The 60,948-nt window shown below is 40.3% G+C and overlaps 2 protein-coding genes and 4 pseudogenes across 2 annotated transcripts; 2 read left to right on the forward strand and 4 right to left on the reverse strand.

Moving 5' to 3' along the window:
• The first annotated feature begins 14,905 nt into the window (after positions 1–14,905).
• On the forward strand, positions 14,906–20,571 carry NANOGNB (NANOG neighbor homeobox). Its single transcript, XM_054718530.1, has 4 exons — positions 14,906–15,245; positions 18,900–19,240; positions 19,396–19,475; positions 20,244–20,571. Exons 1-4 carry the CDS (start codon positions 15,197–15,199, stop codon positions 20,257–20,259), a joined length of 486 nt encoding a protein of 161 aa, XP_054574505.1. The 5' UTR covers positions 14,906–15,196; the 3' UTR covers positions 20,260–20,571.
• A 5,696-nt stretch (positions 20,572–26,267) lies between these two features.
• Positions 26,268–28,276, reverse strand: LOC114231278 (bolA-like protein 2; annotated as a pseudogene).
• A 6,464-nt stretch (positions 28,277–34,740) lies between these two features.
• Positions 34,741–35,238, reverse strand: LOC129149731 (ferritin, heavy subunit-like; annotated as a pseudogene).
• A 10,643-nt stretch (positions 35,239–45,881) lies between these two features.
• NANOG (Nanog homeobox) lies at positions 45,882–50,582 on the forward strand. Its single transcript, XM_008140821.3, has 4 exons — positions 45,882–46,032; positions 48,876–49,144; positions 49,971–50,057; positions 50,196–50,582. The coding sequence occupies exons 1-4, from the start codon at positions 45,882–45,884 to the stop codon at positions 50,580–50,582; spliced, it is 894 nt and encodes a 297-aa protein (XP_008139043.1).
• On the reverse strand, positions 47,365–48,006 carry LOC129149688 (40S ribosomal protein S8-like; annotated as a pseudogene).
• Positions 50,583–56,180: 5,598 nt separating the features above from the next.
• On the reverse strand, positions 56,181–60,237 carry LOC129149732 (60S ribosomal protein L6-like; annotated as a pseudogene).
• Positions 60,238–60,948: the final 711 nt, after the last annotated feature.

Here is a 60,948-nt window from a genome sequence, read left to right on the forward strand (position 1 = left end):
CACATGATCTCACTCATATGTGGAATCTAATGAACAAAATAAAATGATGAACAAAATAGATCCAGGGACATAGAAGTATAGAACAGACTGCGGAATCTCAGAGGGAAGGCAGGGTTGGATGGGTGAGTGGGAAGGGACCAACCAAGAACTTGTATGCATATATAGTAATATGCATAACACATGGGCACAGACAATAGTGTGATTAAGGTCTGGGGTGAGGGGCAGGGGCAGGCTAGATGAGGTCAATGGGGGGAAAAAAAGGACATATGTCATACTTTCAACAATAAAGTTTTTTTTAAAAAATCAACTTTACAAGCTACTATAGGAGATTAGATACTTATTCTCCTCTGTTATCTTCCTAGCCACCATCTATCCCAAAATTTGTTTGTTTGTTTTTATCATCTGGTCATCTATATTCCTGAATATATCTTCCTTGTTGTATACTTAGGTCTTATGACAGTATATAACCACTAGGGTTTTTTTTTTTTGTGTGTGTGTGTTTTCTTTTAAATATATTTTTATTGATTTCAGAATGGAAAACAGAAGGAGAGATAGAAACATCAATAATGAGAGAGAATCATTGATTGATCGGCTGCCTCTTGCACACCCCACACAGGGGATTGCGCCCATAACCCGGGCATGTGCCCTTGACCAGAATCGAACCTGGACCCTTCAGGCCACAAGCCAATGCTCTATCCACTGAGCCAAACTACTAGGGCAACCATTCGTTTTGTTTGGTTCTTCAGCTTCTCATTTTTGAAACTGAGTCACATTGGCTCTCCTATTTCTTAAGAAATATGTTGGTGCTCCAGACCACACCCGTCTGCAGGAGTAAAGATATTTGTCTTGCTGCCTGGCTCCCAAGTGTGCTTTGTATTCTGTCAGGACCCCTGATTTTGGGGGCTCGCATTATTTCTAACGATACTGTTTAGGACAATTAATATTTTTCAGACTTTGGAGAGAGGTTTATATTCTAGTGCTGGGTTGTTGGACAAAAAGCACATCGCAAAGCATCTTTTTAAAAAAAGTATATCTTTATTGATTTCAGAGAGGAAGGGAGAAGGAGTGAGATAGAAATATCAATGATGAGAGGGAATCATTGAGTGGCTGCCTTCTGCACACCCCACACTGGGGATCAGGCTGCAACCCAGGCATGTGCCCTGACTGGAGATCCAACCGTGACCTCCTGGTTCATAGGTCAATGCTCAATCACTGAGCCATGCGGGCAGGGCTCAAAGCATCTTTTATGACAGTTTAAGAGAAATCACACTGGAAACAAAACTGAAGTCTTCTGTTTATATAGGAGCAAAAGTGCACTTATGTGTTTGTCTTTGCTTTCCCTTCCCAATAAAAAATACAGCACTCAAAAAATATATATATGTCTATGTGTCAGCCCGCTGACTAAAGGGTCCTGTGTTCGATTCAGGTCAAGGGTACATACCTCGGTTGCAGCCTGGATGTTGGCCCTGGTCCTGGCATGTGTGGGAGACAACCAATTGATGTGTCTCTCACATATCCATGTTTTGCTCTACCTCTCCCAGTCCCTTGCACTCTTTCTAAAAAAATCAATGGAGCCGAAACCGGTTTGGCTCAGTGGATAGAGCATCAGCCTTCGGACTGAAAGGTCCCAGGTTCGATTCCGGTCAAGGGCATGTACCTTGGTTGCGGGCACATCCTCAGTAGGGGGTGTGCAGGAGGCAGCTGGTCGATGTTTCTCTCTCATCGATGTTTCTAACTCTCTATCCCTCTCCCTTCCTCTCTGTAAAAAAATCAATAAAAATATATATTTTTTTAAATCAATGGAAAAATATCTTTGGGTGAGGATTAACAACAACAAATGGAAGCAGTGTTTCCAAATCTGCTTTGAATAATTAAAAAAAAAAAGAAATATGTATGTCTCTAGAAGTCAGGTCTAGACCTGGTCTAGCCAGTGCTAATGCCATGTAAGATACCAAGAAGGTTTGTTTTCTTCTGGAAGTCTTCTTTCTTTAAAGAGATCATACCAATAGTCAACCACATGGGAAAGAGGAAGGTCTGTCCACTACATTGGTTCTCAAATTTAGCTACACATTGGTGTCACTGAAAGGAACTTTAAAAAATACTGAATCCTGGGCTCCACCCCCAGAGATGCTTACTAGAATTTTGTTGATCTGGATGTGCCCTGGATATCAGGATGTTTTTTATAAAACTCCTCGAGTGAATCTAGTTATTGAGAGCCACTTGACTAGTCCAGTGGTTTTCAAACTTGTATAATGTGCTCAGGGATCTTGTTAAAATGCAAATGCTGATTCAGTAAGTGTTAGGTGGGACCCGATTTTGAGATTGAGTCTCATATGAATACAATTACTTCAAGAATTTCAATTCTCTCATTTTCTAGAGCCAACTGGGAGATATTTTAAGAATAGATGAAGGCATTTTAATAGCCTACTATCAGATATCCTCAGATGGCTCTAGAATTCTGCAGTAATAGCAGGTTTGTATGCTGACGGGGAAGATCAAGTACTGAAGGGAATATTGATAGTGCAATAGAGGGAGCAGCAGGAATTCCAGAAATATGCCCTTGAGCAGTTCAAAAGGATAAGATTAAGTGCAAACCAGGAGGTATTGACCTTAGAAAGGAGTCTGGACCTTTCATGCAAGGACAGTTCACAATGCAGAACTACATCAACCTCTTTTTGTAGTTTCAAGGGAGGAAATGTCTCCTAGTAGTTCCAAGATTCTCTTTACTAACATAACAGCTTTTGTTAGGAAGGCCTGATTCTCAAAGCTGTTCCGAACAGCTCAAAACTAGCAACATGAAACTATTCAAATAAAAAAAAGAGGTGTTTTTTTTAACAATTGAAATTGAGCAAGAAAATGTTAGTCTTCCAACTGAGAAGTGGGCAAATAGTGGTTCTGCATTTTGCACTAATGAGGAGACTGATAGATAATTGCTTGAAAAAGAAGCTAAGATCCCACAGCTCTGTGAACAAAACTCCCCAGGACACTGTGGGTGTCTCTTTGCCGGAGATCAAACCCGGCTGCTTGGAGCTGATAAGCACCCACAGATCCACAGATCAATCTGCTTACAGATACATTACTTATTATTTCTACTAATAGTATTTCTGGGAAGACAGCTCTAAAGGCACATGTCCTAAATTTAATTCAGGTTGATTAACAAAAACATGACATTTTTATGACTATGACAAATAAAACAGCAGTAGTCAATAATGATTTCTGCTCAGTGGAGAAGCTGTATGTATTAACTCCTTACTGAAAGTATATAAACCTCCTCATTTCTCCAGTCTCTGTGAGTAAGCGCACTCTCTCCTTGCTAGGTTCCTCATGATGGAGTAAATAAACTTTGACAGATGCTCAAGTGCAATATGTCTGAGAAAATTTGCATTGAAAAGATTATGAGGCATGAAATGATCTGCTGGTGTGTTTAACCTGGTCAGAAAAAGTAAGCCAAAGCAGATGTTTTTGTGTATAAGCAGCATATATATACATGTTTTGTTAATTTCTGCACAATTTTTGATCAAATGAATGTGTGCATGTATACACAAAGCCATAACTATAAGTTTTAATATTTTTATACTAAATAAAATTATATATTCTGAATAGGAAATGTATCTAAAGTAATAAATAAAAATGGCATTGAAATAATGCAGTTAATGTGTTTAATAGGTAGCTCTTTTACATAATGTTTTTTATGTAAGATTGGCCTTCATAGATAGAAATTAAGGGAATATGGTCTTATTTCAGACTTTGTCGAGATTTCAAATTATGGTGGATTAGAGGAATTGGGGGAGGTTTGAAGGGGGATAAGGTCAGTGTAGGATCTGAGCTGTGACCACCAATTCTGTGACTTCAAAGCTGGGAAAGGCAGGACATATAGTTCCCAGGTCTCTTTTTATAGTAAAAGATAGAGGAGAGTGCTAACCAAAAGGAACTCTATCAAAATCAACTAATCACCAGGAGCTTAGTCATTGGGAGGAGCAGATGATGGGATTGGCCCTGCCTGGGAGCTAACGAAGACCAGTGCACAAGCCCACTCAGTCCTTGTCCCTGTGATGCACAGCTCAGAGCCAGTCACGTCTGAAAGGACCACTAGAGAGATGGGGAGACAGTCAGAGATGTGTGAAACAAGCTGTGCCCCAGAATGGGAGCAGATGCAGGCAAGCACAGAAGAGGAGCCCCACAGGGTGGCGCTAAACTCTGTCCCTAGGCCCCCTAAGAGCAAGGCCAAAGTGTCCTGGCCTACTGGCCTGGGGGGAAGGGGGTGAGCAGCCCTTCCCCATTTTGACAGTCAAAGAAATCTAAAGGTGTATCTATACAACATCCTCAGGTAGTGGTGTTTTTTCTTCAAAAAATGGCCTAATTAGACTTGTAAAATAAGAACATCTAGAATTACCTTCCTCTTACAAATTACTAAGCATCAATTAAATTTCTGGGAATCCCGTTAGGTTGTTTCTATACTGGCAAACCCCCAGGCAGGGAAAAAATAACTTCTGATCCTAATCAGGTCCTCAAAGGAAAAGAAATGTTCAGACCTACCAAATTTTAGCAAGAGCATATCTTACACTTCTCATTTTATAATACTCTATTCTTCAGAAAACACCAAAAAAATGTTTCTTTTTCATATTGATAGAGCAGATACTATCTATATATATATAAAAGCCTAAACGACCATTATGACTAGCTGGTAGCTATGATGTGCACTGACCACCAGGGGGCAGATGCTCAATGCAGGAGCTGCCTCCTGGTGGCCAGTGCACTCCCACAGCCAACCTCCCACAGCTGGCCAACCTCCTGCAGTCCCTCCCCCAAGCCAGCCCCTATCAGCCCCAATCGCTGGCCAGGCCAAGGGACTCCACCCATGCACAAATTCGTGCACCAGGCCTCTAGTAGAATATAATTTAGAAGATTGAAGCCTTTTATAGCTGTAATATGTTTTATAACATAAAAGATCTTCAACTAATTATGTATGAAGTAAAACCTCTGGGATGGGCCAAAAGTAACTGAAGATTATTGTTAAAGGTGTTGGGTGATGCCAAAATATAATGTAAACATCAAAAGGCAAATGAACCTGGCCAGTGTGACTCAATGGTTGAACGTCAGCCTATGAATAAGGTGACCAGATGCCCCGCTTTTGGTGGGACAGTCCCAATTTTTAACAATTTGTCCCACGTCCCGTGGCGTTTTAAAAAGTCCCGATTTTTGGAAAGAATGCACGACAAGCTAGGGAACGGCGGGAGAACGGGAAGGGAATATATGGTTTTCAGCGGCCATGTGACTATTTAGCCAGAATATGAGTTTTATATTATTTTTGTTACTTTTATAATGTTCAACTTTAATAATAACAAATAATTGTTGAGAACTGATTATCGAGAACTGCTTATCAAAGTTCGCATTGTTGATCAGTTGTTAGAATTTGACCACCATTGTTTGGACTTAATAAACAATGGCATTTTTGGGGATTGGCAACGACGAAAACATTTTGTAACTGTCTCTCAGACGATACACATCGTACTGTGTGCTGCTAGTAAGCTAGTTAAACAAGTGATGTCATTACAAATCAGCTATTCAGATAATTTAGGTAAGTTATTTATTTATTTCATAAATACATAAATTTTCTTGAATTTAGCAGACAGTACTCGTATTATTTATATTTTATAGTGGTGGCAAAAAGTCTAGCACCAGCCTTGAAAGTGACACTTACGACTTACATTATGGCAAATTCAGAGGAAAAATAATACAAGTTAGTATTGTTATTATTTAGAAAGAAATATAGGATTAAAATTAAAATAATTTTTAAAATATAGTTACTTTGTAACAGTCAAATTAATTTAATTTATAAACTAACAATAAAATATGTTCATGTAATTATGTACCTACTTACTGTGTTTTTAAGCATATGTATATAATAATTTATAATATAATTTTAAATTATTTTTTTTAGATTTTTAACATAATGAGTAAGAAAAGAGAATGCAAATTCAACGATGATCTAAGAAGTGAATTTCCTTTTATTAAAAAAACCAAAAGCGATTACAATATAGATCAAATTTTTAATCAAGAAACACCCCCTCCCCCCTCGGTCAATGGTGTCCCGCTTTACCAATGTTAAAATCTGGTCACCTTACCTATGAACCAAGAGGTCACAGTTTATTCCTGATCAGGGCACATGCCCAAGTTGTGGGTTCAATCTCCAGTGGGGTGTGTGCAGGAGGCAGCCGATTAATGATTTTGTTTCATCATTGATGTCTCTCTCTCTCTCTTTCTTTCTCCTTTCCTCTTGGAAATCAATAAAAAGATATTTTTTTAAAAAGGCAAATGACATTTCTTTTATGAATTGATTCTCAAGGCCCTTAGAACATGTTATAAAATGCAAATCTACAAAATTTGTTTCATTTTAAATCTGGTGCAAAGTTTTAAAGTTTGGGTTTTTTTTAATCTTCACTTGAGGATATTTGTTCCATGGCTTTGAAAAAACAAAGTCAAATGCTCATTAGAAAGGAATCTAGAAAGGAATGTAAGCAATGGTGGGGCTTGTGCCATAAATTAGTAAAGGTTTACAAGGCTTGTTTACACATGATTTGACTTTGGATTCTTTTAGTTCTTGTGATAAGCTTGCCTCTCAGCCCCTAGGAGCAGGAAGCACCTATCAGATGGAGACTTATCTCCTGCTTTTATGGAGGCAGGTCGGTCAGCATTTTCTTCTTGCATGGGCAGTTTCTTACTAGTAAGTTACTTCAATTCAAAGTAATCAATATGTCTTTGTGGGATATCTTTGGGCAGCCTCCCTGGGTCCTGAGAGACAGTCACACCAAATCTGAAAACTAGGTTAAGATGTATTACCAAAGGCCCATGAAATTGTTTGCTCCCGAACCACAACTTCCATCAAATTACAGTGCAAGGAACCAGTGATAATATCATCTCATACTGTAGAGCTCTTACATGCCATTTTTACTCTTTTTCAGGGACAAGTCCCACACAATGTGCCCCCATTTCTAAACTACCAGGACTGGTCAAGACCTTTCTATAAATGAACTGCAGGATCCTCACTGCTTGGGCAAGAGTTCACTACTTGAACTGCCAGGAATGACAATCTGGACAAGAAAAACACTACTGAAAAGTTCTGGTACCAAAGATAATATTCTTGATGTAATATATGCTAACGGATTTAAGGATACAGTAGATTTAAAATGAGATATTATTAAGCAGAACTAACTTTGCCCCACACCTCTTCTCCACTGCACATACTAGATCAAGCATGGTCCTTTCCTCCAAGTATAGGGAGGGCACCTCTCACAGGATGGGTTATAACCTGTTTCAAGAAAGAAGGAAGAGGGAGAGGGAGAGGGAGAGGGACCTTTCAGTTTCTGTTTTTTTTTTTTTCTCAAACTCCTTCAGTTTAAAATATTTAATATGCCAAGGTACCATATTTGGGGATAGCATGTCCTGAACCCCATCAAGAACAAAATGTGATGCCATACTAGCAGTCAGCAGATGTGCGTCACTGCAGATTGCCCAGGACAAAACCAGAGAGGGTCGGACCTGCATTACCACCATTTGTCCACCATCCAGAACTGAAATATCGCTGTTATGTGCACATAAACAACTGTTGGACATAGAAATCAGGACTCAAAAGAACTGTTGGCCCAGAAAGAAACTCACTATAGACTGATTCATTTGCCTCTCAGCATAACCATTATTGCTTGTCTCATTTTCGGTTCCTATAAGTGTATTCCTAGTATCACATGAGCTCACTCATCTAGGGGAAAAGATGAACAACATAGACTGAAGAACAAGAACAGCATTGATCAGACTGTCAGACCTCAGAGGGAAGGTAGGGGAGGGTGGGGACAAGGGAGATAGATCAACCAAAGGACTTGTGTGCTTGCAGATGAGCCTAACCAGTGATCACGGACAACAGGGGGGGGGGGGGGCCCATGCATGTGGGGAGGTTTGGGATGGGAATGGGGGGGGGGTTGATGACAAATATGTGATAACTTAATCAATAAAGTAATTTTAAAAAAAAAGCTACAAACAGAAAAAAAAGAGCATAATGTGAATGGAGACTTTGCATCTTGACACTACATCAAAGTCCCAGATTAGGGAATATGGAATAAATACCCTCTCTTAAGAGATATGAGAATATAGAGAATACCACTTTCTAAGTAAGTTCTTAGATATGTCAAACCATTAAGTAGAACAGGGTCTATTTAGTGTCTCTACCTGAGGGCTAAAATAGTTGCTGGAAGATCACAATAGATATTGCAAATTAAATTCATAAAAGATAGTATTCATACTCTGGACTGCTTGATGCTCCCTCTCAACACAAGGTCAGGGGAAAGTAAACATTTGTTTGTTGGACACCTCAGTTCTATGATGTAACTATGCTATTGAAATACCTAGGAGTTCCAAGGGTCTCTAGCCAACTTTCACACTTCAATCACAACAGTTCAGTTTTTGTCAGGTTTTCATGGGGAGGGGGGTTGGTGGGACAATGTTTTGACTTGAAAATATAATTTTAAGGAAATAACAGTCTAAGGGGAAGTTATTATTATTTTTTATTGATTTTTTTTTTTTTTTACAGAGAGGAAGAGAGAGGGATAGAGAGTTAGAAACATCGATGAGAGAGAAACATGGATCAACTGCCTCTTGCACACCCCCTAACTGGGGATGTGTCCGCAACCAAGGTACATGCCTTTGACCGGAATCGAACCTGGGACCCTTGAGTCCGCAGGCCGACGCTCTATCCACTGAGCCAAACCGGTTTCAGCGGAAGTTTTTTTTTTTTTTTTTTTTTAAAGAGAAAAAAAGGAATACATAGGTCAAGGTGGAAATGGTGATGATTCAACACCTTTTCCATCCTGAAGGAACTCCAAAACTAAAGAATTTCTATTGGCTTTACATGTTTGTCAAAAGACAAATCTCAGCTTAATAAAGGTAAAATATGTGAAGTTAGTTGATTCCTTAATCTTACTATGCAGTAGAGATGGCTGACACTAAGATTGCAGAGATATGAGCAGATCTGAAGAAGGGAATGGTGCCTGAATTTGTTGTCCACTTGTATTTCCAAGGATGTTGGACCTCAAAGTTCAGACTTTTAAGGAATTTTCCACTTAATTTAGTAGCTTATTAAAATTGTCAAGAGAATTCTTTGTCTAAGGTTTAACATGTTCTTCAAATAATAGACTGGCCAGCCATGGAGAGAAATTCCTTTTATAATCAAAAGAATTTTCAAAAATATCACAGGAAATGCGTTACAAAATTATGAGAGCGCTGGTGCCACCCTCCTCCCTCTCTGTTTAAGAAACGGGAGTGGGCATTAATCGACCGAGGAGACATTGACCTGGTTCCTCCCGTGGGCTTTGCATACCCACTGTGTGTGGCTCTTGACATCTTTTGGGGAGGAGAGGCAGAGCCATTATTTTTATCGATGTCAACCTCTATGCAAACCAGGTATACTCTCAGGGAAATCCAGAGGAGGTTGGAAAAATATCCCAACCTTCCCTTGCAATGCTTTGCTCTGCACCCGGTTCGATACCCATACCTCTGGCTCTGGCTAGAGCGTAGGTAAGCATCCCTCTGGTTAAGATGCTGTCCCCGTAGGGAAGGAGCGAGTCTGGGTCCGGAGGTGCTCGTGCTCTTGGTAAACCGAGCCCCACTTATCAGCCATTTCCAGGCGTTGATAATGAATCTGAATGGGTTTTGCTAAAGCTGAATCTATTTGCTGATTTACGAGGTCGGTTATTTTTCTAAATGCCCAAGGGCCAAATGTAAGAATAAGGAGAAAACCAACAAGGGGACCAAGGATGGGGAGGAGGTAGGGGAGGAGTCCATTAAGTCCACTTCAGAGCGGGTTCTTGTAGCTTCTTGATCTTGTCTTGGACGATGCCAGACTTGTTGGCGTAGAAGCAGCATGGTTCCTGTAGAGCCAAACATATCCCTCCCTGTTCTGTCGTGAGCAAATCTAACCCTCAAATGCTTTCCTTGGGGGCCTTCCACACAGTGGAAGGGATTAAATCCTTTCATGTACTTATAAATTGCTGCCAAACATTCAAAGAATTAATTTGTAAGTTTGGGATAACTGTACAATATGCTGTTGTAAAATATCAAAAATTATAATGAAATTATAAAATATCATGTAAGAATATTCTTTGTTCTAGGCCATGGAAATTCAATCCCAAACTGGCTATCAATTTCTTTTTGTATAGAAAAGGTTTTAACCAGTTAAAGTCTCCTAATAATTTCTAAAAGTCATTTAATCTTTTCTTATCTACACCTTCTGAGGCCTAATGCATTGGTTATCAATTACAATCTGTAAGGTATTTGAAGGAAGCCTCTCTATTTCCTTCCAAAATAACTTTCAGGTTACAGAGTTTCATTTAAGATTCTTTGTCTTTCTTTTTATAACAAGCAAGCAGTATGGATACATCTTGAAACCTCAAGCGACTAGCTAGCTACATTACAAGTACTCTTACAGTAAGGCTGACTACTAATTTACTTTCAGATTTAATATTTTAACAATAATCTTAGTTTACACTGTAAATACTAGTGAAAGAGATTTTAAAATTTCTCCTTTTTATTAAATTCATAATTATATTTTTAAAGTATCCTCTTATGCTTATTTGCATATACAGAGGGATCATGGGAAGGCTTCAGTAACTTTCTTAGATTTATTTAAATTGCTTACAAAGACATTGGCTTATTCAAAAGAAAGGGGTTGGCCTTTTTATTTCAAGATGGCGGGCAGTAACCACGTGGCCAGAGGGGTAGGCAAGATGGCGGCTGTCTCACAAGCTGCAAATGTTGCCCCTCCTCTAGCTTAATTAAGAATGCAGGCGGCTATGAGTCAGGATTCAACTACTTATAAAACATTGGCTTCTCATGTAACTTAATTTATATGAGACCTTGATTATATTTTAAAATCCAATTTATAAGGTAACTTAAGTAGGTATCTTTATTTAAAAAGCAAAGAAACCTATTCAGTAAAACTTATAGGTTTGATACTTTATTGGTCTGATCTAAAAGCATAAGCAATGTCCCACCTCCAGCCCATACAAAAATGCAGGCTGCTTGAGGCTTTTGTCTTTCTTGAAATTCTACTGCTGTTGAAAATTTTGGCTATATTTAAGAAATATATTGTTTCCACCTTTCTTACAGGTGAAAACTTTCATAACACTTAATATATATGTATGTAAGTAAAATATATCAATTAATTTTTATTTGATAAAGCTTTCCATGCGATTTTAAGTATCAATTGGTTTAATTTAAAAAATATATATATATTTCTTTTAAGAGAGAATAGACTTTTGTAATACATTTCATGGCCCGTAAAATGTCTTAAAAGCTATTCTCAAAACCATGAAATACCTTGGAAAGATCAAACATATAATATATATATATGTATATATATGATTTAAAGATTATATACTTAAATTATCTTAAGAATATCAATTAAATTTAAACTATATCACAGAATTCCCTTTTTAAAATCAGACCAAGAAGTAACATATTTTGAATTTCTAATTATTTAAGAGAAAACATTTTATTTTCTCAAAAATACGTTTTTATATTTTATTACCACATTTATATAATTTCTCTCAATTTAATTTGCACTCTAAATTTTCAGAGCTTGCAAGTAAATATTAGCAGTTCTTTGATTAACAACTCCTTTATATTTTTAATAAATTTCTAAAACACAAGACATAAATAGATTCAATTCTGTCTCCTAAATCTTTCATGAAGCAAATTTAGATTAATATCTTAGCACTTTTCCATTTCAAAATATCTAGATATTTAATAAACTTTTATTATTTATATAATTAAGCAAACTTTTAAGATTTTAAGCGCCAAAGCCAAACCTATTTAAAGATGGCGAAAACAGGTTTGGTCTATTCAAATGTAAATGACATTCTTAAAAATGGCTATTGGCTGGAACTTGCCTACCTGAATGCTGGGGGAAGGGCGACTACACCTTCCTGCATTAACAAGGGCATAGCCAGTCTTTATCTGGGCTACTTTATTTTTATATTTTTCAACAATTTTGAGTTTCAAATCCAATTACAATTGTTTTAAGGCATTTACTTTGAATAAATTTTGTCTTGAAGACCTTAAGGTTAAATTTTTAATACTTTCTATTAGCATTTTAAAAATTACTTTATGGCCTTTTGGTCAAATCCGCCATTTTTCTTAGGAAAAAAGGTTCTGGGTTTTTCATTTTTGTAGCCTTTTCATGGTTAGAAAAAAGACTTAAACTTTCAGAGCTTCAATTTTTCAGGTAGCAAATCAAATACTTAGCATTTCTCAAATCAGTAATACTTTTTTACATTTTTAAGGATACATTTCAAATAAAATATAAGGCATATTCAATTAATTAACTTATATCATCTAGACTTCATACTAGGCATACTCAGATCAACATTTCATTATTTTAAATTTCAATACATTTAGATCATTTGAACTTAAAAGTTTTAAATTTCCAGCCAATAGGCTTGGCACAGCCACTAAATTTTTTAAAGAATTTTTCCTGCTGAGGAAGTCAAGAAACAAACCCATAGCTATTCACATGTAAACTTGCTTTCTACTTCCTGGTGGTTACCTGCCTCTGGGCGGGAAATTTCAAGAGAGCCTTGGGAAGCCCACGTTGGGCGCCATTATTTCCCCGACCTGCGAGGTCTTCTAACGGGGGTACCGAGGCGGCGCACCTAAGAGAATGAGAAACAGACAAGGGACGCAAAGAATGGAGGCAAGACAAAAGGGATTCTGATCAAGCCTCAAAACTTTATTTTTACAGCGTTCCTTATATGTGATTTCTAGAAGGGTGGATGCCTAGGAGGGGTGGGGGCTGACCTAGATAATCGACTAAAGTCGTAACTATAGATAAAGGGTGTGGCAGTTGAAGAGCGGCTACAGAAGGAATGCTTTGTCCTCAGGCAAGAGGAAGTGGGCCTAGTTTCAGTAACTTACTGAAGGTCAGAGTTAATCCTTTGACCGACTCTTGGTTCCTGACACCACCCCCTTCTGACAGGGTCTGGCTCAGGGAGACGATAGGCAGATTAAAGAAAAAGAACAAAGTCCTACATTGCTGCCCCTATCAAACGGTTATACATCTGCTTTACCTACCCTGATCAGATTGCTACTGAAGCCACTACCAGTAAGACCTACCAGTAAGCCACACAAACTACCATGGACAGCTCCCCATTGTCTCCCAAGGTTATCCACTGTCAAGAGTGAGTTAGGTGCCAGTCCCTGTGTATTCTCACACACAAAAGTCAAACTCTGTACGTGATTCTAGACACTCTCTGCACTTGGCTGAGATTGACAAAGTGGCAACATTTTCTCCCACCAAAGTGAAGCTGGTGTGTGCAACAGAGAAAGAAGGCAGAGCCCACCACCAACCTCTCGTTAAAGAAATTCTATTACCTTTCTTGGTTACTCTCCTTGCCACTTATAGACACTTTAGGTGGGTGGTAAGCTAATAATAACAAAACCTGTTTCATAACTTTTCCTCTCTCTTTCTTGTGAATCGTCACCAGAGGATATTTTTCCCATTGATTTTTAGAGAGAGTGGAAGGGAAAGAGAGAGAAAGAGAGAGAGAAACATCGATGTGAGAGAGACACATTGATTCCTGGGGATCCAACCTGCAACCTAGGTACATACCATTGCCTGGGAATTGAAACCGATACCCTTCGGTACTCGGGTCAACACTCTTATCACTGAGAAACACTGGCTAGGGCTCATAATCTCTTAACAAGTCTTACTAGAGCATCTGTACCCTCCTGTTCAGAGTTTTGGAGGCCTCTGATAAAACACCAAAACAAATATGAAAGGTAAATTTGCATTTGATTACATATTTAGAATTACATCTTTAAACTTGCCACCTAAACATGTTCTCATAAAATCTACCACATATTCCACAAGTTTGAAGTCTCTCTAATTACACTGTGCAAATGAGTATATAGAATTAACATTAAACACCAAAAATGCATACATAGTACAAATCTGCACCAGTTCCAATGTATAGTTTTCCCCCCTCATCAAGCAATTGTCTGACACCAGCTGGGTGTCCAACAACTCAGTTATGACACTATCAATCTAAAAATAGCATCAGAGCCTTAGCTGGTTTTGCTCAGTGCATAGAGCATCGGCCCGCAGACTGAAGGGTCCTGGGTTCGATTCTGGTCAAGGACACATGCCCAGGTTGCAGGCTCAATCCCCAATAGGGGGCATGCAGGAGGCAGCTGATCAATTATTCTCTCTCATCATTGATGTTTCTATCTCCCTCTCTGAAATCAATAAAAATATACTTGAAAAAATAAAAATAGCTCAGATTCCACAAGTTAAGGCTTCATTTCTACAAGACTGATCACTAATTCAGACGCCAATCACAAATCACAAATCCTGTGCTTCTGATGAAGCATCTACAAATCAGAGGTTTCCATGAACCCCTTCTTGAGTTTAATTTGTTAGAGAGCCTCACAGGACTCAGGAAATCCATTTACTTAACTAGTTTATTACAAGGCTATTAAAGAATACAAGTCAACAGCAGATGAAGTCAACAGAGAAAGAGGTCCAGAACAAAGAAGCTTCTGTGGTTTAGGGCCCTGCACAGAGGCACATGGATACTTCCGGTTCCCTAACCTGGAAACTCTCTAAAAATCACCCTTTTGGGTTTTTATGGAGGCATGACTCACAGGCATAATTGATTAGATCATTGGCTATTGGTGATTGAACTCAATCTTCAGTCCCTCTCCCCTACTGGAGGCAAGTCAGAGGTTGAGACTGAAAGTTCCAACCCTCTAATCAGAAGGTTGGTTTCCCTAGCAACCAGTCCACATTCAGATTACCTAAAAACATTCCAGTCGCCTCATTAACATAACAAAAGATGCCTTAACATTCTTATTAGAAAATTCCATGGATTTTAGGAGCTCTGGGCCAGAAATGGAATACAAACCAAGTATCTATTTCTTATTATAAACCACAATATTACACATTGTTTTCTGTGGTACCAGAGCGAAAGGAGCGAAGGTGTCTGGCTCCCTGGGACAGAAGCAAGTGAAAGCCCCCTTTACGTGGTCTGCTAGGGTAAGAGGCAGAGCCGTGCCAGAGGGCCTTCTCAGAAGACTGGCTACTGACATACTATTTAATTTGACTCTTCAGCATTTTTAGGAGTGATAGAAAGAAACACATTTTGGAAATCGAATGGCCTTTCCCACCTCTCTGCTCTTTAAGCAATTTTGCCATCTACATGGTAAGTGGTCAATAAACATTTATTGAATTCATTAATTTATTTGTAAAAGTTGCATCATACTGCAAATCGTATTTTATATCAGTATAGATACATCTAATTTAAGATTTAGGCTTCTTTTCATCTTGATTAAAATGGATATTAATCAGTTTTCAAATGCCTTTTGGAAATACATTATTTCTGTGAACTTATTCTTTATACTGTTTGCCCACTCTACCACTGGGTGCTATTTCTTTGGCTTATTGACATCCAAGATATAGATGACATTTACCTTAATTCTTGTCACCATGATCTCTATAACTTCCACTACCAGGGGATAATCGGTCTGTCTCTAAATATCTTCAATCCAATTTATTCTCTACAGTTTATCTCATCACTTAAACCTTTCAAGTACCAGTACTTAAAGTTGGCCATTTAATAGTCTTAAGTGTCTATATATTAAAAAACGTCAAAGCTACCATTAGGACTGGTCACTATGACACACACTGACCACCAGGGGGCAGACGCTCAACACAGGAGCTGCCCCCTGGTGGTCAGTGTGCTCCCACAGCGGGAATGCCGCTCAGCTGACTGACCCTTCCCAGTGGCCCACCAGCCAGGGAGGCAGCCACTCACTCCCTCAGTAATTCTGCAAGTCTAATCTCCAGAGAACGGGACCAGTGCAGCATGATCCCGACAGCGTCACCCGCCTCCTGGAAGTTGGGCTCAGGCACCGCGGCTGCTTCCCCTCCCTAGACACGCCACAAGGAAGAAAGGATATAAAAGGGGCTCCATACAATAGACGCAAACATCAGCGGGATGGATCCAGATCCCAGGCCAGCAAGGGCATCCCACCTGGAGGGTCAATCACATCCTGCCCCACCCCACCCCACCCCTCTCAGGACCCCACCTGTGCACGAATTTGTGCACTGGGCCTCTAGTCCTACCTAATAATAGACAAATATGCAAATTGACCACACCTTCGCTACAGCCAAACCACACCCACCAACCAAATCAGGATGAATATGCAAATCACCCCAACAAAGATGGCGGCTAATTTGCATATCAAGACAGCATAGAAAGAAGCCAAGAGCTGCAGAAGGGAGCAAAGCTTCGGAGAAGCAAGCAAGCCAGGGGGAGGAAAAGGGAGGAGCAGAGGCGGGGCCGGGGGAGAAGGGAGGAGAGCAGGCGGGGCGGGGTAGAGTGCAGCAGGAAACCCTATTGGAGGATTTTTCCTGCAATGGGAATGCTAGTTTAGTATAAAACCCTTAACCTGAGTTGGAAAAGATTTCAGTCTTCTGACAGGTCTCCAGCTTGGAACAGCTCTAATAAATTCTCCAGTTTACTTTTCTTTCTTTTTTTTAAATCTTCACCCGAGGATATTTTTCCATTGAAGGTAAGAGAGTAAGTTGTGTTTTAATCTGGAGAAATAACTTTCTAGGCAGAGCAAATAGGAAGTGCAAAGGCATCAACTGGGACCATGCTTGACTTGTTCACTAAAATGCAAGACGACCAGAGGGGATGGAGTAAAGTGAGTCAAGGGAAGTGTTAGTAGAAATCAGAAAGATAACAAGGGACCCAATCCTATAGGATTTTGTAAGCCATTATATAGTTTTAGGCTTTTACTATGAAAGAAATGGAAAGCCACTGTCACATTGTGAGCCATGGAATAATATTATCTAATTTACATTTTTAAAAGATTACCCTGTCTGCTATGCTGGAAATAGATTATGGGGTAGGAAGAACAAAAGCAAAGCAGAGAATTATAAAAGCTATCTAGTTTAGAGATGAAGGTGGTAAGAAGTTGTAATATTCTCAGTATATATACATATTTTAAAATATATTTCTTTATTGATTTCAGAGAGGAAGGAAGTGGGAGAGAGAGATGGAAACGTCAATGATGAGAGAAAATCATTGATCGGCTGCCTCCTGCATGCCCCCTACTGGGGATTGAGCCTGCAGCCCAGGTATGTGCCCTTGACCGGAATCAAACATGGGATCCTTCAGTCCGCAGGCCTACGCTCTATCCACTGAGCCAAACTGACTAGGGCCTCAGTATATTTTGAAGAAAAAAAAACAAAAACCTACAAGATATCTGACAATTGAGTTTGGACTAGGAGACAGGCGAGGAGTCCAAGATGCTGCCAAGGTTTTTTGACTCAATCAACTGGATAAAGTAGTTGGCTTTTAGAAGAGAACCAAGAGTGGGTCAGGTTTCAGTGAAGGGGATCGTGATTGAGTTTGGGAATTTAAATTGCCTGATAGACATTCAAGCAGAAATAATGAATTGGGAATTAGTATACAAGGCTAGAGAGAAAAATCTGGAACCAATCACCATTTGAGTAGTATTAAAAACATGGAGATTGGATTACTGAGGCTAGGACTATATATATATAAAGAAATCTAGGGATGTAGTCCTTTGGTTGCTGCTATTGTTAATTCTCACGAGAGGATACTTTTGCCATTGATTTTTATTTTTATTTTTTAAAATATATTTTTATTGATTTTTTACAGAAAAAAGGGAGAGGGATAAAGAGTTAGAAACATCGATGAGAGAAAAACATTGATCAGCTGCCTCCTGCACACCCCCCATTGGGAATGTGCCTGCAACCAAGGCACATGCCCTTGACCAGAATCGAACCTGGGACCCTTCAGTCCCCAGGCCGATGCTTTATCCAGTGAGCCAAACCAGCTAGGGCTTTCCATTGATTTTTAGAGAGAGTGGAAGAGAGAGGGAGAGACAGAGAGAAACATCGATGTACGAGAGACACTTCGATTGATATCCTCCCACACTCTCTTCCAACCTACCAACCGACCTACCAGGGTGGGAATCACGCTTGCAACCAAGGCACATGCCCTTGACCAGGTATCAAATCCATGACCCTTCAGTCCACGTGCTAACACTCTATCCACTGGAGCCAGCAGATTATTGATTACACTAGAGGCCTGATACAATAATTTTGTGCAAGAGTAGGCCTTTCTTCCCCTGGCTGCCAGCATCGGCTTCCCTCTGGCCCCAGCATGGTCAAGAGGGACATCTGGAATGATGCCTGGTCTAATTAGCATATTACCCTTTTATTATTATAGGTGGGAATTTAGGACCACCAATTTAAAAAATTTTTTTAATTTGGATATTTGAATTTTAATGTTGAATCTCGTGATTTTTTAAAAATATTTTTTATTCATTTTTTTATTCATTTTAGAGAGGCAGGGAGAGGGAGAGAGAATAGAAATATCAATGATGAGAGAAAATCATTGATTGGATGCCTCTTGCACACCTCACACTGGGAATCCAGCCCACAACCCTGTCATGTGCCTTGACCGGGAATCGAACAGTGACCTCCTGGTTCATAGGTTGATGCTCAATCACTGAGCCACATGAAGTGGGCTTAATCTCATGATTTTTAAATGTTGGTCATACATTCAAAAAAAATTTTTGCCCTGGGTGTGTGGCTCAGTTGGTTGAGCATAGTCCTGTGCACCAAATGGTCATTGACTCAATTTCCAGTCAGGGCACAAGCCCAAGTTGCAAGTTCAGTCCCCCCTAGGAGGCAATCAAATGATGTTTCTCTCACATTGTAGTCTCTCTCTCTTAAAGAAAATCAATATTCTCACACTGAAGAATGTTGACTATGATCTGAAAGTCAAATTTAACTGTAGTTTGATTTCTCCCCACAGATCTTGCTATACAGAAACAACCAGTTATGCCTTGTGATAAAAATCCAGAGCAATCCAATTGGAATCATAGTAAAGATGAAAGAAAGAAAAATAAAACATGGAGAGAAGGAGAAGGAGAAAAGGAAGAAGAAATGGAAAAGGATGGAAAAGAGAAACTGGCAGAGGAACAGGAGGAAGAGAAAAAAGGAGAAAAAATGGAATGTGAGGAAGAATATCCGGAGAAAAGATTAGTCAGTAAGCCCCTCATGGACACTCTCTGGGCAACGTTTAAGTTAAACAAGTGCCCCACAAAAGGACTTAGTCTATCGCTTGCATTTGAATTTAACATGACAGTGAAACAGGTGGGACAACATATTTCTTTATTCACAGAGTCACTCATATAGTACTATTACTTATATAAGCCAATACCCTTATTTTTTGTTTAATCACCTCCTACATATCTCTCTCTCTCTCTCTCTCTCTCTCTCTCTCTCTCTCTCTCTCTCTCTCTTTGCAGGTAAATCAATGGTTTTTAAAAAAGAGAAAGAAATTCAAACAAGAAATGTATAAGCGAAAATATAAGAGAAAGCTCAAGAGGTAAGAACATTAAGTTGTAAGAAAGTAAAAAAGGAATACAGGGTTTGGCTAAAGTAGGTTTACAGTTGTTCGTATGAAAGATAATACAATAGTTACTAAATAATAATACAAGAATAAATTGTGTTTTTTGTACTCACAACTGTGAACCTGCGTTTACCATACTGTGCATATTGACTTTGGGGGATAGATTGTATTCACATAGTTACTGGCTATGCCATAAACATTTTCATGTTTCTAGCCAGTGGCAAAGAGCCATTTACTGCCCTGTTTTTCACTTTACTCAACACATAAAAATGCAGAGGCACACATGATCATTCCACTATTTACCACGTAGACATATTAGCAAATATACAACTGTAGCCATTATATATTTTTAAAGCATTTTATCTTTTAAATGTATTATTATTATCATTATTTTAATCCTCACCTGAGGATATTTTTTCATTGAGTTTTAGAAGGAGTGAAAGAGAAAGGGAAAGACAGAGAAAATTATCGATGTGAGAGAAACACATCAATTGGTTGCCTCCTGCACGCTCCCTGACCAGGGCCCGGGCCGGGGAGGAGCTTGCAACCAAGGTACGTGCCCTTGACCGGAATCGAACCCGGAGCCCTCCAGTCCACAGACCAACGCTCTATGCACTGAGCCAAACTGTCTAGGGCCATTATTTTTTGTTGTTGTTGATTGCAGTATATAACTAATAATTTTATCTTTTTCATTCTGTAAATACCAAATATATTTTGATGTTTCTCTTTTTTTTCTATTGGCAGAAAGAAACGTGATTGAAAGAAATAAGAAGAGAACATCTGTATTTTTAATAGCTCTGGGCGGTATAAAGAATTTTTATATATTATTATTTATGTATATTTATATACATATATTCATTTATGGACTCACTTGATTATCACTCTAAACCACAAATGAGGAAACTGAATTGCTGGGAAATAATGTGATTTCATCAAGTACCAGTACCTAAATCTCTAAGCTTGAATTTGTACTTTGTTCTCTCAGGCATTTTCATTCCAGGCTATGTCAATTTGTGTTTCATATGTAATGTTTATGTACTCCTACTTTTCTCTATTAAAATTCTAATGTGGCCCTGGACGATGTGGCTCAGTTGATTGGGCATCATCCCATACACCAAGAGTTTGCAGGTTTGATTCCTGGTTAGAACATCTGCTTGGGTTTTGAGCTCCATCCCCAGTAGGGGGCATGCAGGAGGCAGCTGATGGATGTTTCTCTCCCTCTCCCTTCCTTACTCTAAAGTCAATAAAAACATTCTTTAAAAAAAATTCTACCCCTGCCCTAACTGGTTTGGCTCAGTGGATAGAGCATTGGCCTGCGGACTGAAAGGTCCCAAGTTCAATTTCAGTCAAGGGCATGTACCTTGGTTGCGGGCACATCTCCAGGGGGGGTGTGCAGGAGGCAACCGATCGATGTTTCTCTCCCATCGATGTTTCTGACTCTATCCCTCTCCCTTCCTCTCGGTAAAAAAATCAATAAAATATATTTTTTTAAAATTCTACCCCTAACCGATTTGGCTCAGTGGATAGAATGTCGGCCTGCAGACTGAAGGGTCCCAGGTTCGATTCTGGTTAAGGGCATGTACCGTACTTTCCGGCATATAAGACAACTGGGCATATAAGATTTTCCTGGGTTAAAAAGTCGTTTTATACGCAGGAAAATACGGTATATTGGACTATATTGATGGGATTAGATATAATGGATTAGATATATTGGACTACCATATTTTCCAGCGTATAAGATGACTTTTTAACCCAGGAAAATCTTATATGCCCAGTCGTCTTATACGCCGAAAAATACGGTACCTTGGTTGTGGACACATCCCCAGGAGGGGGTGTGCAGGAGGCAGCTGATTAATGTTTCTAATTCTCTATCCTTCTCCCTTCTTCTCTTTAAAAAAATTAATAAAATATATTTTTAAAAAATTCTAATGTGGAAATATCTCAAATTTCTTGTACTTTCTCCACCTCTATAGTTTCTTTACCTCTTTGACATTTTTTAAAGTGTTTTAGAAAGATCCTCCTCCAAACCAGAGAGGGTCAGACCTGCAATACCACCATTTGTCCACCATCCAGAACTGAAATATCATTGCTGTTATGAACACATTAACAACTGTTGGACATAGAAACCGGGACTCAAAAGAACTGTTGGCCCAGAAAGAAACTCACTACAGACTGATTCATTTGCCTCTCAGCATAACTATTATTGCTTGTCTCATTTTCAGTTCCTATAAGTGTATTCCTAGTATCACATGAGCTCACTTATCTAGGGGAAAAGATGAACAACATAGACTGAAGAACAAGAACAGCATTCATCAGACTGTCAGACCTCAGAGGGAAGGTAGGGGCGGGTGGGGACAAGGGAGATAGATCAACCAAAGGACTTGTGTGCTTGCATATGAGCCTAACCAGTGATCACGGACAACAGGGGGAGGGAGGCTTGTGTGTGGGGGGGATTGGGAAGGGAACGGGGGGAGGGGGTTGAGGACAAATATGTGATACCTTAATCAATAAAGTAATTAAAAAAAAAAAAAAAAAGAAAGAAATATCCTCCTGTTCTTCAGTGGGGAGAGTTTTCCAAATTTAACATTTTGATATATGTTAAGTACATGGACTGTGCTGTTGAACATTTTGTATGACATGATCCTCATATATAAATGGAGTTCTGGAGGATAAACAAGAACATATTAGCAATTGTTTAATTCTGCAGAGAACTGAATGAAGGGAGTGCAAAGAAGTTTGTAAACTGTCAGGAGCCAAGAGTCGGTCAAAGGATTAACTCTGACCTTCAGTAAGTTACTGAAACTAGGCCCACTTCCTCTTGCCTGAGGACAAAGCATTCCTTCTGTAGCCGCCCTTCAACCGCCACACCCTTTATCTATAGTCCGCACCCTTTACGACTTTAGCCGATTATCTAGGTCAGCCCCCACCCCTCCTAGGCATCCACCCTTCTAGAAATCACATATAAGGAACGATGTAAAAAATAAAATTTCGAGGCTTGATCAGAAACCCCTTTGTCTTGCCTCCATTCTTTGCGTCCCTTGTCTGTCTCTCATTCTCTTAGGTGCGCCGCCTCGGTACCCCCGTTAGAAGACCCCGCAGGTCGGGGAAAGTAAACATTCTGTTTTTACAGTACTGTGAATTTTAAACTTTATAAATAAGTGCATTGATTTTATTTAAGAAAAAAATCAAGAAGTTACTAACTTCTATGGAAATGTTCAGAGAGTGAAAGGGAAGTCTACAATAGATTCAAATGGGTTAGTACATCCTGCAATCTGTCCATATATCTCTAACTGGCCCTTTCTGCCTTTTGTCTACAAAACTGACTGTGCTCCTGAAGGGTGATTTTGTCTGTGTCTGTAACTTAATGAGAAGACCCCCACCTTCTTCCCTCTTTCAATGGTACATGTTTCATCCCAGGTATAGGGCGTTTCAACAGGTCCAGTTTACAGCAGGACAATGGACAATGAGTTTCCAGTGGAGATTGAATAGTTCCTTCTCCCCCAAAGGTGCAAACTAACCCATCCATTTTTATGGGATGTAGCATTGAAAATCCCAGTAGATAATGCCTTTCCCAGGATTGATGGGGCTGTGTTCTCAGCAGCACAGCATGTTGATCCATGGCGGCATTTGCATCAATGGCTGCTTCCCTCAACTTGCATGCTTTTATGGAAGGTGCCTTGGTAGGGGTCCCCAATCTGGCACATGGACAGCAGGCCATACTTGTTGGTCATTCAAATGTGTAAAGCCGGGGACAGTGCTTTATCCTCCTGGCCAAAGTGGTTTTACCTGTTAGTAATTTGATCTGCTGCCTAATATTCCATTTTCCCCCTTCTCTACCACCCCTGCTGCTTGTGGGTTATAGATAAGGTGATCAGACGTCCCGCTTTTGGCGGGACAGTCCCGATTTTTAACAATTTGTCCCGCATTCCGCAGCGTTTTTAAAAAGTCCCGATTTTTGGAAAGAATGCACGACAAGCTAGGGAACGGCGGGAGAATGGGAAGGGAATATATGGTTTTCGGCGGCCATGTGACTATTTAGCCAGGATATGAGTTTTATATTATTTTTGTTAATTTTATAGTGTTAAACTTTAATAATAACAAATAATTGTTGAGAACTGATTATCGAGAACTGCTTATCAAAGTTCGCATTGTTGATCAGTTGTTAGAATTCGACCACCATTGTTTGGACTTAATGAACAATGGCATTTTTGGGGATTGGCAACGACGAAAACATTTTGTAACTGTCTCTCAGACGATACACATCGTACTGCGTGCTAGTAAGCTAGTTAAACAAGTGATATCATTACAAGTCAGCTATTCAGATAATTTAGGTAAGTAATTTATTTATTTATTTCATAAATACATAAATTTTCTTGAATTTAGCAGACAGTACTCGTATTATTTATATTTTATAGTGGTGGCAAAAAGTCTAGCGCCGGCCTTGAAAGTGACACTTACGACTTACGTTAGGGCAAATTCATGACCTTTTAAACAACGACAGCAATCTACTAAAAAAAATTCACTCAAATGAGAAATATGCCAAAGAATAAAATAATACTATACATAATTTTTTATTTATTATATTTGTAAATTGTACTTATGTTGAAATTTAAAAAATATATTACAATACTATTTTTGCGTTCTATGAAAATTTTTGTTGCTCCATATAGATCAAATTTTTAATCAAGAACACCCCTCCGCCCCCCGGTCAATGGTGTCCCGCTTTACCAATGTTAAAATCTGGTCACCTTAGTTATAGGGGAGATAGAACCTCCGTTCAGTGTCATGTTCTTTTGCTCAGTTTTGCATTTCGTGACTTTTGAAATGTGACCACTGATCACTGCTTCTTCAACAAGGGAATATGCACCTGGAACTGAGGTTATCTAATCCCCTGATGATGGCAGCCTGGTTTGCATGGTGACGGGGAAAGCTTGGGTTAGGCCAGATGAAGTGTTAAGACAAACCAGGGCATATTTAGAGCCCTTGCTCAGAGATTGGGGGCCAATAAAATCAATTTGTCAATCCCTCACCAGTTTGCAACCTCATGGATGAGCCCAGACTCTTCTGACAGCTGCCTTGGGCATTGTTTAGAAAACTCAGGACATGCTGATACTGCATTAGCCAAGTCACTGTATTTCACTGTATATCTGGCATCCTTGGCAATATGCCCTCCCACCCAGGCAGTGCAGCAGCCTCTTCCTCTGCACCCAACCTGAAGGGTCAGTCATTAGGACATCAGCTTCCTGAACTAGGGCATCAGCTTCCTGATTGGCAGAGGGTGCCAGTGCCTTATGAGCCAGGATGTGAAAAACAGTGAGGAATAATACCTCAGGCTCTTGCAGGTGAACCCAAATGTCCCTCCACACATCCTGACCACACAAGGGCTTGCTCATGATCATCCACCCCTGGGCTTTTCACTGTCTAAGCGTTAGAGTGAATCCCTTTAGAACAGCCCAAACTGTGAGTGCAAACTTGAATGCCCAGGGCCCATGAGTGATCGCCAACCAAACAGCCCTGGGTTTAGCCCACTGGCTGCTGTGGTTGATTACTGCTTCCATCCGGATGGTGTCAGTATTTGGCTGAAGAGTGACTACAGTCCTGGTGGATGGATTGCCCCAACTACACCCATCTACACACCAGGCATCAGTGGGGTTTTTCCTCCTCCTCTCTCTCCAGGCTGCAGGGGCTGCCACAGGAACAGAGGTGAGGACACCTGGAGAGTCTACATGTCTATGGGGCCTAAGAGCACTCACATTGCGGGCTGGCAGACAGGATGCTTCTCTGCTGCAAACAGGCATGCCATTTAGTCAAAGTTCCAGCCGTGGCAGAGATGGGCCCGATAAAACATATTCCAAACCCACAGCGTGATAAGAAGGGAAGTCCTTATCATGATATGCTGCTCCTTCGTGAGAGGCTCTCCCTGGAGGAGCCCTGTGTACACTGCTAGGAGCTGTGGCTCTGTCAGATAGAATGGGTTTCTGTCCCCTTCCCAGAGCTGGGACCCAAACACTAGGGACCCTCTCTCCTTCTGTTGTCTCTCTGACATCAATGTTTCTCTCTCCCTCCCTCCCTTACATTCTCTCTAAAAATCAACGGAAAAAATATCCTCGGGTGAAGATTAGCAAACAAAGAGAAAAAAAACAAATATGGGAAAATATAATCATCTCAGGATAGAGAAAGGTTTGTCAAACGAGACACAAAAAAAACATTATTAAAATGATTGGTAAATTAAACTACATTATTATCTTCCGTTCAGGAAAAGATTAAAGAAACTAATACACAACAACAAAATGTCAAACCATGTAACAGGAAAAATGGGCAAAAGACCTAAGCAGACATTTCACAAAAGAAATGCAAATACCCAAATTTATTGGCCATCAAAGAAATACCAATTAGAAACACAATGAAATATCATCATATACACACTCATTAGAATAACTCAAATTAAAAAGATTGATAGTGCCAAGTATAGACAAGGATACAGTAACTACCTCATATCAATTGTTAACAAGACTATAAATGGGCAAAATCATTCAAAAAAGGAAAAAAGCTAAAAATACACATACCCTCTAAACCTGCCATTCCACTACTCAGTATTTGTCTTTAGAAATACGTATTTACACCAGGAAAAATGTACAAGAATGTCACAGCATTGTTAGTAATAGCCCTAAGCTAAAAACAATCCAAAATCCATCAACAGTAGAATGCATAAGTAGACCATAGCACATTCATAAGATAAAATAGTATGCAGCAATACAAGCAAACAAGCTAGAGCTTCCACACAACAAAGATAAATCTGAGGTACAATGGTGAAAAGAGAAGTCAGACACATCAAAATGCGTATCATGCAATACATTAATATGTTTTTTAAAAGTAAAATTGAACTATAGGCATGCTTAATTCAGTGGTGAAGTTGAAAAGCAAGGAGTTAAAAAAACCATAATAGAATAACCTATTGTTTTTTTTTTTGTTGTTTTTTGGTTGTTTTTTTTTTGGTTTTTTTTTTATCCCGCCCTGTGCCCCTCGCCCCCGCGCCCCCTCCTTCCCCAGAGAGCTCGTCCCTTCCCAGGGGCCTGGGGACACCTTCTGGGGCAGCAAGTGTGCAGGCCTTTGGGCCATTTCGCCCTGTTGGGGACTCTTGAGAGGGGTGACTGGGGCAAAGCTGTTGTGATAGAGAATCTGGATAAAATTAAGTAAGAACAGATTCTTCTGGGGTGGGTGAGGCGAACCAATGGCAAAGCAACAAGAATGGAGGGGCAAGGGCTGCGAAAGCCAAACGGGTAGAGGCAGTGCGGGGACGGGAGGGCAACGTCGGGAATTTTCCCATTCACCGTCACTGTCTGGCCACCTGCTGGCTGGGCGCGGAGGCGCTGGGGGCCGGGCCGGGTGGACCTGGGACCAGTTCTCCCGCTCAGGCGCGTCGCGCTCCGGCTCCGGGCGGTGCGCGTCGCCGGCCTCCCCGTCGGGCGTCGGCGGACAGTGACCTAACCTATTGTTTATTATTATGTGGAATGGAGGGGATTGAAATGTAAAAACCACATAAGGATCGCCAAAACCAGTTTGGCTCAGTGGCTAGAGCATTGGCCTGCGGACTGAAAGGTCCCAGGTTTGAATCCGGTCAAGGGCATGTACCTTGGTTGCAGGCACATCCCCAGTAGGGAGTGTGCAAGAGGCAGCTGATTGATGTTTCTAACTCTCTATCCCTCTCTCTTCCTCTCTGTAAAAAATCAATAAAATATATTAAAAAAACACACACACATAAGGATTTCTGGTATTTATTTGATAACTGGGATTTTGTTCTTCATATTACCTTGCACCTTTTTCACCCATCCTCCCACCCCTCTAGCAGCCATGTTTGTTCTTTATTTTTATTTTTATTTTTTTGGCCCTGATTTTTAATTTTATGGCTATGCAGGTTCTGGTCTCTTATTTCTGCCGCTCTACGGGCCCATTGCTCTGGGTGTCAGGGTTTTCTGCTCAAAGGCATGAATAGGGGGGAGCTCTTCTGCCAGGCACAGATTCACCAGCCGGTGTCGCTGAAGCAGCGGTTTCTCCTCGAACTAGCGACACCACCGCCATGGATTGGGAGTCCTCCACTTCCGCGTGCTCTGCCTCCGGGTCCTGCTACAGCAAACATGTCCAACTCATGGCCCGCGGGCCGCATGCGGCCCACAATGAATATTTTTGCCCAGCCATTATAACAGTATGTAAGAAACGTTTTAATAAAAATTTCTAACTTAACTTTTACAATATCCTGTTATACATAATTATTAATAACAAACTACAATGTTCGCTAATGACTGAGGACTATAACTGTGTTGCATTCATTTCCCTTATGTGCCTTACACGCAGGCGCACCATTTCTCTCCACTAACACTAGCAGCGAATATTGTAGCAGCCGATTGCCACGTCATTAGTCTTGGACTGACTTGTTTGGTGTGCGCAACAGGAAATATTTCGCTTTCGGAGAACAAGAGAAATAGGTTTATTTGCATTACGCTTATTAATTTGTGCAGTTATTCAGTGTCTGGTAAGTTAATGTTCAAGAAAAAATATTAATTTTTATGAAAATGTTCTATTACTTTATGTTAACGATGACTCATTTATTTCAGCCCTTTGTATTCAGCATGTCTCTATCGAAATAAACCTACGCGTCTAAGAAAATTGAAGCTTTTGTTTTTCTGCGGCCCACATAAACTTCAACCTTGTTTATTGGGCCCGTCTTAGCCTTTGAGTTTGACATGCTTCTCCCTGAGGTACTGGGAGCTGAGGTCCATGGCTGCAGCCCAGCGGGGCAGAATGCCAGATCCACGCAGGCCCAGTTTGTCCTTTATGAGTGCTTCTGTTTTATTTTGCTTGTGTGTGTTGTTTACTTTTTTGCTTCCACCGATAAGTGATATTATGCAATATTTGTCTTTCTTTGTCTTACTTACCTCACTTAACATACTGCCTTAGAGGTCCATCCATGTTGTCACAAATGTTAAGATTTAGGCCTTTTTTTTGTTCAATGGCTGAGTGTGGGAGCGTGTGCGTGTGCACGCGCGCGTCACATTTTCTTTATTCATTCATTCACCACTGGACATTTAGATTGTTTCCTTATCTTCGTTATTGTAAATAATGCAGTTAACATAGAGGTGCATATATCTTTTTTGAGTTTGTGTTTTCAATTTCTTCAGTTAAATCCCTAGAAGTGGAATTGCTGAATGTTATGGTAGTTCTAGTTTTAATTTTTTGAGAAACCTCCATACTGTTTTCCATAGTGGCTGCACTAATTTATATTTCTGCCAATAGTGTACAAAAGCTCCTTTTCCCCTACATCTTCGCCCTTGTTATCTCTTATCTTTTTCATAATAACCACTTTAACACTTTAACACCTGTGTGAGGTGATTGTGATTTTGATTTGCATTTCCCTGGTAATGAATGATGTTGATCATCTTTTCATGTACCTGTTGGCCATCTGTGTGTCTTTCAGATTGTTTTTGGGCTATTGAGTTGTATGAATTTTTTATTTATTTTGTATATTAAGCCCTTATTAGATATATGATTTGCAAATATGTTCTTCCATTCAGTAGGTTGCTTTTTCATTTTGTTAGTGGTTTCCTTTGCTGTGCAGAAGTTTTTAGTGTGCTGTATTTCCACTTGTTTATTTTTTGTTTTTGTTGCCTTTCCCTGTGGTGTAAAAATAGTTATCACCAACACCAATATCAAGGAGCTTACTGTCCATGTTTTCTTCCAAGAGATTTATCATTTCAGATCTTATATTCAAGTGTTTAATCCATTTTGAGTTAATTTTCATATATGGTATAAGATAGTGGTTCAGTTTCATTCTTTCACATGTGACTGTCCAATTTTTTGCAACACCATTCATTGAAGCATCAAATATATATTCTTGGCTCCTTTGTCACAAATGAATTGGCTTACATGTATGGGCTTATTTCTGGGTTATCTATTCTGTTCCATTGATCTGTGTCCATTGTTATGCAAATACCATGCTGTTTTGACTACTATACTCTTGAGTTTACATCAACTTAATAGTTTCTTTTTCTGGCATTATTATATGTTTTCTATGTATATGATATTATACGTATCCTTGTAGATTCCTCAAATCCAATGTGAAAAATCCTATATAATAAAAGCCTAATATGCTAAGTGTCCGGATGTCAGGGACAGCCTGACAGGTTGAACTGGGCTGAGGTAGGGAGGTGGGATTTGAGAAAAGAAAGAAAGACAGGACAGCGGGATCGGGAGGTCTACGAGTCAATTGAGAGACTGTAGCGTCATTTATTAACTGTGTAATGCCTTTTATATACAAAACACTGAATAGGAGGTCTGTGAAGAGGAATGTACTCTTTGTTCCTCTTAATCTCTAAGGGAGAGATAGAGTAGAAGGACAAATTCTCGGTACAGTAAATCTCAGTAAGTAATTACAGACTTCTTGGCAAGCCATAAAAGGTTGCTCTCATTCTACTGATAGTCACCATCCAAACAAGTCTGGGAAAACTGTGTGGGTAAGGGGCCAACCTTGCTAGCCCCTTCAGGTGCAAGGACCGTGTCAGCTTACACCTTGTCTCCAACAGATCCCCCTTTTTTGTTTTTTAGGCTACTAATAATAAAAATAAAATTTAAATATTAATAAAGCTCTAATATTAAAACAATTGTAAACAATACCAATGCAAAATTAAATTACATACATGTTATCATTTTCAAATCTTGAATGTTAAGAGCAAAACTATGGCTATTAAATTATAATAAAACAATAAGAGAGAAATCAAAACTATGGACATATTAACATTTTTAGCTACTAAATGAAAGAAAGTCTCTTGTGCTGCTGGTGTATATTTACTTAGAGTCCTTGGACTTGGCTGTGCAAGACTTTGCAGAAGACTGATAGATAACAGATGCTAGCATGAGCAGGAACATGGTTGAAGAAATAGCTTCAACTTCTTGCTTTTCTATAATCTGCTGCATTTGAGTCATTAACTTCTTTAGATGACTCTATGTTGGCACCTCAGTCCCTTGCGTAGCTTTTAGTTTTCTTCTTCCTCCGCTTTGCTGTTATCAGGGCAGTACTTAGTCCTTTTTGAGTGAAGGGACACAGGAGCCTGTCTGAGTCCATTGTGGTGATCCACATAATGCTCTGGCACCTGAATTGGCTGTATTGCTCCTTCTGGAAAGATATAAAACACAACCTCTTCCCCACATTATTACTGAATCTGATAAAACTCTTTTCTGGTTTATGCTTCCTTCCACCTAGCTGACTCAGTGGAGGCTATTGTACAGGAGGCCTGATGCCTTTCACCTGCTGTATGATCCTCTGTATCACAATTAAAAAATTTTTAAAGTCTAAAAAGCATGACTGAGCTTCTCTTGAGATGACACATAACAACTGTCTCCCCCTTTTTGTTTTTAGTAAATGATTTTAAGAGTATGATTGGTTCTTTCTACAATTGAGTGATATTTATTTTGCCAGATTTGATTAGGTTTAAGTCCTTGGGGATTTACCCCTAAAGTTGGTACAGGAAGGTGGATAATATACTGAGAATATTGCTTCTAATAAAATATGGAAATTGTTATTGTTAAATAACATTTTAAAGGCTGAAAATTAAATGAAAAGTTCTTCTAAATTAGTGTGCTCTATAGTAGCTGTTTTAATAATTCTTGTTATACTTACCACATAAGTACTATTACTATAGGTTGATGGGCTCTGTAGTAACATCTGTTAAGGTATAAATAAGAGCTTGTATTTCTACTGAAATATAAGGGGTTTGAAGGACCTTTTTCTCCCCTGCTGTAGTATATCTAGCCTTTCTAGAACTGGATTTATCTGTAAAAATGGTTAATGCTTGAGGTATAATATTTCTTTTAATGTGGTAGTTAATACTATTTCCTGTGTTAGAAATAAAGTAAGTCCTTAAGCCAGGGGTCCCGGTAGAACACAAAACATTAAATATTTTGACTTTTATGTAGAAGGGTGTATATACATGATCTGGAAGTACACACACCGACCTTTCTTGCTCTGGTCCTGGGCAACCTGTAGTAATATACAGGTGCTGACTGCTTGCATGGTAAGGCATCTTACTATATTTATTTCTGGACTATTTTACCTTTGTTCTTGTGGGCCACTGCCCACTCTGTGGCTAGAACAGTTCTATCAGGTCCTCTCTGGGATCCGTTGTTGTAGGAATCTACATGGGCTTTTCTGGAAATATATAAACATATTCTCGACCAAAGGTTAATAAAGAAATCTTTTCTGTAAATTAGAGTTGGGATCCTTTTGATTTTTGTCTAAATGATTTTCTTTTGGCTTATTTTCCTTTGGGTTATTTTAAGATTTTATGGGTGTCTTGTTATCAATATTATAAATGAAAAATTAATTTTTGAGTAAAAATTTTAAAGTAATTAAGGCTTGATGTAATTTACTTATAGGATATTTCTTTTAAAATATTAATCTATTAATCTCTTTTTTGTATTATTATGAGGTTTTTGTAAAATTTTTTAATGTACTCTTGATAATCTTTTATTTTTAATTTTTGTATAGAAATATGATTGCTTTGGATTCATTGTATGTTAAGTAATTTTACTATGAGATGAACTATTAACAAAGTTTTGTTAATACTTTAGGAATAGTTTTTTGCCTAGTATAATTAAGTTTTTATGAATACTTACTTATTTTAATTAGCTAATTTAAATTAACCTGACATAAAGCTTAATTTATTTATTAACTTTACTTGTCCTAGATTATGAACAATAAATGACATTAAGTTTTTGCTATTAATCTTTAATTTTATATAAAACTTATTAGAGAGAAAAAAACATAAATTATTTACCTTAGTTTAAAAGGCTAAACATATAGACTTTTAATTATAATTCCTACTAGAGGCCCAGTGCATGATTGAATCATGCACGTGTAGGGTCCCCTACACGCTTTCGCTTTCGATCACGGGGGAACTGGGTGCTTGTCCGCTGGTGCACCAGGCCTTTCAGAAGCCTCCAGCTCGGCAGAGGCTTCCGAAAGGCCTGGTGCCAGAGCAGACAGGCACCCAGCTCCCCCGCTTTTGATGGTCCACGGCGGGACATGAGCTCGCTGCCCCAGAGGCCTCTTCTGTGCCGCAGCACAGCCATGGTGCAGACACTGAGCTCGAGCCGCCGCGACGCAAGCTCAGCGTCCTGCTGGCCAAATCAGCCACCCCGAGTTCCCCCCCCCCCGCACCTCCTGGCCAATCGTGGGCATAGTGAAGGTATGGTCAATTTGCATATCTGTCTATTATTAGGTAGGATAACATTTGAAGGAAACCTCTTTATTTCCTTCTAGAAATAATTTTCAGGCTATAGAGAGTTTTATTTAAGAATCTTTGTCTTTCTTTTTACAATAGGTAACCTGTAGGGCTGTAGTTTGAAGGTTGAGCCTATAGGCGACTAGCTAGCTATATTATAAGTACTTTTATAGTAAGACTGACTACTAATTTACTTTTAAATTTAGTATTTTATCAACAATCTTAGTTTACCCTGTAAATATTAATGGAAAGGATTATTTGTATCCCTGAGAAAGCCCTGAGCATTCCTGGTGTTAAGCTGGATTTGGATATAGGGCAGCTGCTGTTAGCCACGTCTCTGTTTCTGGATCCCGATCTGAGCTGGGCCAAGTCTCTGTCTGTTACCTCGGTCCCGATCTGAGCCGGGCATGGGAAGCGCGAAGCAGCCATGGGGCAGGAGACCTCCCTCAGAAGGGGCGAGGGTTTAAGCCCCTGTAATGTTGGGGGGGGTGAGGATCTGTGCCCCACCTCTGTTGACTCCCAAGTTCTCTCCTGATGGCCCCTTTGCGACTGTGCCTGTCTTAGGTTGTTCCTTCCCTGAGAAATCTTACCCATCTCTGGCTAACCAGCCATCCTCTGGGGCCAAGCAGGGTGATGTAAGGTTCAGTTCTGTCTCCTTGGTAGCTTATGCCACTGTGGCCTCCATGCCCAGTACCTGCCTTGGGATCCCCTTGCCTGCTGGCGGGGCCCCAGCATTGATCACATATCTTGGGGAACCCAGGTTTCTTCTCCAGGGAGGGCCCAGGTCACACCAATGGGCGAGAGACAGATCTATGGTACCAGCCACCATGAGGCTTCAATCTCAGTATGAATAGAAAGTTCAGGCAACAGTGGGAGGGTCCCTCTTGGCAAAAAGGGTAAGAGAAGCCAATATAGAATGCTCAAGTGCTCTCCCAGGGGGCCTTCCACACAGTGGAAGGGATTAAATCCTTTTATGTCCTTTTAAATTGTTGCTAAATATTCAAAGAATTAGTTTGTAAGTTTGTTTGGGATAAATGTACAATATGCTGTTGTAAAATATTAAAAATGATAATGACATTGTAGAATAATGTTATGTAAGGATATTCTTTGCTCTAGGCTATGGTAATTCAATTTCAAACTGGCTGTTCTGATCTTTGTTAGAATTGTTTATAAAAATATTGGCTTTTTATTGAGCTGAAAACCTTGATTATAATTTAATAAACTTATTTATTTAAGTAATTAAAGTATGTATCTTTATTTAAAATAAAGTAAATTTACGTCTGCTTTTACAAACTGTAAATGTTGCCCCGCCTCTAGCTTAATGAAGGTGGCTATATGAAGTTAGGTAGTAAATGATGGTTTCTAATCTGTTCCTAGATTTTATTTGGATTTAATTATTTAAACATTAGTTTCTTATGTAACTTAATTTATATGAGATCTTGGTTATATTTTAAAGGGCTAATTTATAAATTAACTTAAGTAGGTATCTTTAATTAAAAAGTAAAGAAACTTATTTAGTAAAACTTATAGGTCTGATACTTTATTGGTCTGATTTAAAAGTATGGCTTTTGTCTTTTTAGAAATTTTACTGCTGTTGAACAATTTGGCTATATTTAAGAAATATATTGTTTTTGCCCTTCTTATAGGTGAAAACCTTTATAACATTTAATATATATGTATAAGTAAAATATATTAATTTTTATTTGATAAAGCTTTCCATGTGATTTCAAGTATCAATCGGTTTAATTAAAAAAATATTTCTTATAAGAGAGAATAGACTTTTGAACATTTCGGGGCCCACTGAGAAACACCAGTTAGGGCTCCAGCATATTCTTAGTGTGTGTGTCAAACTGTATGTACAAAGTTATCAATTTCTCTACTGTGGAAAAAGAAAAGATTCTTAAGTGGCTGATTTTTGGGACTTACCACAATGGCAAGACTTGCTTTGTGGCCTTCAGATGTTAGGTCTATTTACCTAACACTTCAGCAGGCTTTTTTAATGGGTCTTCCTCCTCCTGGGCCTGATTTTCTAATTCCTTGTATACAAGCTGGCATTGCAGTTATTTGTGTTGTTCCTCTGTTTATCCAGGTACGTTTCCATGAAACATAAGACAATAGATGCATTGTTGACAGAAGCTGTGGTCTTCAGGTCTAGCAGGAGCTTGGTTAACTGGTTCTCCAATTCCAGAGCAGACTCTAGAGCTTGAATGCCGGTTCCCCAGTTATCTATCTCAGGCCTCTCAATCACCGGAAGGCATGTCTTCTTAGATGTCTTAGAAATCGCTTTCCGTGTTCCCTCTTCACCTCAGCTTGGTTTTCAAAGAATGTGGCAAAAGGAGGTTCTCCTGGACCTTCAATGTAGTAACAGCCCACAGATAAATAAGCATCAGTGATGTGCAGTTCATAGATGTCACATGATCAATAGCAACCCTACACGCTTCAGAGAGGGGGTGCTTGGCTGCCATCTCAGCGTTACAGAACATCAGGTATAACAGTGCTACCACTTTTTTTTTCTTTTTTTATCCATTCATCTTCTGATGGGCACTAGGGCTGTTTCCAGGTTTTAGCTACCTATACTAATAAAAGGGTAATATGCTAATTAGACTGGGAGACCTTCCAGGAAACCTTCCAGACATTCTTCTGGACAAAGCCATGGTGGCAGGGCTGAGGTAGAGGCGGTTAGAGGCCAAGAGGGGAGGGCAGTTGTGGGTGATCAGGCTTGTAGGGGGCAGGGCCATTGGGGGTAAGCAGACCAGCAGGGGGTCCAATTGGGGGTGAGCAGGCCATCAGTGGGGGTCAGTTGGAGGTGATCAGGACAGCGAGGGGGTGCAGTTTGGAGTGAGCAGGCCAGCAGGGGGGCAGTTGGGGGCAAGCAGGCCAGTGGGGAGGAAAAGTGGGGGCGAGCAGGCCAGCAGGGGAGGCAGTTGGGGGCGAGCACACTGGCACGGGGGAAGTTGGGGGTGATCAGGCTGGCAGGGGGGGATTTGGGGTCAAGCAAGCCAGTGGCGGGGGGCAGTTGGGATCGAGCAGGCTTGCAGGCAGAGTGGTTAGGGGCAATCAGGCAGGCAGGCAGGCAGGTGAGAAGTTAGGAGCCAGCAGTCCCAGATTGCGAGAGGGATGTCCGACTGCTGATTTAGGCCCAATCCCTGTAAACCAGCAGTAGGATATCCTTCAAGGGGTCCCAGATTGGAGAGGGTGCAGGCCAGGCTGAGGAACCTCCCCGCCACCCTCCATGCACAAATTTCATGCACTGGGCCACTAGTTATAAATAACACTGCTATGAACATAGGGTGCATATATTCTTTCAGATTGGTGTTTCAGATTTTCTTAGGACATATTCATAGAAGTGGGATCATTGTGTCAAATGGCAGTTCCAAGTTTAATTTTTTTGAGAAAACTCTACACTGTAGTGGTTGCACCAGTCTGTATTCCCACCAGCAATGTGCGAGGGTTCCTTTTTCTCCACATCTTCACCAGCACTTATTTATTGATTTATTGGTGGTAGCCATACTGGTAGGTGTAAGGTGGTACCTCACTGTTGTTTTAATTTGCATCTCTTTGATAATTAGTGATGTTGAGCTTTTTAAAAAATATATACTTTTATTGATTTTTAGAGAGGAGGGGAGAGAGAGATAGAAACATCAGTAATGAGAGAATCATTGATCAGCTCCACACTGGGGATCGAGCCCATAACCTGGGCATGTGCCCATAACCTGGGCATGTGCCCTTAACCGGAATTGAAACTGGGACCCTTCAGTCTGCAAGCCGATGCTCTATCCACTGAGTCAAACCAGCTAGGGCTTTAATGTATTTTTAAAGATAAACTAATAAAGCCAAATAAAAATACCTTTGTTAACCCTAAGAGACCGCTGTACCGATTTTTTGGTAATTTCCGAATCTACCGCTATAACGCTGTACCTAATTTTCGGTACTTTGCCTAGTACTTATTTTCTACAATGTCTCCAAGTTCCATCTTATTCTAACCACTTGTTTGCATGTAACTACCATTTTTCTATATCATGTTGATTTTTTCTCTTTAATGCTCAGGAGCCCAGGTATAGGGGACAGTTAGGTTCAGGGCCTCAAGTCTGGTAGGGTTAATAACAAATGCCAAATTGGACAAACCAAATAAACCAGATGCCACTGTCAATGCCTAGGTGTTAACTCTTTCTTCCTTTCTTTTATTTATTGGTAATACTAGAGGCCCAGTGCACAAAATTCCTGCATGGGTGTGGTCGGGAAAGGAGGCAATGGTAGCTGGGCTGAGTGCAGAAGGAACGGATGCAGGACGCTGCCGCTGCTGGCACCCCGCCACTGTGCAGTGCCCCGCCTTCCCCCCTCTTCCTTCCCTCACTGCCACACCGCCACTGGGGCCTGCCAGCTGGGGGGAGGAATAGAGGGGAGGGACCATGGGAGGCTTGCCGGCTGGGGGGAGGGGCCTGGGAGGTTGGCCAGCTGGGGGAGGTTGACTGTGGGAGCGCACTGACCAACAGGGGCAGCTCCTGCATGGAGTGTCTGCCCCCTGGTGGTCAGTGCGCGTCATAATGACCAGTCATTCGGTCGGAATGGTCTCTTAGTCTTTTATATATACAGATACCTAATAGCTGAATCAGTTGAGGTTCTACCATAGAAACAGAACCAGTAGGAGATAAATAGATATAGATATATTTATTTAGATATAGATATTTATTTCAAGGAATTGGCTTAGGTGATTGTGGGAACTATCAAGTCCAAAATCCATAGGGCAGGCTAGCTGGCTAGAAATTGTCAGGCTCAGGTCAAAGCTGCAGTCCACAGGTGGGATTTCTTCTTCCTCAGGAAAAAATCAGTTTTGTTCAAGGCCCACCCAGATTATTAAGTATAATGTCCTTTACTTAAGTCAGCTGATGGTAAATGCTAACTACATTTACAAAATACTTTTTATAGTAACAACTAGAATAGTGTATAATAAAATAATGGTAATCTAGACTAGCCAAATAGATACATGAAAGTAACCATCATGGCTCATCTCTTGTCAACTTGGCACCTACAGACATCTCCTTAAATCATATTTAATCTTCGCCCTAGCCAGTTTGGCTCGGTGGATAGAGTGTTGGCCTGCGGACTGAAGGATCCGGGTTCGATTCCTGGCCAGGGGCATGTATCTTGATTGTGGGCACATCGCCAGTGGGGGGTGTGCAGGAAGCAGCTGATTGATATTTCTCTCTCATTGATGTTTCTGACTATCTCTCTCCCTCTCTGTAAAAAATCAATAAAATATATTTTAAAAAATCATATCTAATCTTCAAATAAAGAAAACAGCAGTCAGCCCAGCCAGCATGGCTCAGTTTGAGCATCGACCTATGAACCAGGAGACTGCAGTTCTATTCCCAGTCAGGGCATTTGTCTGGGTTGTGGGCTCAATCTCTAGTGTAGTTGTGCCAGGAGGCAGCTGATCAATGATTCTCTTTACCATTGATGTTTCTCTCTCTTCCTCTCCCTCTCTGAAATCAATAAAAAAATATATATTTTTAAAAAAGAAAATATGCCCTGACCGGTTTGGCTCAGTGGATAGAGCATCGGCCTGCAGACTCAAGGGTCCCAGGTTTGATTCCGGTCAAGGGCATGTACCTTGGTTGTGGGCACATCCCCAGTGGGGGGCGTGCAAGAGGCAGCCGATTAATGTTTCTCTCTCATCGATGTTTCTGACTCTCTCTCCCTCTCCCTTCCTCTCTGTAAAAAATCAATAAAATATATTTTTTAAAAAGAAAACAGCAAAGTCATACTTCTGTCTACCCTGTGTAGAATTAAAAAATGTGCTCTTTTCCAATAAGATGATACAAAGTCTTTGTTTTCCTGCATTCCTGGACTTGTAAATCCTGCCTATGGGAGAAACAACATCATGTATTGAATGTTGATTTGGAGCATGCACAGCCTCCTGTAGGACAATCCCCCGGCCCTGAAAGGCGTTGCCACCTAGCTGGCACTGTAAATGGGTCTTCCAAAGGCCATTCCGCCATCCTAGCCAACTACTTCAGGGTCATTGGAAACACCGTGAGACTGCTGAAATCCATAAGTGTGAGCGCATTTGTGACACTTCATTTTCAATAAAGTGAACTCATCAATCAGAATGCTGTGTGAAACACCGTGGAGGTAGATTACGCATTCTGTAAGTGCACAGATAGTAATTTTGGCAGAAGCATTCGTGCAGGAAAGGCAAATCTGTATCCAGAATAAATGTCTATTCTAATAAGAACAAAGTACTGCTTCTTCCAACATGCAAGTGGTCCTAAGAATTAACCTGCCACTGCGTAGATGGCTAAATCACCCACCTGGGGAATGGTGCTATGTTGTTGGAGACAGTATTGATCTTCGTTGCTAGCAGATGGGGCACAGACAAGAATCAACCAATAAATGAATGCAGAAATAAGTAGAACCGCAGATCAATGTTTCTCTCTTTCTCAAATAGATAAATAAAAAATTTTAAGACATGTACATACTCCTGGGAGACAGGAACTTCTAGCTCCTTCTTTCTCTAATCCCTTTATAATATTAGACTACTCTGGCATCCTGAAATACTTTAAGTACAATATTTAGATGCATTATTACTAGTATTAACAGCTTTATTTCATTCCACTACCGGCAAATTAGAGCAACTAGGGTGCTCGAGTTTCTCCTTTTTTTTCACCACAACCACCATCACTTCACCTGACTCAACTCCCACAACCACCTACTTTTCTAAGTTCCTCTTCCGCATTTTCTAATACCTACTGAGAAACCGAGAAGCCTGTTCACTTCTAGGTCAATGATATCACATCATTCCGGAGCAATGTTAAATGTTTGCCCAGCTTTGGTAGACTTTTCCAGATGTCTTCCCTTTCCTGGGGGCTAGATCTAAGAATGGGAAAAGAAATCCTTTCTTCCATGGGGTCAAAGACACCCTGAAGGCAGGGTGGGAAAGGGGGAGTGAAGCCCTGCTTTCTGTAGTGGTTGCTCCCGGTCCAGACTGACAATTCAGTTGGATGGTTTACCCTTCAGACCTCTCCACTAGGAGGACTTAGAATTTGGTATACACAATTTAGTTCTTAAATATTGTAAACCTTTAGTTAGAGGAAGATCTGACAACTCTAAAACTGAACCACAAGGAAGAAATGTGTGTTTTTGAGAGTTCTTGCAATTCTCCAATATTGTGAATATCAGTGTTTTGACCACTGAAGCTGTATTTTCCCTACTGCCTAGCACTGTATTCCAGAGCAGTGCTTCTCAAAATTTAGGGTGCACAAGGATTAGAGATTTATTTATTTATTTTAGAATATGTTTATTACAGCTGGAGCCAGTGAAACAAGGAAGGGCTTAGTTAGGATAGAAGAAGCAACAGGACAGAGCCTAGGCAGGGCTGCTCTGGCTCCCTAGAAAGTCAGAGAAGAGAAGACAGGCTCAGGGGGTTAGCCCAGGATGAGCTGCTACTGCCCATTGCTTCCCTGGTTGCAGGTCTCTCGGGGAGACCTTAGAGTTTTGGAGATGAATGCCTGAGAGGCAAGAAAGAAGAAGGGGAGAGAGAGAGAGAAAAAGGAAGAGACAGAGAAACATTGATCGGCTGCCTCTTGCACATACCTCATCCAGGGCTGGGGATGGAGTCCAAAACCTAGGTATGAGCCTTGACTGGAAATCAAACCCAAGACCTTTCGGTGCATGGGACAACACTCCAACCAACTGAGCCACACCAGCAAGGCATGTTCAGCTTTTAGTTTATCCAGGCACACTTGAAGGAGCCCCTTCCCTAGCTCAGCAGCCTCCTTCTCAAAAAAAATTTTTTTTCTTCTCATACTTTTTAATGGGTCTTTTGTCAATCCCACCACTCTTGTAGGTCAGATGGCCAGTAGTGGTAGACTTGCCGGAATCTATGTGTCCAAGACGATGATGTTAATATGAGTCTTTTCCTTTCTCATTGTGGGTTTGATTTAGTGGTGGTTTTTACAACACTTGCGTTCTGGCAATAAAACCATTGCAAAAAAGCGAGAATTAGAGAATCTTAAAAGATAAGACTCCTAGGTCCCACTCCCAACTGAAAGATCTAGGACAAGCCCTGGCCAGGTAGCTCAGTTGGTTAGATTGTTGTCCCCATATACCAAAGTTGTAAGTTTGATCTCCCGTCAGGGCACATATAAGAATCAACCAATAGATAAGAGATCAATCAAAGGACTTGTATGCATGCATATAAGCATAACCAACGGATGCAAAACTCTGGGGGGTGAGGGCATATATGGGAGTGGAGTGGGGGGTGGCAATGGTAAGATATGTACACATATAATACCTTAATAAAAAAAATTGGGAAAAAAAAAGAATCAACCAATGAATGAATAAATACTAGTAAGTGGAACAACAGATCATTCTCTCTCTCTCTCTCTATTTTTCTCTCTCTCTCTCTCATTTTGGCCTATAGGTTGAGACTAGATTACAGGAAGGCAGGGTGCAAACAAGGAGGGCAGTTAGAAGGCACTGAACAGTCCAAGCAGTATATGGCACTTTGGATAGTGTAGTAGTCTTTCTTCTAGATACTTAGTAAGGGGTTAAGTTCAGCTTGTGTTGGAACTTGCCAATGTGAGCTTCCGCTTTTGCCAGAGGACCCAGGTAATTTCAAGCCCCAGCTCTTCTGTGATTCGGGCAGTAACAAAATAAATACATTTCTTTAAAAGATAGGTAGATAGTTAGATGGATGATAGATAAATTGCCTGGCTGGTGTGGCTCAGTAGTTGAGCATCACCTATGAACCAGGAGGTCATGGTTTGATTCCTAGTCAGGGCACATACCGGGGTTACGGCTTGATCCCCAGTAGGGGGCCTAGAGGAACAGGCTGATCAATGATTCTTTCTCATTGATGTTTTTCTCTCTCCTTTCTCCCTTCCTCTCTGAAATCAGTAAAAATATTTTAAAATAAATAAATAAAAGAAATAACCATTTCCTGCTACGCTGCTGGTTCTCTGAGTCCTAGTCCATGTGATGATAAAAAATTCACTCAAACAGTTAAAAAAGGAAACATGTGTAGTAAAAAAAATTTTTAAAAAGAAGCAACTGGAGCCCAGCTGGCATGGTTCAGTGGTTGAGGGTCGGCCTATAAATCAGGAGGTCAGGGTTCGATTCCCAGTCAGTCCCCAGTGTGGGGCGTGCAGGAGGTAGCCGGTCAATGACTCTCTCTCATCATTGATGTTTCTATCTCTCTCTCCCTCTCCATTCCTCTCTGAAATCAATAAAAAATATGTATTTTTAAAAGTAGCAACTGGATTCTAGATATATTTTGATAGCCTAGTAAACAAAGATGGTTTTATGATTTTGGCCTAAGCAATTAACCAGATGGAATTTGTCATACACTGATGGAGAAGGCTATAGGAAGAACTTGTGTAGGGGAGGAATATTGCAAGTTTGGTTTGGAAGTATTAATTGTGTGCTGCTTATTAGAAATTCAAGTGAAGATGTTAAGTAAGGAGTTGGATGTATGAGACTTGAGATAGGGGAATAGGTCTGGGATAAAGATATACATTTGAAAGTCAAAAGTATAAAGTATATAGATGGCATTTAAAGTTCTATGGCAGAATGAGATCACCAATGTAGTGTGTGTGAATAGAAAAGAGGTTTGAGAACTAAGCTTTTCAGTATACCGGGGATAAGGAGGAACCAGAAAGGAAACTGAGAGAGAACCACCAGGTTAGTAGGAGGAACATCAGGACAGTGCAAAATAATTATAAGAGGAGATTAAATTAAAGACTTACAGGTATTTTTTACTCCTGGTCACTTCTTTACTTCTTGGGCCTCTCGACTATAATTTCAAAAAATAAGCAATAAATAAATAAATATTTCCTGGCCAATAGATGTTTGTTAAATCACAATATATATATATATACACATATATGTGTGTACATATATCAACCAGGAACGGTTAGTTACTTATTGAATGAGCTTAGTAGGTGGAGTGAAATAATGTAAAGAAGATAGAAATAGGATAAAGGGGCTCAATTGTATGGTGATGGATGGAAACTAGACTTTTGATAGTGAGCATGATGTAGGACACAATTATAATGTTGAAAACTTGAAACTTGTATAATGTTTTAAACCAATGTTACTTCAATAAAAAAATAAATTTTAAAATAATTTTAAAAAATCGATTATGACTCGCTGAACACTCAGATGGTGGTTAACATTGTTAGCAAAATGTATTTTAAATTAATGTATGTATACTGTATTTTACACGTGATGCTATTGCACACTGAATCGGTGACAGTGGAGTAAATGTAACATTTATGTGCCCCGAGAAACCAAAAAATGTGTGTAACTCGTGATATTGCGGTATTTGTTTCATTGTGGTGGTCTGGAATGGAACCCACATTATCTCCGATGTGTGCCTGTAAAACCTAAAATAAGGGTTTCATTGAGTCACTTCCATTTGCAGCCCTGGACTCCAGCACTTTATAACACACCCCTCCCCCACCCATACCGTCTACCCAAACAAACCCAAGGTCTCCGACAGCTTCTGAAGCATTCTCGGCTTTATTCAAATTGCTTTTCCTGGGCAAAGAATGTAGTAAGTCTGCCTTCTAGCTACCACCCCCTCCCTTTGTGTTTTTCATTCCGGAGGCTCTTCCACTAGATACAATGGAACACGGGTCCGGGGGGGTGGGGTGAATTTGTCCCGGGCTTTCAGGCAGAGACCCCCATCAGCAAAGAACAAAGCTGCTGGTACCTGCAGTTTAGAGAGCTGCAGGAAAACTACGCATGGTGGCCTTGATCGCTCTCATTTACCAAACTGCTAATGGAGAGCCCGGAAGTCAGGTGTTCCTCTTTATTTATTTTCCCCCTCAGTTTTATTGAGATGTAAACTGACATATAACATTGAATTAGTTTAAGGTTTACAACATAATCATTTGATATATGTACATGTCACGAAATGATTACCATATTAAGTTTAGTTAGCATCTATTACCTCACATTCTCTTTTTTAAAGAAACCCTATCCTTTTTCTAATGAGACAGAGGCTATCTGCCGGAAGCACCATGTCTTTCTACCCACCGTGTACTTGACTCCCCTATGCCAGACCCTCCTGCTCCAGAATAGTGATCTGCAAAGACAAGGAAAGGTTACATAGAATTTCCACCCCCTTGCTTGGACCCCGCAATATTCCTACCAGTGATGGCGAACCTATGACACGCGTGTCAGCACTGACACGCGTAGCCATTTCTGATGACACGCGGCCGCATGCCGAGGATGAAACATTTGCTGCTCCTGAGGATGAAACATTTGCGACTAGAGTCTTGGAGTTAGTTTTTTCCTCCAAGTGACACACCACCCGAGTTATGCTCAGTTTTTTGGCGAAGTTTGACACACCAAGCTCAAAAGGTTGCCCATCACTGTGACCTAGGCTCACAAGTTGGCATCTTTGAATTGTGAAGAAAACACACCCAGCCTGCACAGGCGCAAAGCCAGCAGCTCTAGGTGGAGACCCATGGAGCAGAGTGCATGGGGTGATTAGCCAAGAGTTGTATTTTAGGAAAATATATGCTTGCGAGTTGCTAAGGGTTTACTTTAGGGGTGGGAGATTGAAAAGGGGGAAGAAATCTTAAATTTCTTGGATGTTGAGTTTGGAAATGGGGAGGAAAATTGGAAGCTGTAGATTGTTATTATCGTTGTCATGAATGTATTAGTGCTGGAACCCAACTCTACAGTATGTCCCTTGGGAAGGCATACCGAAAAGCACGGTGTGGGGAAGGAGTGTGGGTTGGAGGACATGACCAGATTGCCAGGCCAGAGGAGAAAAAGCTGATTAAAGAAAGAGCCGTCGGAGGGGAGAGGAAAGCCAGAAGACGACTGTTCGGGGAAAAAGGGGTAGACAGGAGGGTAAGCATTGACTCTAAAAGGCTCCTATCTACAAACACTTCGGCAAGTCCACCATAGGAATATCATTTGCCTACAGATTGTTCTTCTTTAACTCCTTTCAGTTGGGGTGGTCAATACATTTCATTATTTTACATCTAGTAATTCCCCAGGCAAAATTAAAAGGTGGCGCTTTCATTCTATCATCTTGCCTACTGGATGAACATAAAAGGCACCACAAAAGGTCATTTCAATGTTGAAGCTCATGGGCACAGGATCCTGGTGCAATTTCTATCAGCAGCCACCTATTTGTAGGTCACCCACGCGTCCAGTAGTGCATTTAGCATTTTACTTCCTTTAATTCTTACAACAACACAGAGAAGGCACTTTTGTCCCTATTGATGGATGAGGAAACTGAGACTTTTTAAAGTGGCTGAACCAAGATTCTATCCAGTAACGAGTGTATAGAAACGAAAAATCTTCCCTAGTAACAGTATGTGCATAATTACTAACAGGGCACCAGAGGGTCTTAGCAGTTTGCAGCTTCTTTCCTCTGGCTTTTGGTGAGAACAAGACAACACTCCCGTCGGGAAGAAAGCTGAAAAACAAGAAGCAACTTCAGTGGAAGTTGAAAACAAGTACTATTTTTTGACATCCATTTAACACACAATGTGTGTTTTATTGTGACCTCAGGGTGAGTCCAGGAGGAAAACGGAGCCAGTTGAAGCTTCTGCGTATCTAGCCCAATTTCTAGGGGTCTAAAGATCAAGAAATGGATTGTCCTGGTGGGAGTTTCATTCACCTGAGGTGCATCTTTGATTTTAAAAGGTGGAAACGGGATGAACCCAGAAGTATATGATTGCTGGATTTATTGCGTTGGTGGCCCCAGTATTCTCGTTCCCCTCCCAGTCTGGGTTATTCTGCAGCTACCTTTTGCATTACAATGGCCGTGGTGAGCCTGGCAGACAGGATTAACTGAGAATTCGCAAGGGTGTGTGTGGGTGTGGGGCTGCCAGAGGGCGGGCCTAAATTTGGTTGAGCCTCCTTTATAAATCCAGAGCCTCCAAATTTTTCATCTTTTTGCAAAATTGACTGGTTGGATCCTGTCACTGCAAAGCTGACCCATTTCCTCCCTTTTTTTTTTTTAATCTTTTACCTCTGGAGATTGTCATATTTCTCTAAGCTCTTCTAGCTAAATACTTAAGCCCGGGTCTTCCTGACAATCTACCTCTTTGGTGTTTTTGTCTCTCTCCTTCAACTCAGCAACATGAGTGTGGATTCGGCGTATCCCCAGAGCCTGCCCTGCTCCGAATCCTCCGATTCTAGGGAGCCTTCACCAGTGCCTGAGATTTATGAGCCTGAAGAAAACTATGCATCCTTGCAAATGTCATCTGCTGAGACACTCCACACGGAAACTGGTAAGGAAAAACGGAATCCTCAAAAGTCTGAGTTCCTGGAGGGAGAAGGGAAGAAAGAAAGGGGGTGGTGGGTAAGGGTCATTCTTTTCCCTCTTGAGCAGCAATCACAGCCCACTTATGATTTATAGAGGCAGGTGTCATAGTCTATTAATCCTGGCAAACCCCTCTCTTTCCGTTGTAACTTAGTGGCGCATGCCCTTTCACCTGTGTGCCAGGTGTCGGCTTGTGGGCTGCGACTGGGGACGTGGAGCTCAGATCAACTGTATACTGTATGTTTGAGAACTTCTGTGCGTAGACACAGCGAAAACAAATACGTAGTGGTAAATAAACTGATGTTTACGTCTGAACACACATTAACAGTAAATACTACTAATCCAGGAGTGGTAACGGCACAGCTTGGGGTGTGGGGGGCAGGGTGTCTGCTGGTGAGCATCACCTTCCAGGCCCGTCTCTTCCTGGAATGCCAGGAATGGCGCGGCAATTATACACATGCCACCTTGTTGAAATGTTTTCCCTTTCTAGAGCTCTGTGAGCACAGGCGATGCTCAGATCTCCTCAATCCCAAGGAAGTGTCCATTCCTCTTTATGGTGGTTAATTTCAGAAGGTTTCGTTTAATCTGCTGACAGTCAAAGTGGCTCGAGTTTGTCATTGATACCCAGTTTGGCTTCAAAACTCAGGCTTCTGAATAATAACTGGGGGTGTGGGGGATGCTTGGAATACTTAAAGCTGGTACCTTTTTTTTTTTTTTAAGAGATCAGTTTGTTAAAAATGAAAAAGTAAACCAACTTACCACATAGTGCAAAACAATAGCTTATCCCTGCCTTGTGTGTTCAGTGGTTAGACCGTCGTCCCGTGAACTGATGGATCTTGGGGTTCGATCCCCGGTCGGGGTACCTGTAGGAGGCAACGGATCCATGTTTCTCTCTCTCTATCTCTATCTCTCTCTCATCACTGAAGAATAAAAGTCTTCGAGTGAGAATTTAAAAAATAATAACTTAAAGACTATAAGTGAGGGAGGGATAATTTTGGGAATGAGGTTTCAGAGCTAATACAGACTAAGTCTAGGGTGGAAGAGGGTATATGAGGGGAGAAAATCAAAGAGGACATCTGTAATACTTTCAACAATAAGATAAATTTTTAAAAAGGACCAAGTCTGGGGATTGAAATGGAAGCCTATTGAAAGTCACGTGTCCTGTTAGTCCTAGTATTTATACGTGGTTGGTAAACCGTTGACTTTAGGATGAATTTCCAGAATTGGATCATCAGTTTATATTTTTATTTTTTTTTAGAATAAGCACCTGTATTACATGAGCTAAGATAGGAAGAAGGCTTTATTTGCCTTTCTGGGTCTTGATTTTCCTCAGCTTGAACCCCAGCTCCTGGCCCCTCCAGCACAGAGCCTTCTGCGCGGCCGCACCGGCTCGCTCTTGGAGGGATGCGTGCTGGAGCTTGCCTGCTGGAACTGCTCGCTAGGAGACGGATGATTCTGGCATTCTTTTTCCTTTCACCATGTTTCTTCTGAATTTCCTCTGATCGTTTTTTGTTTAAATTCTCTTCCTCCTTAACTTGGCCCCCTTGTTTTGGCCCAGGGGCGGTGCCTAGTGGTACCCGGACCACTTGTCGGTGTGGGGTGCTGTAATGAGCACCATGCATTTCTTTCCTAAGGTCTTGGTGGGTGCCGGTTCGTTGTTGGGATGTGTTGTAGACGACATCAGTAATCTTTGTTTTTCACATACAACACCCTGAGTCCCAGGAGAAGTTGCCCATGTCCAGCCTCAAGGCCCAGCACTGGTTGCTGCTGCCTCTCCCCCAAGTGGGACGGTGTGTTTACGGCAGGGGGGTAGCAGGGAGGGGGGCGCAATCTTAGTGTTGGCAGCAGGGCGTCTCAGCTCCTATTTTCACTTCCCGTGATGGGGCTTCCTCTTGCCCCCTGTCTTGGGGCGCTTGTGCGGGTTGTCCTGAGAGATGTCCATGGCCCGGTGCTGACTAGAAAGAGCTGATCATCAATCAGTTTAAAAAATTATGTAGATAATTGCCCTAACCGGTTTGGCTCAGTGGATAGAGCGTCAGCCTGTGGACTGAAGGGTCCCGGGTTCGATTCCGGTCAAGGGCCATGTACCTTGGTTGTGGGCACATCCCCAGTGTGAGGTGTGCAGGAGGCAGCTGATCGATGTTTCTAACTCTCTATACCTCTCCCTGTAAAAAATTAATAAAATATATTTTAAACATTTTTAAAAATAAAAAATTATGTAGCTAATCATTAAAATTACAAAAGGAAGTTACCATGGGACACTGTAGGTGGGAGTCAAGTAATCTGTTTTGACCTTTTTGAACAGCCAAGTGTTGTCAAAGAGGCTCGAGTCCCACTCTGTTCCCCAGCAATATTAGCCATGTCCTTTGTATTGGCCTTAGCCATGTCCAATGTATGTATAAGTGGTGACACTGGTACACGTACTGGATTGTACAAAGGTTGGCAAGTTATTCAGGTTGCTTAGGGATTGTTATTACTTAGCTTTGAGGTTGTGAGAACTTGGAAAGTGCTTTGAAAATAATAAATTTGTGTTCAGCCAGTGTTGCTCAGTGGTTGAACATTGAACTATGAACCTGGAGGTCACGTTTCGATTCCCTGTCGGGGCACATGCCCGGGTTGTGGGCTTGATCCCGGTATGGGGTGTGCAGGAGGCAGCCGACTGATGGTTCTCTCTCATCATTGCTGTTTCTATTTCTTTCTCCCTCTCCCTTCCTCTCTGAAATTAAATTAAAAAAAAAAAGAAAACAAATAAATTTGCAAATTTAATATTTAAAAAGCTTTAGAGGAAAGTGTCGTTTTTATTCCCAGCAGTCTCTTCTCTTCCTTCCTCCATGGACCTGCTTATTCAGAACAGCCCTGATTCTTCCACCAGTCCCAGCAGTCCCAGCGCAACACTCCCCACTTCTGTAGAGAACAGGACTGGGAAGGAGGAGAAAGCCCAGGTCAAGAAACAGAAGATCCGGACCGTCTTCTCACAGACCCAGCTCTGTGTACTCAATGAGAGATTTCAAAGACAGAAATATCTCAGCCTCCAGCAGATGCAAGAACTTTCCAGCATCCTGAACCTTAGCTACAAACAGGTGAGGCTGTTTTGTTGTTGTCTTTGCAATAAGAAATTTTAAAAAACCTGATTTGCAGATAAACATTGCTAACATCTTTCTGTGCACTCTGTTTCTATGCAAACCCCCAAATAACTTAACATGAAAATGGGACACTGTTTCTTATTAAAGTAAAAATTGCATCTTTTGTTTTTCATCTGTGTTCATTTAATTACTAATGAGGTTAATCATTTTTCATACATTTCTATTTTTTCATACATTTATTGGTATTATATTCAGTGAAAAAAATTTTATCATTGTGCCATACTTAGAAAGTTCTCTATTCCATGATTTTATAACAGGTATATATATATTCTTGTCCCTCTGTGGTCTCATTTTCTAACTTAAGTTTTAGTTTATTGTGTGCTGCAATATAATGTGGTGTATTCTAAATAATTGCATGTTTCATAATTCTGAATTAAAATACCACTATTATGAAATATGTAATGTGCTTATATGGAGGGCACTTTATATTCCAAACAGATTACCATTAACTGTAACCAATGGCATGGGTAAACCAAAGGGAGATGAATAGATCCTTAAATGTACATTGCACTTTTTGGTTAGTAGAGTTGCACTCTGACTGGTTAGGTTTATAATACAAAAAGCAGCCAACTGATTTGAGGGGCTTGGAAATTCATTGATAGAATATTAGATTAGTTCATGATTTTTTAAAAAGACACTAGAAATTCAAATTTTGTTTCTGAGCTTTAGATGATTGTAAGTAATTGTCAGGGGAAAAAAATGTTAACAATATTCTTTGGTCCCTAGCCTATCTGCATTATTATTATTTTATGCTTTTCTACAGATTAAGACCTGGTTCCAGAACCAGAGAATGAAATGTAAGAGGTGGCAGAAATACAACTGGCCAAAGAATAGCCACCGTATGACCCAGGTAACAAGAAACTTATTTCTTCTGCTCTTTCCTTTCCAATGGCTTTCTCGTTTTGTTTATTGCTGAAGCATAACACCACAGCCACAGACAATTCTGATGGTCCTATACCCTTTCAGTTAACCCATCCTTCTCTTTCAGATGAGCTCAGCAACTACGGAGTACCTGGGCCTCTCCTCCTGTCACCAGGGATGCCTGGTGAACACTTCTGGAAACCTTTCCATATGGAGCAACCCTTCCTGGACCAGCCCATCTTGGAACTACCCTGCCTGGAATGGTCAGACCTGGTGTCCCCAAGCCTGGAACAACCAGGCTTGGAATAACCAGGCCTGGAACAACCAATTCTGTAGCTATGGAGAGGAATCCCTGCAGCCCCAGATCCAATTCCAGCAAAATCCTGTCAGTGATTTGGAGGCCTCCTTGGAAATGGCTGGGGAAGCCTATGATGCAATACTGCAAGCCCCTAAGTATTATGGTACCCAGCAATCCGCGGATTTATTCCCAGATTTTTCCATGAACATAGTGTGATGATGGGTGTATTACTCAATCTCAGTTGGGCAGTGGCTGTATTATCTCTCCTAGGATTTTTTTAACATATGCTGCTTCTCATTATGCCTACTGTGCCAATTTGGAGGGTGGGTAGGGGTTGGGTATGATTGGAGTCTTAAGAGGCTTCTATAGTCTTGCTGCTGTTAGACAAATGATAAAAGATGCCTCTGGCTATAGATAATCAGATATAATACTAGATCTAGTATTTGGATAACGCTAGATCTAGAATCTTAACCTCAAAAATAGAAGGCAAAAGTACAAAGGTGTGTGATGAAGGATTCCTCATGTTTTCTGGGGTTGGGAGGCTTGTTAAAAGCTTCAATTCAGGTGAATGGTTAAGCTATAATATGCTTCACTGATTTCCCTTTTTGCTGTTTTACTACAACCTTTAATTTGTTTATTACTCAAGTATTTGTAAAAGATGTTTTTTGTATTTTGCTGACATGACAATAGTACCAGTTTGGCTGGTTGGTGTACAAGTTTACATTCAAATAAATAAAGTCTATTTTATCATTAGTTGGCTCTATCCTGATTTCACCCAGTGGTCTAATAATAAGTAAAAATGTGCTAAACATGGGTATTTATTGGATTTTTTTATGGGGGAGGGGGGCGGGCGTTAACTGAAATCTTCTCTAGACTTTGGGGAGATTGCCATCTTAGAAATGAGCAAAGGAAAGGTCACTAGGATATGATGCTAGGACTGATTCATTAGACCTGAACAAGTTACTCCCCCCTTGTGTGTGAGACTACAATTTGTCATTTTCAGTTATGAGAAGAGTGACACATCTGGAACGTGATAAGCAGAGCTCGTGGGTCTGTGAAGGGGCTGAATGAAGGGCAGCAGAGGGGAGAGGCAGATACTAGAATGTCAACTTGAAACACATGAGTAGTTCTGATTGTTCTTCAGTGTAATTATACCCTGCCAGAAACAAGCTTATATATTTTAAATATATATTTTTATTGATGTCAGAGAGGAAAGAGAAATAGAAATAATCAATGATGAGAGAGTATCAATGGATCAGCTGCCTCCTGCTAGGGATTGATCCTGAAACCTGGGCATGTGCCCTGACGGAATCGAACCATGACCTCCTGGTTCATTGGTTGGTCGACACAACCACTGAGCCACGCCTAAAAATAGGCATAAGCTTATTTTTAAACATTTAAAAAATAAAAGTGCTTTTATTTGTTTATTTATTTATTTTTTGTTAATCCTCACCTGAGGATACCCTCTCCATTGATTCCTAGAGAGAGCTGAAGGGGAGAGAGAAACATCCATAGGTTGCCAGGTACGAGGTAAGAGCCCTTGACTGCTCCCGTCAGTCCATCTGCTGATGCTCTAACCATTGAGCAAAATTAGATAGGACAAAATACTTTTATTTTTGACAAATTTGTGGACCAACTACCCGACTAGGATTAAAGCACAATTGAATGTGCCATTTTAATGTATGGCTCTATAAGTGTATTGATGTTAACACCGAAGAAAAAAGGATCAGAGACCAATAGATAAGTAAATTCTAGGACCAATTAGAAATAGATTATTTTTTCAGGTAAACTATGTTCTCACCTTATAAGGATCTAAGCAGCCCTCTAAAAAGTATGCTAATAATCCCCCCTATTACTGTCCTTTTCCCATCCAGGCTTGCCCCAAATTTATTGGATTGGGGGCACTTTCATTCACTACGCTGCCTTTTGCTCCTTGGAAACCTCCAGCTCTCGGAAGCATCAGAGATGCAGAGAATAGCCAGAGCAGTTTTCTTGGTTATTTTCCTCATGGTGTCCCCAATTGTCCAGTGTTCTCTATAATCTCATCCAATCCAATTGTCTAGACAATTTACAGAAGAAGAAGGCAGGGATAATTAACTTCTGCCAAGACCTAAGGACAACATGCTATTCCTTTAAGCTGTCTGATTTTTTTAGTTGTGTGCCATGTGCTATATTAGGGACCAAGGAGATAACTGAAACAGAAAGCATTCATTGGACAATGAAAATGCCATTCTCTAATAAGTCACTGCTATTCAAGCAGATTTTATTCTGACTTTGAAAATAATTGATCTGTTCCTGCCACCTGCCCTTTTCACTTATATTTTAGATGCACGAGTGAAGGAAAAAGATTAAACTAGAGCTTTTCTTTTTAAAGGTAATTTGTCACTAACATTTCTACAAAATTCTTGGCTCTAAATAAATGCACATACTAAGCAACAAATTTGAGGAAATACTGAAAGGTGAACCACAGTCTAGAAACTTGGGAAAATAGTTATTACAAAGTGATAGAGTCCAATCAGGATGACGTGGCTCAATGGTTTGAGCGTTGACCTATGAACCAAGAGGTCAAGTTTTGATTCTGGATCCCCAATGTGGAGGTGTACAGGAGGCAGCCAATCAATGATTCTCATCACGGATGTTTCTATTTCTCTCCCCCTCTCGCTTCCTCTCTGAAATCAATAAAAATACATTTAAAAAAAAAACAAACCAAAGTGTTAGAGCCCAGTACTAAACCATGCCATGGGACAATTTTTTACACACATACACACACCTGTTTGCTTCTTGTGTTTGCTTTGGATTAAGTTGGGAATAAGCAAGAAATGGCTAAGAATTCAGGAAGATTTAGAGTGGCAAAAAGGACAGGAGTACCTATTAACTTCAAAGCATCATGCTAGATACTGAAGAAAAAAAAGGAAAGCAAGTAAGGGAGAAAAAGGAAATTAAAATTGAAAAGTGGGAAATGGACTGATTTCTGATGTTAATAGTTAGCTTTTGGAAATCAGCCATTTATGGAAATGCCATTCATTTATTGTTTCTTATACCCAAAAGGTACATATTATTAGAGTAAAAATGGGAAAACCTAAGGCAGAGGATAGTAAAATCCACAATCATCAAGGAACCAAAGAACATTTTTTTTAATTCCAAGCTTCTTTTTAAGAAAAAAAATATAATATATATATATATATTTTTTACAGAGAGGAAGGGAGAGGGATAGAGTTAGAAACATCGATGAGAGTTAGAAACATCGAGTTAGAAACATCGATTCAGCTGCCTCCTGCACACTTCCTACTGGGAATGTGCCCGAAACAGAGGTACATGCCCTTGACTGGAATTGAACCTGGGACCCTTCAGTCAGCAGGCCAAAGCTCTATCCACTGAGCCAAACCGGTTAGGGCCCAAAGAACATTTTGATTTATTTTTTTATAAAATCAGACATTCTGATCACAACACTAAAATTTGCTGTTAAAAACAATTTAAGCAATAGAGAGGAAAGAGAAATAGAAATAATCAATGATGAGAGAGTATCAATGGATCAGCTGCCTCCTGCTAGGGATTGATCCTGAAACCTGGGCATGTGCCCTGACGGAATCGAACCATGACCTTCTGGTTCATAGGTTGGTCGACAACCACTGAGCCATGCCTAAAAATAGGCATAAGCTTATTTTTAAACATTTAAAAAATAAAAGTAATGAAGAGAAAATGCATAATGAAGAGATTCTAGTGAAAATATCTATTCAGTGATAAACACTATTCCTACAGCTATTTTGTATATGGGTGGTTTTACATGTGAATTATAATGGCTATATTGTAATAGGACTATACCCATATATTCTCTCTGTCTTTTTTTTTTTTACTGATTTCAGAGAAAGAGAGAGAGAAACGATGTGAGAGAGAGACATTGATGGAACCTGTGACCTTTTTGGTACATGAGAAGATGATCAATCAACTGAGCCACATACAATGTATGCCCAGGTCATACATTTTTTTCAAAATTTTTTGTTTTCACTTAGAATCACATCTTCAACTTCTTTGCATGTTAGAATTCAGAAATATATTTATTTGAAAGAATCTAAGTATTGGTAATTACATTAAAAAATAGTAAGGTTCCCTATATATATTAGCCAAGGTTGAGATGGTTTCTTTCTCGAATATTCTCTACCAAAGCATTTCTGATATGAAGAAATGAGTGGAATTCAGGTAGCTAAAGAAAAGAAAGATTAAGTCTTGGTTCTTCCTAACAACTCAGTGTGACTTAGTCATTCCCTTAGAACAAAAAACAAAAAGACAATTATTAACAAAATATTAAAACAAAATCATTACAGTTAACTTTGATGTCTTTCCAGACATTTCATGCATACACATGATATAAATAAAATTATAGCACACTTCCCCCTATTCAAATATGGAATTGTGTCATGCATTTTGTTCTAGAGTCTGCTTTTTCTACATAAGAATATATCATAGTACAGCTCTGGCCAGGTAGCTCAGTTGGTAAGAGCATCATCCTGATATGCCAAAGTTGTGGCACGGCACACACAAGAATCAACCAATGAATGCATCACTAAATGGAACAACAAGTCAATGTTTCCCTGCCTTCATCTCACTCTCTAAAATCAATTGAAAATTTAAAAATTAATTTGTATAAAGAGTGTATCATATCACAGATGTAATACAACTTAAGTTGTTTCTGTTTTGGTTACTTGCCACCAAAAATTATGTTGCTACTAACATTTTGTCATTTTAAACATGTAGACAGATGTTTTAAAATATGGAAAAAAAATTTCATAAATAATAGAAGTTGAAATTCATACTTGAAATTGCACACTATTTTTGCGTCCATTGGTTATGTTTATATGCATGCATACAAGTCCTTTGGTTGATCTCTTATCTCCCCCACCTCTCCCTAACCTTCCTGCTGTAATTTGACAGACTGTTTGATGCTTTACTGCCTCTGTATCTATCTTTTTGTTCAAGTTTATAATGTTCTTTATTATCCATGCACACTATTTTTGGATTGGCACTTTGTTCTTGCAGATTTCACGGTTAAATGAGAACTCATTAACTGGCTTATTAAAGCACTATTAGATAATAGTGATTAAAAACACAAGTTTTAGTCTATATGTGTTTAAAAACTGAAACATTTATAGTTAATACCTAAGAAGGTTGCTCTCTGAGAATTAAGCTAAAAGATATTAGAGCCAAATTACTTACCATCTGGATAAGTAAGCCACCATAAAAACTGGAAGAGGCTGCCAAAATGAATTAGGAGAAGTACAAAGCTTTTAGCTTATCTCCTTTGGCCACAGATTTATCAGAATATAAACTAGTATAATAGTACACAAGGGTAAAAATAAAATTAATTATAAATTCACTTGCCATCCTCTCCCATCTTTTCACATCCTTTCTCTTCAAAATATTGCTCTCTCTAGTCTCCTCCCAAAAGGAGGTGGTTGTTTCTTCCAATGTCATATTTTAGCTACCTTATTATACAAAGGTGGGGCAAAAGTAGATTTACAATTGTGACTATTGAAAAGTTTATTCTTGTAGTCTTACTTATTGTATTATTTTCCACACAAACAATTGTAAACCTACTCTTGTCCCACCCTGTATTTTAGCTTTTAAAAATCTCTTGGTCTTGCTTTTCAGCTTGTATTTCCATTTCAGTTTGTGCTTGAAGGAAACTACCACACTGGATTGAGTTGCCTCGAGGCGTCTTCTGACTTGCATAGTTTGGATTCAAAGCTCAGTAGTGGGAAGAATATATAGTTTGCTTAGTGAATTTCAAGCACCCACTTCTCCTGGTAAAGGACACGTTTAATTCTGTTCTGAATAATCGTGCTGTTCTTCAAAAAAGTTGGTGTCTGCAGGGAAAAGGTTGGTGTCTACAGGGGAAAAAGCCAGGACTGCAAACCCAGGGTAAAGGCAGACAACTGCCAGACAGAGGCAGGAAAGTGGGGGAGGGCCTCTCCTGCTCCCAGGGCCAAGTGAGCTTAGCCTCAAGCGGGAGATAAAGGGAATTTGTTAAATAAAGAAGCCAGTTGGCGCAGACAAAAGCTTCCGGGACAGGAAGTTTGTTGACTAAGGACACAGAAATGTAGGCATTTGAATAGGTTCCTCGGGGTGAGGTGGAAGTGTAACCTGATTGAAAAGAAGCAGCAGCTGGTGGTCAGTGACTCCTTAAAGGATTCCTGGTGTCTGGGTGGTTGTTACCAACTCTGTGGTCCTAGAAGGATGTGCCCTTGAGAATTTTAAATGACCTTTTAAATGACTTTAATGATAGCACTACCTCCATGTACACTACTACACAAGCTATGGAACAAAAAAATCTCATACACACGTGCGGGCGCGCGCGCGCACACACACACACACACACACACACACATCTCACAGATCAAACTGAGATGCGAGAAGCACATTAATTAAGCACAGGGCATGAAGCTTGGGGCATGAGATGGGTCATACTAATGCACTTCCGATAGGGTGCAAGTGGGGTTAAAAGGCTTGCAATGTTCCCATGACCCATCTCTCTGATGTGTGTGTGTTGACAAGAACTAAGTGCAAGGACTGAGGACCAGAACTTGAGGTTGAAGTAGGGCCAGGGTTCTGCAGAAGAAAGGTAGATGGACACAGCCACACAGGCTTGTACTATCAGAAACACTGAGGGCAAGTATTTTTGGCCACAAAAGTAGCTCTCCTTAGCTTGATGAGCAGCTATGGAATTTATTTTCACTAGTTGGTCAGAATCCTGTGAGCATGGAATGGGTGTCATCAATGGATGTCCAATTAAAGAGTTATGGATTTCGAGTGCTTCTGTGAAGAAAATTCCTTGTTTAAATATCTGCTACAGCCCTAGCCAGTTTGGCTCAGTGGTTGAGTGTCAACCTATGAACCAGGAAGTCCATGGTTGGATTCCCGGTTCAGGCTCTATCCTCAGTTCGGGAAGTGCAGGAGGCAGCTAATCAATGACTCTCTGTCATCATTGATGTTTCTCTCTCTCTCTTCCTTCCTCTCTGAAAATAATAAAAATATATATTTTTAAAAAATAAACTGCTCTATCTTCAATCCACTGCAATCCATTTTCTGTCCTTAACAAGCCATTGTAATCAAGCTAAAATTTTAAAATCACCTTAAAGTCATCCTTCATTAGTTCATTAAAAAAACAAAAACTTGTTTTTCTAGGTGTTGAGATGAGGAATATATACTGCTTATCTTCTTAGAGATAACGTAAAAGGTTCAATTTTTTTGGGAAATGTATGTTTTTTAATTTAAAAAAATTATTACTCATATTTATTTTACAGATGAGGAAACTGTGTTGCAGAATCAGGTTGGTATACTAGTAAATGCAGACACCAAGTAGGCAGACAGTACAGGTGCTGCAAACTTTTAAACTATAGATACATATTTGTGAACAGTCAGCCTAGAGGTATGGAAATGCTAGTTAACATTATACATTTAAAAAACATATTTTTTTAAAATATATTTCTTTATTGATTTCAGAGAGGAAGGGAGAGGGAGAGAGAGATAGAAACATCAATGATGAGAGAGAATCATTGATCGGCTGCCTTCTGCACGCCCCCTATTGGGGGTCGAGCCCACAACCCAGGCATGTGCCCTTGGCCGGAATCGAACCTGGGACCCTTCGGTCCGCAGGCCGACGCTCTATCCACTGAGCCAAACCGGCTAGGGCTAAAAAACATATTTTTTTTATTGATTTCAGAGAGGAAGAGAGAGATAGAAACATCAATGATGAGAGCGAATCATTGATTGGCTGCCTCCTGCACACCCCACCCTGGGGATTGAACCTGCAACCGGAATTGAACTGTTGACTTCTTGGTTCATAGGTAGGTCAATGCTTAACCACTGAGCCACACTGGCTGGGCAAATGGTTTAATTCAGTAACCTTACATATTATCTCACTTGACTCTAACATTTATAACAACTATGTGCCCATCGTGTGATAATTACTATAAATGCACTCTCAGTAAACAAGGTGAGATACTGTTATCCTGTTATAGATGCTGAGGGTTAGAGCAAGAGCAATGATTTCCCAAAAAACATGTACCTAAGAAGAGCTGACTCCAGAACCCCTAATCTTAGCTATACTTTTATATGAATTTCTCTCCATTTCAGAGTGCTGTATTTATATTGCTCTATATCCTTTAAAAACACACACTCTTTTGTTCCTTGGCCTGTGAATGTCTCTCGGATCTTTACCTTGCAGATGTTTAAGGGTTTCTCTTCCTGTGCTAATCATGAACAGCGGTATTCCCCGGGATTCTGTCATCAGACCTGTTCTGTTCTCTGTCTTCTTGCTTCGCCCTTGTTTTTATTTTTATTTTATTTTATTGTTTTAATATTTTATTGATTTCAGATAGGAAGGGAGAGGGAGAGAGAGAAACATCAACGATGAGAATCATTGATAGGCTGTCTCCTGCATGCCCGCTGGGGATCTAGCAACCTGGGCATGTCCCCTTGACTGGAATCGAACCTGGGACCCTTCAGTCTGCAGGCTGATGCTCTACCCACTGAGCCAAATCAGCTAGGGCTTCGCCCTTGTTTTTAACTAGCATCTCCATACTTCTAGGCCAGTGATGGCGAACCTATGACACGCGTGTCAGCACTGACACGTGTAGCCATTTCTGATGACACGCGGCCGCTGAGGCGGCCCATGCCGAGATGAAACATCTGCTGCTCCTGAGGATGAAACATTTGCGAAGTAATGTTTTTTCCTCCAAGTGACACACGACCCGAGTTATGCTCAGTTTTTTGGCGAAGTTTGACACACCAAGCTCAAAAGGTTGCCCATCACTGTTCTAGGCTGACTATTCCCAAATATGTATCTTCAGTTTAAGAGTTTGCAGCACCTGTACTCTAGACATACCTTCCCACTTGGTATCTGCGTTTACACCAACTTAATTCTGCGACTCAGTTTCCTCATCTGTAAAAAAAATATGAGTAATATTTTTTAATTTATTTTTTTCTATCACAATTTATTCCTTCTATGCCCTCTTCCACACTGCCCCCCGCCCCCAATCACCACACTGTTGTCCATGTCCATGAGTTCTCTCTCTTTTTTTTTATTTTTTGCTCAACCCCTCCCCTCCCCCCTCCACCTCCAAAGCTGTCTGCCCACTCTCTACCTATGAGTCTGTCTCTAATTCACTTGGTAGTCCAGTTTGTTCATTAAATTCCCAATATGTGCCCTTGACTGGAATCGAACCCAAGACCCTTCAGTCTGTGGGCCAATGCTTTAATCACTGAGCAAAACCAGCTAGGGCACAACTTCTTCGTGAAGTAAGCATTAGTTAGATGTTTGAGGACTTTCACACCACTGATACCAATTTCAGTGGAGGTGGCAATGACAAATTTCTGGTGTGTTCCACGCAGAGGAACTCAACTAAGAGACAGAAGACTAGTGACAAGTAGCTGGCCACTGCTCAGCTGCCTCAGAAAAACTACCCTGTAGCCTCTGTGGAGCCCAGTGAGGATGATCAGAATGGTCCCGGGAGTGATACTGGCCCGAAGTTTTCTCACTTGCTGACTGAAGTGTTTCTTGGCTCAACAGCTTTAGACGTACATCTTCAGTAGGATAATATCTAGGCATTTTGTGACCTTTAACCACTCAGGTACCTACCACCATTCTTGTTGCCACCAACTGGTTTTGTGACAGTAGCAAGAACTTCCTCCTTTTTCTTTTCAATCCTGGATTTAGCTGCTGAATACTTCCTTTTGTACATCTACAATGGGGCTTCCCCTTCTTAGGTGTCTTGGCCTTGAGGTTGCCCTTAGTAACCTTGCCACCAGCATCAGCCTTCTGGGCTTCAGTTTTCTTCTCCTTAGCATTTGGCTTCTCAGTTTTATCACCAGCCATTTTGCAAGATGGGAAAGAGCGAGATTGGTATTATTATTATTATTATTATTTTTTTAATATATTTTATTGATGTTTTTACAGAGAGGAAGGGAGAGGGATAGAGAGTTAGAAACATCGATGAGAGAGAAACATCGATCAGCTACCTCCTGCACACCCCCTACTGGGGATGTGCCCACAACCAAGGTACATGCCCTTGACCGGAATCGAACCTGGGACCCTTCAGTCCGCAGGCCGACGCTCTATCCACTGAGCCAAACCGGCCAGGGCGGTATTATTTTTTTAAAATATTTGATGTAAGTCATCATCTGGAACTGGAGATTGTTGTGGAGCAATTTTTTAAAATAATGAATTCAATTTATTTGACAGAAATCCAATTAAAGATGAATCAGATTGATGTCCATTTTGTGCCTGTCAAGGAATTTTTCTATATCACCAAACTGTTAAGTTTGGTTTAAAGTTACTCATACTAACTCTCTATTATTGTTTTGATGTCTGCAGAATATTTCATTTTTAAAATTTCTGATGTTGGTAAATTGTATTTTCACCCTTTGTTTTCTGGTCAGTCTTGTTATTGATTTATCAGATTTTTAAATCTTCAAATAACTAATTTTTTTACTTTATTTTCTCTAGCCTATCTGCTTTCTATTTCATTGATTTCTGTTGTTTTATTTTCTTTCTTCTACTAACTTTGTTCCTAATTTGCTTATCTCT

This window comes from Eptesicus fuscus, chromosome 7 (genome assembly GCF_027574615.1).
Source record: "Eptesicus fuscus isolate TK198812 chromosome 7, DD_ASM_mEF_20220401, whole genome shotgun sequence".
Taxonomy (NCBI): domain Eukaryota; kingdom Metazoa; phylum Chordata; class Mammalia; order Chiroptera; family Vespertilionidae; genus Eptesicus; species Eptesicus fuscus.

Excerpts from the sequence above, each read along its gene's own strand:
- NANOGNB (XM_054718530.1), top strand. The coding sequence starts at position 15,197 with ATGGCCTTTCCCACCTCTCTGCTCTTTAAGCAATTTTGCCATCTACAT. Across the intron at positions 15,246-18,899 it reads GCAATTTTGCCATCTACATG|ATCTTGCTATACAGAAACAA; the intron begins GTAAGTGGTCAA and ends TTCTCCCCACAG. Across the intron at positions 19,241-19,395 it reads TTAACATGACAGTGAAACAG|GTAAATCAATGGTTTTTAAA; the intron begins GTGGGACAACAT and ends CTCTCTTTGCAG.
- NANOG (XM_008140821.3), top strand. The coding sequence starts at position 45,882 with ATGAGTGTGGATTCGGCGTATCCCCAGAGCCTGCCCTGCTCCGAATCC. Across the intron at positions 46,033-48,875 it reads GACACTCCACACGGAAACTG|TCTCTTCTCTTCCTTCCTCC; the intron begins GTAAGGAAAAAC and ends TATTCCCAGCAG. Across the intron at positions 50,058-50,195 it reads ATAGCCACCGTATGACCCAG|ATGAGCTCAGCAACTACGGA; the intron begins GTAACAAGAAAC and ends CTTCTCTTTCAG.